Source organism: Lactuca serriola, chromosome 6, assembly GCF_051521515.1.
Source record: "Lactuca serriola cultivar US96UC23 chromosome 6, Lser_US96UC23_V15, whole genome shotgun sequence".
Taxonomy (NCBI): domain Eukaryota; kingdom Viridiplantae; phylum Streptophyta; class Magnoliopsida; order Asterales; family Asteraceae; genus Lactuca; species Lactuca serriola.
Genome location: NC_136413.1, coordinates 89020634 through 89092520, shown reverse-complemented (window position 1 = coordinate 89092520; position 71887 = coordinate 89020634). Strand labels below are relative to the sequence as shown.

General features: G+C 36.6%; 6 protein-coding genes across 6 annotated transcripts; 2 read left to right on the top strand and 4 right to left on the bottom strand.

The window, feature by feature from the left end:
- Window positions 1-1528: 1528 nt before the first annotated feature.
- On the top strand, window positions 1529-4412 carry LOC145060571 (NADH dehydrogenase ubiquinone complex I, assembly factor-like protein (DUF185)). The gene is made up of 14 exons (XM_079008215.1): window positions 1529-1687; window positions 1770-1840; window positions 1982-2093; window positions 2235-2317; window positions 2401-2466; window positions 2543-2643; window positions 2782-2900; window positions 2991-3031; window positions 3131-3219; window positions 3306-3486; window positions 3568-3684; window positions 3763-3807; window positions 3883-4020; window positions 4122-4412. The coding sequence occupies exons 1-14, from the start codon at window positions 1618-1620 to the stop codon at window positions 4254-4256; spliced, it is 1368 nt and encodes a 455-aa protein (XP_078864341.1). The 5' UTR covers window positions 1529-1617; the 3' UTR covers window positions 4257-4412.
- A 4893-nt stretch (window positions 4413-9305) lies between these two features.
- Window positions 9306-10381, bottom strand: LOC145059993 (uncharacterized). The gene is made up of 4 exons (XM_079007739.1): window positions 10180-10381; window positions 9708-10059; window positions 9600-9606; window positions 9306-9527 (listed from the first exon to the last, which is right to left on the bottom strand). The coding sequence occupies exons 1-4, from the start codon at window positions 10379-10381 to the stop codon at window positions 9306-9308; spliced, it is 783 nt and encodes a 260-aa protein (XP_078863865.1).
- A 4630-nt stretch (window positions 10382-15011) lies between these two features.
- LOC145058418 (putative pectinesterase 29) lies at window positions 15012-17610 on the bottom strand. The gene is made up of 5 exons (XM_079006325.1): window positions 17342-17610; window positions 16554-16713; window positions 16159-16371; window positions 15566-15813; window positions 15012-15482 (listed from the first exon to the last, which is right to left on the bottom strand). Exons 1-5 carry the CDS (start codon window positions 17608-17610, stop codon window positions 15308-15310), a joined length of 1065 nt encoding a protein of 354 aa, XP_078862451.1. The 3' UTR covers window positions 15012-15307.
- A 12576-nt stretch (window positions 17611-30186) lies between these two features.
- On the bottom strand, window positions 30187-36061 carry LOC145060569 (26S proteasome non-ATPase regulatory subunit 1 homolog A-like). The gene is made up of 12 exons (XM_079008214.1): window positions 35770-36061; window positions 34682-34745; window positions 34353-34458; window positions 34159-34270; window positions 33910-34078; window positions 33364-33818; window positions 33128-33263; window positions 32475-32956; window positions 32143-32401; window positions 31711-31943; window positions 31119-31632; window positions 30187-30694 (listed from the first exon to the last, which is right to left on the bottom strand). Exons 1-12 carry the CDS (start codon window positions 35913-35915, stop codon window positions 30359-30361), a joined length of 3012 nt encoding a protein of 1003 aa, XP_078864340.1. The 5' UTR covers window positions 35916-36061; the 3' UTR covers window positions 30187-30358.
- Window positions 36062-47650: 11589 nt separating this feature from the next.
- LOC145058036 (cytochrome b5-like) lies at window positions 47651-48526 on the top strand. The gene is made up of 3 exons (XM_079005954.1): window positions 47651-47867; window positions 47946-48012; window positions 48193-48526. The coding sequence occupies exons 1-3, from the start codon at window positions 47784-47786 to the stop codon at window positions 48471-48473; spliced, it is 432 nt and encodes a 143-aa protein (XP_078862080.1). The 5' UTR covers window positions 47651-47783; the 3' UTR covers window positions 48474-48526.
- A 1724-nt stretch (window positions 48527-50250) lies between these two features.
- LOC145060568 (cyclin-dependent kinase inhibitor 4-like) lies at window positions 50251-53328 on the bottom strand. The gene is made up of 3 exons (XM_079008213.1): window positions 52700-53328; window positions 51027-51218; window positions 50251-50930 (listed from the first exon to the last, which is right to left on the bottom strand). The coding sequence occupies exons 1-3, from the start codon at window positions 53101-53103 to the stop codon at window positions 50846-50848; spliced, it is 681 nt and encodes a 226-aa protein (XP_078864339.1). The 5' UTR covers window positions 53104-53328; the 3' UTR covers window positions 50251-50845.
- Window positions 53329-71887: the final 18559 nt, after the last annotated feature.

Here is a 71887-nt window from a genome sequence, read left to right as displayed (position 1 = left end):
ATAAACCCAAGAATGTTGTTAGACTTATTTTTTTCTCTCAAATTCTCTTCTTTTCTCTCTGCTTTCCTCGTTAATTAAGACTGAGGGCGACTCACAAGCAACATAAAAATATATAATTTATCCCTGATAAAAATTTCAATATATAATTTAGTAACTTTTAATCTAAAAAAATTAAAAATATGTGATCTTATAATAATGAAAATTAAAAATACTTTAGGATTTGTATTTGGTCGATTAGAGAAGGGATAATGACTTAAAAGGATAATATATTTTTCGATTTGTACACATTTAGTCACTGAGTTTTTTTTTCGTCCACATTTACCCCCTTCAACTTGTTAAACTGTACACATCCAGTCCTTATGACCGGTTACTCCGGGTTAGCCGGGAAAAATGACATATTAGGGTAATATATTTCTTATTTTGTACACATTTAGTCATTAATATTTTTGTACACATTTAGTCCTTAATATTTTTTTTATTCAAAATAAGTCATTTTTTGTTTTTGTACCAATTCAATACTTATGAATGATTTATTTAGGGTTTTTCTCATGACATCTAACATGGGACTATCATTGATGACAATGACGGTTCTCTTTGGGTGCCTGCAATGGCACCGACAATCCCTGCTTTTTCGGTACACAGTGTAAATTTTTTGATATTTTTCGATATATATATTTTCTTTTTTCTACTTACTACACCTACTACGGACCAGCAACACTTACTACCAAATCATGCGTCCGTCCCTAAATTGATGAGGTGTTTGGGGTTGTTGATGCTTATGTCCATCGCGGTCTCGACTGCTTGGTTGCATAGGTCTTGTGGTTTGACTTAGGTTTCATATTCCGACCGTCGTAACTTCTTCATATGATATCTAATTTTAACGATCTTTATATCTACGTGTTCATTTTTTAAGTCTGTTATAACTTTCGTTAAGATTACTCCCGTTAAAATATAATATGTTTTTACTTACAATTTTATAAAAAAACATCCATACATGCATTCATAAAAACGTATGGATATAAAGATCATAATTAAAAAATATATTACTTTTTAACGGGAGTAATCTAAACGAAAGTTGTAGTAGACTAAAACATAAACGCATAGATATAAAGATCGTTAAAATCTGAGATAGTATGAAAAAGTTATGACATTCAAAATACATGACCTAAGCAACCAAGTAGTCGAGATCGTGATGGACATAAGCATCAAAAGCCTAAAACACCTCGTTAATGATTGTTCCATGTAAAATGTTGTGAGAAAAACTTAAAGAAAACATTCATAAGTATTGAATGAGTACAAAAACAAAAATAAATTATTTTGCAACAAAAAAAATTAAGGACTAAATGTCTACATAATGAGAAATATATTACCCTATTAAGACATTTTTACCGGTTAACCTAAAATAACCGGTCATAAGAATTGAATGTATACGGTTTAACAACTTGATTGAAGAGGGTTAATATGAAAAAAAATAAAATAAAATAAACTCATTATCCTATTAGAGAACAGAGATTAGGGATTACTAGAAAAATGCAAGTTCACCCCCTTCACATTTGGGAAAGAAAACCCTGAAATTTAAAAACCCTCTTTCAACCCCAATCTCCGACGACGCCGGAGATGGCATATACATACAGATACAGTCGTCCTCTAGTCCAGTCATACCGCATTCTTCACAAACTCCATGCAGGTATCTTCATCTCTATCGAACCCTTCTAAATTATTTCTGCTTTCTGTGCTCTCATAAATTTTTTCCCAATCGCATCTTCTAGTGAGCTCTTGCGGACAAAATAGGTTTTCGGCATTTTTCTCCACAGAATTCGTCGGTGATACACCTGTTCTCGTATGTTCCCTTATCTCCCACTGGTCTGATCAATCGTAGATAAATCGATACTTGCAAGAAACGAGAAATGAATTTCGATCGTATGCAACATATTAGTGCAAAAATTACTTATTCGATGATTGTTTTATTTTAATTGAACAGGTTAGAGACTTTATACACTCAGCATTGTATCATCCTGATCATGGTTACTTTTCACAAAGCCCAAGGTCTGTTGGAGTGCTTGATAGGGGCATTAACTTTCATAAGCTTCAAGGTACCACATATATCCAGTATATTCTATCCATTGGCGTCTAACAATCACCCAAACCAGTAATTCGTATTTGTCTTTATGGAAATACTTGGCTACTCTTGTAAACCATATTTCTGTTTACCTGAACTAGTGAGCTTTTTTCAGGAAGAAAGGCTTACATGTCACATTTGGAAAACATTTACAAGCAAAATGATGTTTCTTGGTTTACCCCAGTTGAGCTTTTCAAGGTATTATATATGACATACACCTTATTTGGCGAAAATTGTGTGATCATATCATCATATGACATTTTAATCTTATCCCTTTGTAGCCTTGGTATGCCCATGGGATTGCAGAAGCAATCTTGAGAACAACTAATCTTTCTTTTCCACTAAAGGTGAGTTCATTGATTCTGATAATTTACAAGAATGAAGTTTCCATCATGACTCTTGATTCTAATGTGGTCAATTCAGATATATGAAATTGGAGGTGGATCAGGAACTTGTGCAAAGGGCATAATGGATTACATAATGTTGAATGCACCTACACGAGTTTACAATAACATGTCATACACGTATGTGCTATCTTTTTTCCCTTTAAAAGTTGTAAGTATCAGTTTATTCACATATATGCATTATAATATATATATAACTTCTTTCACTTTCAATATGTCAAACCCTTAATGTTATGCCAATTTTTATAAGTAATGCAGTTCAGTAGAAATTAGTTCTTCATTAGCCAAGAAACAGTTAGAAACTGTTGGAGAAGTTAGTAGTCACTTATCAAAGTTCAAAGTGGAATGTCGTGATGCTGCTGATCGTAGTGGATGGGGTATATAAAAAAAATTAACCATTTTATCAAAGTTCTCTTTAAAAAAAATAAATTTTTTTAGAAATTTAATAGTTTTGGTTTTAAAAACAGGGGATGCAGAGCAACAACCATGTTGGGTTATAATGCTTGAGGTAGGTTCTACTTCTATTCAATAATTCTAAATTTATCATTTATCTCTACTAACATTACAATTTACAATTAGTTTTTTAATTTTTATATTTTTCTTTTAGGTTCTTGATAACCTTCCACATGACCTTATTTATTCAGAAAATCAAGTTTCACCATGGATGGAAGTTTGGGTAGAAAAGCAACAAGACAGGTGATAAATATATAGCTAGTTATACTTATATATAACATAGTTTATTAATTTGATGAATTTGATCTATAAAACCCTAATGATTGCAGTGGTAAATTGTGTGAGTTGTATAAGGCAATGCAAGATCCTCTGATAAAAAGGTGTTTGGATGTTTTAAATGTTGATAAAGACTTTAAACATCAAGGAATTAGAGAGGCTTCATTTCCTAGCAAAATGTGGTCTAAAATCTTTCCAAAAGCTAAACGATCTTGGCTTCCTACTGGTTGTTTGGTAAGAATCGTTTTCATTATAAACTAATTTACAGATATGAATGAATATATTTGAACTAATGAAGATTTATATGACTTCCAGAAACTTCTAGAAACATTACATGGAGCCTTGCCAAAGATGTCAATGATTGCTTCTGATTTCAGCTACCTTCCTGATGTCAAAGTACCTGGTGAAAGAGCTCCTTTGGTTTCCACCAAGGTATATCATATATTCTCATTAATTAAAAAAAATAAAAAAAATCATGTTTTTGATATGATTTAATCTATTTTTCTGCAGAAAGATGGAAGCAGTTCAGATCACAGCTCATATTTGGATGCCAAGGTATAGTTTCTTTCATATTTGCATTCTTTAAATACAAATAAATTTATATATCTTTTTTTTTTATATTTGTTGCAGGGTGATGCGGATATATTTTTCCCAACTGATTTTTGGCTTTTGGAGCGGATTGACCATTACAGTTCCGGGTGGTTAAAATCACGGATAGAGTCTTTTGACAGGTCATCCAAAAAAGGAAAGAAAAGACGCATCATAACTGTAATTTCTCACTTTTATTATTAAACTTTCTATATATATTATTTGTTGTCAATTATTTGCAGCAACTTAACTTTACCTGTTTTGATGGTATATTATGTTAGCTTGATACATCGGTGTTTATGGAAGAGTTTGGTTTGCCCACAAAGACAAAGACAAAAGACGGATATAACCCTCTTCTTGAAGACTTCATAAATACTAAATTTTACCTTAGTGTTCCGACACATAACACCAAATAAACAGCGAAATAGAAAGAAAGAAAAACTTGAAGAAATAGTGCATTTTTAGAGCTTTTCACTGTTGTATCGTAGAGATACGTGCATTTTTATGTAACGTATAATTGAATATTCTTTCTAAGGATAAATGCAATAAATAGCAACATATACTTTTATCTATTTGTTTATTATAACATTCTCCTTTACTTTCTTTTTATTGTAGCATTGTATTTTTTTTTTCTTCTTACCAAGACATTGTACTTCAAAGAATCTAAAGTTGTGGAAAAGTTTTGTAATTGGATGACATTGTTGTAACAGGAAGAAATGAAAGTTGGATACTGTAATAAACAAGTCACTGGAAGTACATTGTTATTTGTATGAAACCCTTTTTAGCATACACTTGCCTCTCCTTCTCCAACATCAAAGATGAAGAGGTTGAAGAGAGGGGTTGGGTATTCAAAGTATCTTCATAGCATAACCTTTTTCAAGAAGATATCTCAATAATTAGTTTAAATATGAAAGATATGCCTTATTATTATCATGTATATGATTTTCCAGAAGAATAAATAATCTTTGTTTCATTATGGATTGTTGTCATTGTAGCCCAACAATGTTTAATATATTGGTTTAAAAGGTCTCTTGTGACTTTTTTTTTGCCTTTTAGGAGTACGAACTTGTGTTTGTGTTTTACCATTTTAAAAAGTGCCTTTACCCATTTTAGGAGGTAATCATGCCTTGTCATCTGCCAACTAAGCCGCCTTGTCATCATTACATTACTTTGACTTTGAATACTCGTTAGTCAAAGTCTCGATGAGAAGTCAAAATAAAACACATAAGTTCAACCGTTCTTACTCTATCCATCGATTTTCTCCTTCATCGTTCTCGCCACTTCCCAATTAAAACATGTCTCGTAGTTTCCATTATACGGAAGCTATGCTCTTTATTTTGATCTCAATTTTTGTGTTTACGGTTTCCTCCTGCACTATCGCCACTAGCCCAGAAGACCACACTGCAATCGGAGACGATTAAGCAAATGATCGTCGATGGAGGGTTCTATTGGTAACCGGTGAGTAGGTGGCATAAGATGATGATTAGGATGGGTCACCGGATGACCCCTTCGAATTTTCCATAATAACCTTTTAAAACCTAAAAACAAAAGTTTGTACCCTTCAAAGGCAAAAAAATCACGAAGGACCATTTAAACCAATATATTAAACATTGTTGAGATACAGTGACAATAACCCTTTAATCGTTTAATCAATCTTATGTAGAGCGGGTAATATCTCATCTTGGAGTGATTATTTACACAGATACTTGAGTCAATAAATGTCAAGTTTAGGCAACTGATATAGAGTAGCTATAATGATGTGTACTCCTCATTGACAATTTGGCATGGAAAAGAAATGCTTGAAGTGCTTAATTTAATGATCCCTGATGGAAGTGCACAATGTGAACCATTTTTGAATCTAGTGCAACATATCTCTTTCAATATTAGAATGGCTTGCAAAGTCTTTGTAGTGCAACATAAGATATCGATTATTTTTAATATTATATTTAAATAAATAATTATTTACAAGTGACTGAATAATCATTAATCGAAATACTTTTTAATAATCCATACTATACCAACATGTTGATATTGATTATTTTTCTAATATTAAATTTAAACAAATAAGTAATACAAGCGATTCAATAACCATTAACCGAAATACTTTTAATAATCTAAGAGTTTGATATACTCTTAATAATTATTTTTTAGTTAAATTGTAAATAATTATATTTATGTTAACTTATTATTGAAGTTATTTGTGAATAGGTAAGATATTTATTGAAAATATGAAATAGTCAGACATTATTTTTGAAAAATGATTGATATTGTATTGATATAGATGTAATTATAAAAGTTAATATGACATTTTTAAAAGAAAATTTGTATTTCACAGTTGTTGTGGATGGTTTAAAAGCATTTATATTAGGTAATTGCTACTTTATTGCAAAAAAAATGTGGACCACTTCTGAAATTCATTCCAGCATATCTTTTTGGGAAAATAACACAAAAGATACTCAGTTTACACAGAAATTCAAATTTTACACCGTGTTTTTTGTGTAAATTTTGACATTGTGTTATTGATTTTTTACTAAATGTAACCATATGACTGGTTGCCTTCAGGTCAACCGGTTTGAATTTTGCTAAGTGGGCCATTTGCTTATGTGACATCCACCTAAGATCCTATATGGCGATTGTGCCTTTATAAATGATCTCTAACGACCTCAACCCCTTACAACCCTAGATCGATCTTCACTTTTTCATCTCAATTCTTCTTCACGAGGATTGTATAATTGTGTCTTCGTCTCGATCAGTTGGATCAACGAGTGGGGTAAACAAGTCAAACAATGGTCCCTCTAGGACGTGCTACCGTGGAGTAATTGCCCCCTTGAAGATATGAATGACAGAGAAGAATCCTAGAAGAAGATACTTTGAGTGCATGTACTAGCCCGATGAAGTTGAAGACTGTGGTTACTTTGAATAATATGACAGTGAAGTAAGTCCATGGTACAAGGAACTTCTGTTTGAAGTTATGGAAAAGAAGAAAAAAACCACTGGACAGGGAAAAGGGAACCCTCATCATGGTGAAATAAGTTCGATGAATCTTGTTAGGGCTGTGATTGGTTTGCTTGTTATTTTAGTAGTCATGGTAGGGATTTTGATGTGGATGGTGTACAAGGGGTAAGTAGGAAGAAGTTGTGGTAGGTCTTTAAGTATGAATTAATGTCGATTAAGGTCCAATGTTGACCATTTTTGTGTGTATGTATTGATGTACTACTTTGAAGTTTGTATGTTCCAATGTTGACCAATTTTGATATATATAATGAAGTGTATATGTTTATGATAGTGAATTGGAAGTATAATTCTATATGATGCTAGTGGACCAAACTACCCTTTACTTATGTAACAAACCAATGACCAAAAAATAAAGGACCTAAATACCCTTACACATATTTTGACCAAAATGCTATGAAAAAATACCAAACTACCCTTTACTTATGTAACAAACCAGTGATCAAACTACCCTTTACTTATGTAACAAAAAAATTACCATAAACACCATACCAACATTACATAAATTCTTACCATTAAAATCCATACATTTTGCCAATATTGACCCATCCCATTTACAAAAGGGGTAGTAATGTTTGGTTATACCATATACAAAGATAATTATAATCAAGGGGATTACTTAATGGTACATTACATAATACAAAAAAGGCTAACATAAACCACGCCCATCAACCCCTAACCTTCTGCACCCTAATCTACTCCAAAGAAATAGGGTCCAACCTACTTCGACCTGGTCCAACAACCGTCTTTCTAACAGCCTTCATTCCAGTCTGAATTTTAGTAATTCTCTTTGAAGTCCACCGTGTTCTCATCAACCTTTGGGATGGTGGTGTCTCAACGATGCCTTCATCCTCTGTTTCTGGTATAATATCAACTTGAGGCACATGTGGAACTTGTCTAACCTATGGAACTTCTTCAGGAAAAGTTTGAACTTGTTCAATCTGTGGAACTTCTTCATACACAGGTTCAAGAATAGGTGGAACTTTAGCCAAAACTTCAACATCTAATGTTGTTCATATAGTACATCATACACTTCATCCTCTGAGTATCCTGATGCAAGCAACTCTGTAGCATGTGCATCTTGATGGGTTTTGGTCATAAGACATCCTATGTGCTCATACAAACCCTAATGCTTGGATCTAGGTTTCTCTATTGTACATGCTTTGAATCCAAGACTATAAACCCTAATTCTAGCATACAAGTAATCATATTAGATATTAGAATAAGTTTATAATGTTACCTTGATTGTTATGTAGCACTAACAATCCCAATTCCTCCTTGAATTGACTTTGGAAGGCTTAGAGTCACAAGTGTCACTCCTCTAATGGCTCACAAACACCATAAGCAAGAGGATGAAGAGGAGAGAGGTTAGAGGCTGCCCAAAAACGTGTGAAACCCTAGAAGGTTGCTTGTCTACGTTTTTGAGGCATAAGGGGTCTTTATATAGTAAGGCTATTAGGGTTATCTAACAAGGAAACCCTAATTTGGTTGCTTAAGCCCTAAGCAACCCATGGAGCCCTTTTTCTTAAAGCCTTGGACGACTTCATATGGGCTTCCCCATTAGAATTCGTCCACCTTATAATAAAAGGCAATCCATGGCCCAAATTGCAATTATCTTACAATTACAATTCCAGTCCCTTAAGTTTAATTAATCTCTTTTAGTCACAAAACTAATTACTAATTAATTCTTGACTAATATTAATTAAACAATATGATTTCTCCTTTAATATATTATTCCCATAATATATTAATAAATCATATTTAATCCTTTCTCTCCATAATTCATCCTATCAAGTTGCTTTGGTGAAGGCAACCCAAAAGGACCATGCACCATCGGGTCAAGTACATACCAAAATAGTTATGGACTTAGACACTAATCCAACACATCTCCCTTCAAATCCTGGACCAACATAACATCTTGCAGCCCTTCATCTTCAAAGTCCTTGTTACTACCTTCATGTATCCCTTTAACAGATTGAGATGCCTTTGCTTTACCCTGTTAATAAAACAATAATCGTGTTAACAATAGTAGACACTAAAGACTTGATATAAATAGTAAAGCTTACCTTTTTTTGACTGTTACACCTTGTTTGTCCATCCATTTCCTGAGTGTGTTGACTATGTTGACTCTTTTGACTTGTGGATGTTGTTGTTTTTTTCATTTCCACATCCCTAGTCAGTGGCCTACCCTTTCTTTTCTTTTCCTTTGGAGGTTGGGGCCTACTTGGATTCTTGCAGGTTCTTTTGTTATACCCTTCCTCCGAACAGTTCTGGCATATATTTGTTCCTCCAACAGACTTTATCTTCTTGTACTCTCCATCCTTCTCTGTGACATGTTTCCTTCTTCTGGTTTTAGGTCTTTCTGGCATCCTCCTTGCAGGTTGTGGTAGTGGTTTGGCATATGGTGTCATGGCCCATATTTTACTACCACTTAGAGGTCTCATATTGCATTTTTATGTCTCTGCAAACTTCTCTTTGGAAAACCATGAACTGATTAGTGTTTCTGGTTGTTGTTGTTTTGCGTGGTTCATAGCTGCACATGCATGGACACATGGAATCCCATATATTTCCCATAATCTTAAAGTGCATAATTGTTCTCCTAAGTCCACCTGAAAAGACTCAAATCCTAGTCTCACTTCAGATACATTTATGTCACTAGCTACAACACTCCACAACTTTTAATTCATGCAATACATGTTAGTGAATAATCTTAATGAATATTGAATAAAGTTAGTCAATAATGTTACCTCATATCTTTACACCAATCATTTAGCTTTGTCAATATTGTAGGACATACATCTCCCCTCCATGTTAAGTGTATTATAGACATCCTATAAAACCTCTCCATAACATACATTCTGAGCTCCTCCAACATAGTAAGTAGTGGTTTAGTCCTTGCCTCCAGAATTATTGAATTGAAGCTCTCTGATATACCATTGTCTACTACTTCACATGCTCTACCTTCCTTATAAAATGCTCTGCTCCAACTCTTTGGGTTCCTTGCCATGAGGTGTTCATAAGCACCCCCATTCATTTCTTTGAGTTCCTCTATTGTATCAAGAAAAGATGACTTTGTGGTTGACATTGAAGTTGCCCAAAAATGTCTCTTGTAATCAATCCCATTGTATACTTTTTTAAAGTTGACATACACATGTCTGGCACACTGCCTATGCTCAACTAATGGTAACTTCTCCTTAACAGCCTCTACTAAGCCCAACATTCATACAAAAAACTGTAAAGATACAAAAAAGAGTAAGCATAGATAAAAGAGTAAACAAACAAAAAAGAGTAAACATACCTTATGTTGATCATAAATTATTGTCAGACCTTCACCTAACTCTAAGCCAATGACTTCCACAAGCAACTTAATAAACCACTCCCATTTGTCCTTGTTTTCAACATCAATCACAGACCAGGCTATTGGGTATACCTGGTTGTTCCCATCCCTACCTATTACAATGAGTAGCTCCCCTTTGCATTGCCCTTTTAGAAAACAACCATCTAGTCCAATGACTCTCCTACAACCCATAATCCACCCATCCTTTATAGCCTTAAAACATACATAGAATCTTTTAAAAATGCTGCTACCATCTTCTTTGATATCAACTCCAACCTTTGTTGTACTACCAGGGTTTGATCTGATGATCTATCCTCCATATTCCTATATACAAGCATAATGCTCTGATAACTTTTCAATTAAAATCTCTAGTGCTTTCTTCTTATCCCTATAGCATTGTCCCTTAGACACAATACATAAAAATTTATTCTTGATTTCGTCTTCATCTCCCTCGCTTTCATTTTTGGTCTAACACACAATTTTTTCAAGAACTGTTTTGGCTATCCAGTCAGGATTAACCAATGTGGCATGCTTGTACTCCCTAACACAAGTATGCTTATTAGTAAGTCCCTTAATTTGAAATGATTACTCTTTGTTCATCCAGGATGCCCACGGCTTGAAGATACATCTCTTACATTTATTGTCTAAACCACATTTTGCTTGAAGCCTTGTATTAGAAGATTTGGTCACATTAATTGGATAACCATTGTGAACTACATAATTAGTCAGGCAAAACCTTAACTCAATTTGATTAGCATACTTTTCACCTAAATGTGGTTTCATTTTCTTCCAATGAATAGAAGGGTCATGAACACTAAATTTGGTTGGATCTTGATCAACCTCATCCTCGTCATCTTTAATTTCATTATCAGAATGACCTTCTTCTCTAATGACTTTATCATCGACATTTTCCCTCTTATTGTAAACAGGAACATTGCAAAAATCATAAAGGAAGGCATCAAAATGTACCTTCAACTGTGGAAAAGTCGTGTGTTCATCTGCATCACAGTCATCCAATTCTTCATTGACAACAAATGTCCCTTCTTATTCGCTCTCCGATTCTGACTCTAATTCACTTTCTTCAAAATCAGAGTCGTAATATGGTCCCTTTTCCATTTCATCAGATGGTTGTGCTCTCCTTATCTTAGGTCGTGGTTTCCTCATCGTAATCTTTCACCTTTCTTCGAAGTTACAGAGGGTAGATGTAACACCCCGTTTATAAAATAAATAGATAAATGTATAAAAGCCCTAAAAAGAATAATATTTGAGCGAGACGTAAGTTTCGAGGAGTTAAAAGTCATAATTATAGAAGTTAGGGTGCGTTTGGTAATTAATGGACTTAAATGGAAAAGATTTGAAGGCTTAAGATTTTATTGGTAATTTAGGGATCTATTTTGTAAAGATTTATGGGGGCAGGGTTTGTTTGGTATGTTCTGGATGTAAGTTGAAAAGATTCCATGGGGAGGGACCAAAACTGTAATTATGGGAAAGTTGTTATATTGGAGGCGGGTATAAAACCCTTGTGAAACCCTAACCCTAAGGATAGAGAGAGGCAGCCGTCACCCCCCCCCCCTCATCTTCCTTGCTCCAGCCGTCATCACCGGCCTTCCCTTGTTTCTCCGATCACGAGCCACCTGGTGTGCTAAGCACCGCCATAACCTGCTGCCGGTGAAGTCACGAACAGCCAAGGTAGGACCGTCGAAGGCCGAGTATGGAGAGTTGTTGTCGCTGGTTCCGTTCCGACCACCTCCGCTGCTGGGATCGTTCCACGCAGCTGCTGAGCCGCCTCTCCGTGTTTCTTTCTTCTTCTTCTATTACTCAGTCAGCCAATGAACACCGCCGACCGCCAGATTGTCGAAGAAGGTCGCCATTGCGATGTTGCTACCGGAGAACCGTCGTTTCTGGGTTCCGACCATCGTTTGCCACCCATGGTGGCTGAGTTGGGAAAGTTTTAGTCTCCGGATCATGGTTGCGTGTGCTTTCTGTTCGTTTGCTCGGATAAGGGACAAGAAAGACCACCGCCACCACCATTGGGTGGTGGCTAGCGTCACAACCACTGCTGCTGTTGCTTTTTAGTGTTGCTGCCGCCACCGTGAGCCACCAAGGGAGGGTGGCTGGACCTTTGTGCAACAGAAATCGTGTGTGTGTGTGTGTTTAATTGCAGTTTAGTGGTGTTTGGGTGTTTAGTCTAGCCGGAAATAGAAAGGAAGCCACTACCACCACCGTGAGGTGGTGGCTGCCGCCCAGCGCCACCGCCGGCCACCATGGTGTGGCAGTGTGTGTGTGTTAGTTAGTGTGTTAGTGTGTGTGGTTATGTTTTGATCAAACATTGTAACTGTAACTAATTTGGTTAATAAAAAAAATAATAGAAACCACCACCGTAAGGTGGTGGCCGTCGCCGTGAGCCGCCATCGACCACCACTACCCGAGGTGGTAGTGGGTGGTGCCCCGCTAGCAAACCCTAATGGGCTTAGAGATTTGTTTTGGGCCTTTTGGGCCATGTTTGAGTGAAAACCCTAATTAGGGTTTAGAAAACCCTAATTGTGAGTAATTGGGCCTTAGACTTATTGGGCCCACTTTTGGGCCATTGAGATGGGATTATGTATTAAGCCCAATCACTCCATCTAATTTATCTAGTAGAGTAAAGAACTTAATGGACTAAGTCCTTAATGAGCTAATTGAGAAAATACTAATATTTGAGAGATTATCAGCACACACACACAAGAATTATTTAATAAATGAATATTAAATAATAATCATTGGCAGAAATTAATCTAAGCAATAATGGACTTAATGGATTAAGTCCTTAATGGATTAAGTCCCTAGTGTGTTAAGCCCTTAATGGGTTAAGTGAGAAACACTTAACCCTAGTTATCATTTGATGTGAAACCCTAGTTTCACTTGGGCTTTGTGTTGGGCCATCCGAGAATAATCAAATGGACTAGGGTAATTAGTTGGGCTTTAGGGTAAGGCCCATATGAAGGATTGGGCCCAATTTGGAAAATTGGGCCATATGTTGGTTTGATCCCTAGTTGACTTTGGGCCTATGGTTTGGGCCTTGGGCTTGGGTAAGCCAAGCTAGGGGTAATGTAGTAATTATCCAAAGCATGTATTTTTTTAGTTATGTGTTAGAACCCAATTATTAATTGGGTGTTATTTGGTGTTGACAGTTCGGGAATCTGTCAGCCGGCAGCTGGGGTGGAGTCTGCGGGACTTCAGCAGTGTAGGATTGTGTCTACGGGACTTCAGCAGTGTGAGGTGAGTTTCCTTCCAGTAGGAACGGGTCTACGGCCACAGTGCCGGCCCGTTTAGTTAGCAGTAGTTCCGGACTTCAGTCCGATGTAGTAGTTCAGTATGCTTGGTGTCTTTGTGATACAGACATGGTATGAGTTATGTGTTCCGGACTATGGTCCGATGCAGTATCCAGTATATGTGTTTATATTATATGCTATGATTATGTTATGCTATGTTCAGTTAGTTTTGGACCTCGGTCCGATGCAGTAGTTAGAGTGCTTGATGCCTTTGTGATTCAAGCATGTTTTGTGTTATGTGTTCCGGACTCAGTTCCGATGCAGTATGCAGTATATGTATTCATGCTAGTTGATATGTTTATGCTATGTTATGTTCAGTCAATTCCGGACTTCGGTCCGATGCAGGGGACAAGGTCCCAATCAGTTCCAGACTTCGGTCCGATGCAGTTAGTTCCGGACTTCGGTCCGATGCAGAGGGAAAGGCCCTGGTTAGTTCCGGACTCCGGTCCGATGCAGTTTCCGGACTTCGGTCCGATGCAGAGGGCAAGGCCCTAGTTAGTTCCGGACTCCGGTCCGATGCAGTTTCCGGACTTCGGTCCGATGCAGAGGGCAAGGCCCTAGTTAGTTTCCGGACTTTGGTCCGATGCAGTGGGCAAGGCCCAGTAGATGCTTATTATGTTATTGTATGGTATGTGGTAGTTTGGGGGAGCTCACTAAGCTTCGTGCTTACGGTTTTCAGTTTTGGTTTCAGGTACTCAGTTTTTAAAAGAGGAGCTCGGGAAGATTGCAGTGCACACACCATTTGTTCAGCCTGGGATGTTTATACTCTGATATATTTGACAATTGTTAAGATATTTTGAGATACATTCTTTATGATTCTTATATGACGATTGATGAACATGGTTTTATTACTATTTTAAAACAAAAATTTCAGACTGTATTTTTGGGATGTTACAGTAGAAACCCTAGTTAATAAGGGTAGAAACTTTTTGTCCTTTTTTTGTGTGACATGGATTTTAGTAGGATGATAAATGAGTGGGATGGGGATGACATGTTAAATAAAAGGAAAGGGGGTGACGTGGACCATGCCACGAAGATGTATTAAGGGCAGGTAACCGGTTAACTGACTGTAATAGGTCATATAATTACATTTAGTAAAAAATCAATAACGCAGTGTCAAAATTGACACAAAAAAATGGTGTCAAATTCGAATTTATGTGTAAACTGGGTGTCTTTTGTGCTATGTACCATATCTTTTTTAATATTAGAAAGACTTGAAAGCTTTGGTACTCAATACTCATGTAATAATTTTGTTACAAAAGACAAGTCTTTTAATTGAAATTTTTTTGTAAGCTAACAAAGTTAAGCTAAAAGCTTAGAAATTATCCATGCCGAACACACCTTATATTGCATTGATGTAAAACGTAAATGTAATTGTAAAAGTTAATATAGGACACTTTTGTAATTATAAATGTAATTGTAAAAGTTAAATGACACTTGAAAAATCAGTTGTAGTGCACTGGTGTAATACAGAATTTAAAAGATGGGATCGTAAGCCCAACACATCATCAAATAGAATCTCAATTAATTGCATTGTACCAAACATGTTCCAAATTTAGACATCATTTAGTTTCAAACTTAAACTTGAGCTACATTCTTATCTTTCCATTACCATTTACATGCGTCAAATCATAGTAAAAAAACCAATACTCGAAGATGATCAATCTTAATGTGAATTAATACATAAAAAAAAACAATTTTAAACGTAGATTCAAACTTACAAGTTAACAATCCCAGGAACATCTCAAGATTAAGAAAAAACTAACCAAAAAAAAAGAAATTAAGAAAGAAAGATCTAAAGACGAATTCATGAAGTCAACATATTGAAAGCTAGATTCCTAATCCAACCTTCTTGATCAATATAAGATAAGCTTGTAAACCTGGAAACCTCCTCCTTGCTCAGCCGCCTCTCCCACCCAGCTCTTCCCGACATATCCGCTCCTCCTCCCCGACATTCCTCCTCCGCAAACACCAAATCATTCCTGCTTCACCAAATAAAACCATTATAATAAAAGAAATAATGAAAATTGGTCGCCGGAAAAAGAGGAAGATTAAGATGATGTACACTGTAGCACCAAGAAAGTCAACGGATAGCCACCCTTGGGGAACAACGATGTCTGAGAGCGTGGAGTTGTAGAAAAGAACTCGAGCAAAGCCTCGCCATGGCCTTCCCAAGTACGCCGTGCCATTTCCGACGACATTGCAGTCTTTGAAGACGAAGCCGTTGGTCTCACTTGCCTCTTCTCTTGATTGGGCGGTGATAAACCCTGGTTGAGGACTCAAGAACCCCGCAATCACCGACAGTGTACACCTCTAGAAAACATTACATATCCTAATTAAAACCTTAATTCAATCAATTAGATGACAAATTTTCTATTTTGTTTCTCTACTTTACACGTTACATGACACATATAGTTTACTTGGCATCCACATAAGCAAATTGCCTTAAATGCCAGAAAAAGACATGTGAGTTGGTGATTATTTTGTGCAAAGTAAAAAAAAAAAAAAAAAAAAAAAAAAAAAAAAAAAGTTAACTATGTTGCGATTTGAAGTAATTTGTCTTGTTTGATATTCCTAGCGTTACAATATTCACGAAATATAATAAAATCTCAACATTATCTACAAACATATAACCAAATAGTTGTGTACGTGTGTTACCTCGTATATAGATTGACCGGAGCCCATGATGAAGTCAACTGCACCACGTATGGAGCACAATTTGTAGTAATGTCTACCGGAAACATCCCACAATGTGTCTTGAACACCCATAAAACCACATCGGTAAAACGCCGATTTGTCGCCGGAGATTTTGGCCGCTAGTGCCGGAACTATTGGGTTGTTGTTGCTCCCCAAAGGGTAATTGTAAGAATTCTGATCATATGAAACCAAGTTAATATAATATGAATTTCATATATGTAAGATGTGGTAATGAAAAGGGTGCGTGTATATATATATATATATATATATATATATATATATATATATATATATATATATATATATATATATATATATATATATATATATATATATATATATAGTAGTGTACATACGATGAACGTTATGCTCTTAACGACGATCTCATCCGCTTCAGAAGTAAAAGTGGCATCGGTTTCAATGGAGTCATGGGAGCTCCATACAACGAAGGTTTTTCTTTTACCATCACCTTTTAGATAAATCTTGGGTTTATCGTTAGGGATTTTAATTTGTTCACTACATGTACGTACAAAAAACAAAAGGCATAAGATTAAGGTCAATCAAAGCGAATTTAAATTAACGAGTATATATAGCTATTTGCTTTTTTGTTGTAAACTAACTATTAATCATTGCAAAATAATCCACATGAGTAATTGAGTATGAATAAGAAAAAAATGAATATATAAAAATGGAATTAAAATACTATATATCATTTTCCATTTAACAATTCAATCATATTCATCTATTCTAGCAGGACATTTATAAACCGAATAATAAAATCTGTGTTAAGGAAACAAAATTTACAAACTCACAGATATTTTATTTGATGGAGAAGTTGTTTTAATTTATAATCTTTTGTTATAATCTTTAATCACCTAACCTAACTACATAAATTGAAGAGATTGATGCCTTGATGCTTCTTATTAGAAATTAATAATAATGATCTAAACATTTTCTTGTTCTTTAATATAAAAGTATATCATGCAACCCTAAAAGTCTCTAGTTTGAGTTTTACACCCCAATGACGAATTTGTATCATATATTAATCGATTTCTCTGTGATGGTGATAGTAAGATGTGTTTTTACGTGTTTTTAATAAATCATAAATAGATAAATAAAGATTATAAAAGTTCGAAAATCATACTTGTATGTGCCAGTCTTCACATAAACACAAATCCACTCCATGTTATCAGAAGGAACGGCATCAATGGCTGACTGAATGGTGGTGTAGTTTCCCCGGCCAGACTGGTCCACAGTGATCGTCACATAATTTGCCACTGCTGCTCCGCCGTACTTCCAATACTCCGACGGTTGTCTTCTTCCACCTCCGCCAATAACACCACATTCTGATATTTCCAAAGCTATGAACAATACAAGAACGAACAGAAACCTTTCAAGAACTACCATTTTCATGGGATTTAAAACCTTCGACAACACTAATTGTTTGGACAAGAAGATGATGAATCCTATGTATGCTTAGGAAGTTCAAGGGTTTTATCTTTTTATGAATGTTAAGTGAATAAATATTGATTATTTTCCTGTTTTACAAAGATTATCTTCTTTAATTGAGAGGGAAACGAAAAGATTTTAATTCCTTATTAGTAAATATTTTTCTTAAACGGTTATAAATATTCTTCCTTTATTTAATAGTTTCAACTTTCAACACTGAATCATATTTGTATCAAAAATACTTATATACTTATATTGTATTTTAACACAAGTATATTTTAATCAGTGTTAAAATCTGAAAAAAAAAATACTTGTTTAACATTCAAGTTCTTAGGACATGAATTAATGTGATACATCAAAACAATTAGTTTGAGGAAAGAATATAATTATTTCATTTACAATATTAATTTAACCTTGTAAAGTATATTAATATTTGTCCTCTAATGCATTTTTTTTATTAGAAAACTTTTTATTTAATACACTGGAATAGTTTTTTATATATAAACTTACTTTTTTCTCAAGTTATCTAAGAAAATGTACTCATCTCTAAACAAGACTATTTTTAAAATACTTTTATATAAATTTTTAAGGAGTAAAAATTAAATAAACGCGACATATATGTTTTGACACAACAACCTCCTAAAAATAGTAACGAATCAAGTGAATTATATATCTTATATTCGGCTTTACTGTAAATTGATTTTGTTATGAATATTTGACGATTATGAAAATACTCAACATATATACTTTCTTCTAATTAGGAGAAAGGAATAATTACCAAATATATGAAAAGAACCCTTGGTTTTGATTTTGTGTATTTATTTCTGTTTCTATAGTAAATAAGGAAAAGAATCAGACAACAAGCAAGAAGATCAATATATTCCATAACAGTACCTCCATTACAGCAACTATTGGATGCATTTTATACTATATAGTCAAATAACGTTTTAAAATATGTAATTTAAAAGATATGGAGGTATATTATTTGGGTGATGAGTTGTAACATCTCATTTAAATATAATAAATAAAAGAATAAACCCGGAACCCTGAGAAGTGATTTTTATTGTTATTTCGTATTATTATAGCCCAAAATCGAATAATATTTAGTGGGGTGCTGGTTTCGGGAAGCCAAATGACAAGGTTTGAACCTCCAAGGGTTTAAGTGTAATTTTAGGATTTATTTTGCAAAGGATTTTTGAAGTCAGGGGGTTTTGGGTATCATTTGGACTTATATGAAAGGTTTTTGAATGGGTGGGGCTAAAAGAGTAAATTATGTACCTAAGCTGAAAAGAATTTGTCATGGAGGGGTCAAATGGTAAATTTGAGATTTATATTGAAAGAAAATAAGGAAGGAGGGACTAAGAGTGTCATTATGGACCAAAGTTTAGATGTAGCAGGTATATAGCCGTCCACCCTTGTAACCCTAACCCTAATCGGATGAGTAGCCGCCACCTTATGTCTCCCTTCACACCAGCCGCCATCCCTTCCTCCGTCTTCAACTCCGGCGTCGCTCTCTGTCGAGTCGCAAACCACCATCTGTTGGATTCGTCGAGTACCACCACCACAGCAGCACATCCCATGTTGGCTGTGACATCGTGAACGGCCGGAGAAAGCCTCACCGAAGACGAAGGCGCTGCTATACCTACGATGTCGAAGACTGACGGTAACCTCTTCCTTGGGTGACGTCGCACTATATTGGAAGTCGGAAGGGAGAAGCTGTCACCGTGGTTGTCTTTGTCGTACTCCCGGTCGCAACCTCTTTCCGTTCATCGGTGCTAAGCCCAGTCGCACCTGTCACCACCGCAACACCTTTCTATTTTCCATTCTTCGTAGCCGTGGCCACCATTGTCGTCGCCAATCTGAGCGGCTGAAGAAGTCATTTGTACCTGGACGTCGTGAGTAGTCAAGAAGAACCACCATGGTGACTGACCATGGTGGCTGTCTCTGTCGACACTGCTACTGTCATCGCCGCCCACCATAGGTGGGTGTTTGGTTTATTTTCCGAGCAAAAAGGATGTGTGTGTAGCGTAGTTTGTGCGATGTAGGGTGTGTGTAAGCAACCCTTGGCCAGAATCTGGAAAGAACTCACCACCACCACCGTGAGGTGGTGGTTGCCACCATGAACAGCCGCCTGCCGCCATTAGTTGGCTATGTTTGTGTGTGTGTGATTATTAGTATGTGTGAGTGTGTGTTAATTGGATGGTGTTGAAAATTGTAACCAAATAAAATATGGAAAAGAAAATCCGTCACCACCATTATAGGGTGGTGGTTGCCGCCACCGGCCGCCGTGTCCGGTGGCGATGTGTTTTGATTGCGTTTGGACCTCGTTTGGGGGATGTTTGGATAATGTGGGCCCAATGAGACCTTAATGGGCCCAATGAGGCCCAAAGTGACCTAAAAGCCCAACCAATTGATTAATGGACTAAGATTGGGTAGGAAACCCTAACTAGGGTTTGGAAAACCCCTAATGGCATAAAACCCTAATTTGGGGGAAATGGTCGGGACACACACACACGAGATTATTTAATAACTTGAAATATTAAATAGTAATCATTAGTAAATTAACCTAAGGCAATAATGGATTTAATGGATTAAGTCCTTAATGGGTTAAGTGAGAAACACTTAACCCTAATCATCATTTTATGAGAAACCCTAATTTTACTTGGGTTTATTATTGGGCCTTCTCTTGGGCCTTGATGATTAGATTGTTAATGGGTCATCCAAGATCAAGCAAATGGACTAGAATAATTAATGGGTTTTAGGATAAGGCACGTGTGAGGGATTTGGGCCCAATTTGGAAAATTGGGCCATAGATTGGCCACAATTGGGCCTTTGTGATTATGTGATGCTGGGCCTTAAGGAAAGACCATTTAGAGGTCTCGGCCAAATTTGGAAAAATTAGGCCACATGTTGGGCTTTGGCCCATTACTTGTCTTTTGGGCTTTTGGTGTAAGTTGGACCTTGGGCTTGGAACCTAATTATTAATTGGGTGGTGTTTGATATTGACAGTTCGGGAAGCTGTCAACCAACAGTTGGAGTTTTATCCGCGGGACTTCAGCTGTGCCAAGTGAGTTATCTGTAACATCCATAAAATTTGCGCCAAATTTAAACCTTTTCAATCATGTATTGTTTACAAAATGTTTTCAAATTATTTTCCATCAGTGTCCCAAAAATCATAACATAAAGATGAGGAGCGGTACGGTCACGCCTTCGCATTTCCATGATCTCCTGAAGTACCTGAAACAATAAACTGAAAACTGTAAGCCCGAGGGCTTAGTGAGCTACCCCCAAAATACCCATACCACACTGGCAATACCATATCAGTAATAATCAATCAATTCAACATGCATATTGGGCCATCCGCCTGACTGGACCGCCCTACCGGGCCTATAGTCTGTCTGAATCTATCACGAGCCTTCGGCATGACTGGTCCGCCACGTGGGCCTACAGTCTCCCCGGACCGCTCATAGGGTATATTGGCCTTTAGCACAAAGCAGGGCCGCCTCAATCCAACCACACGCAAATAACCATGTGTGCATTCCATCATATACAGGCATATACAAACATGAAACATATATGTCACACCAATCATAAAACATAGAATTCTTCTGTAACTAGAGTAACGACCTAGCAGGTCACTAACATACCAATCCCTACGAATCATAAGAGTATAACATACTGTGTACCCCGATTCCGATCTAACAGATCATAACCACACGTATCATACCATAACAATAAAAACTAAAGGGTCGGCCTTGGTGCCGTAGACCCTATCGATATAATGAAGATAACTCACCTCGCAGATGTCGACACGAAAGGTAAACTCCAACTCTCGAATCACTTGACACAGGTTCCACCACCTATCATCATAGCATAACATACTCATAAGTCCTTAACCTTATAAGGTACTCCATAACCTAGTAGTCAACCCCTGGTCAAAGTCAAAGTCCTCAGTCAAGGTCAACAGTCCATGTTAACCTTAACTCGCCGAGTTCCTTGAAGTACATTCCAGCTCGCCGAGTCCTCGTAGTATCTCGTCGAGTTCCTTTGATTCTCAATCAAACTTAAGGTCACCCGTCGAGTTCCTTCCTTGCAACTCGACGGATACACACTCATACATATCCCAGAGAAAACTCATCCGACTCGCCAAGTTGTTCTTCAACTCGTCGAGTCTTATGGTGATCTTCATCGGACTCGCTGAGTTGTTCATCCAACTCGTCGAGTTCACGGCCATCTTCATGTGACTCGCCGAGTCACCTTGCGACTCGTCGAGTCGATTCAGTCCTTTTTCTCCATACAGACATATTTTGAGCCATGCAACGGCTCCAACTCATAAATCCAAGCTTCTAGGGCATGCTTATCACGTAAAGTTGCAAAATTTACGTGCATGCATGACCATAAAGGCTCTAAATGTTTATTCTAAGTTCTTAATGGAACTTCATGTTCAAGAGGGACCTTAATCTCAACCAAGAATGTGACTTTATGTGTCACACCCCAAAACCGAAACGGCGGAAACGTTTTGGGGTGGATGACGTCATGTCAAGTATCACAACACATGCATTATAGTAATCAAAGTACAACAAAACATTGCATTAATAGTAATAGTTCTACATGGTTTACATTACAATACATCAAAGTAATACAAGTAAATATAATAAGTACAACTTGGTACTAAGCTATCTTCATCAACAGCTCCGGGGATGTACCTGTCTAATGCTGACCTGAGAATACAAGTTATTTGAAAAGCGAGTATCAACATTTTTACAAATGCTGGTGAGTTCATAAGTATTTAGTGGCATTTTATCCAAATAACTTAATAAAAGTGGTAGCTTTAGAGTATCCATTACATTAGTGCCTTTTCCAGAAAATCCTATATTTTCTTTAATAAAAGCAGCCTTCTACCAAGACTGGACGGAGTTATGTGGTAAAAAGTAGTTTTTCCTTAATCGCTATCATTATCAAAATACAGAATTTGATTATTAAAGAAAGCAAGAGGAATCAGGGAAAATAACATATGCCTCAGCAGTGAGGACTGCTGACTAAGGCAAAAGGAATCATAGACTCCAGGAGAGTATCGAACAAACGACACGCTTGGCTCAGTCTAACAAAGAGAGACATAGACCCCAGACAGTACCAAATGAAAGGTACGGCTAGCAAGGTCTAAAAACAGAGGATACAGACCCCAGACAGTATCAAATGAAGATACAACTAGTAAGGTCTAAAACAGAGAATACAGACCGCAGACAGTATCAAATGAAAGATACAGCTAGCAAGGTCTAAAAACAGAGAATATAGACCGCAGACAGTATCAAATGAAAGATACAACTAGCAAGGTCTAAAAACAGGGTGACTCTGAGAGTAGGTTTCCAGCATACAGTGTAAATTGCTGGTGAAATACCATTACCTTAAGGCCATGAATTATAAGGTAACCTGGGATACTCGTAACCATACTAACCGACACTAGAGTACCTGACGCCCTGCAAGCGTCTATAAAATGTGACATTTGTCACCCCTTGGCTTGGTAGGCCGTGGACTGTAGCTAGCAGTCAGGGTGTGGGGGTGTCAATCCCGTATAGATCTATACACACAATGTCCACTCTCCCTACAGGAGACTCTGGTTACCAACTAGACGACGGAGAAGGCCGTGTCCCAAGATGCATCCCAAATAGTGGGTAGTGGGTTTTCCAATATAAGTACTGAACTAGAGTTAGAGACTCATAACTGAACTGACTAGAGTAAACCTATATGGCTATGCTCGTATACATAATATATAACTAATGAATCAAACGACCTTCGGATGGACATCTGATCCCACCAGACCACATCTCAACGAAGAAAAGGAAATAGGGCAGACAAGCCTTCCTAAGTCCTTCAATCATTATTTATATGCATCTATACAAGCACAGACATACATCTAACTACGTTTGAGTGTGTAACAAGTGGAAATATATCGTGAAGTATAACCAAATCGTGTGGAATGACCGAATCGTGAAGTATAAGCGTACAATGTGGATTATCCGAATCGTGAAGTATAAGTGTACAGTGTGGAATAACCGAATTGTGAAGTGTAAGCGTACAGTGTGGAATGGTCGAATTGTGAAGTATAAGCGTACAGTGTGGAATAACCGAATCGTGAAGTATAAGCGTACCAAATATAAGTGTATCACGAAGTGGAAGCGACAACAGGTGAAGTAAGAGCGTCTAACAGGTATAAGCGACTACAAGTATAAGCGAAATAGAGGCAATAACAAGTATAAATGCATCACGAAGTGAAAGCGTTATCAAGTAGGAGTTTAAACTAAGAAGGAGTATCAAAACATGGAAGAAAACCTTTATACTTGAGAAAATCACAACTTGGTGCTCTTTGGTAAAATAAGTTTGAAAACCTTTAGAAATTCTTTGGAAACTTTTCATAAACCAGTTTAAAATGAACTTTGATAAAACAGTATAAGTAAGAGTTTGAACAAGTGAAAACCTTTTGGAAAACCATTTATAGTATCCTACTTAGTAAAACAGTTTATAGTGTGGTAAATCCTTGTGCATGCGGGTTATCAATCACATGTGATTGATATGATAACTGGCATGTTTAACTTGTATTCCCCCCCTATAAAACATGTAAAAACATTTAAAAGGTTCATTCAGGGGTATGAACTCACCTGGTGTAAGTGGATCCGACGAAGGTGTCGGTTGGGTGCTCGGTGTCAAGTAAAGACTTGGACACACTTAGTGACCTATTTAACATATGATAACATATGTTCACATACAATTAGTACATTTAATACTAATTAAACAAGTATACGCACCCTAAGGAGCGGAAAACACTTTGGTTAAGTGTTTGGGGTGTCCCGGGTAACATTTAAGGGCGTGAATGGCTTAGGAATGGAGTTTACTCTCCAAGAGTAAACTCTCCTTATAGTGTTTACGGCCCTGGGACAACTCCCCATGAGTTTCCGGTCATAAACTCATGGTGAGGGGGGTTCTGGGATGTTTAAAGGCTTTATCTCGATCGTGGAATTTTGATAAGCCCAAATCTAAAATGTATGAGTGGATTTAATGTGTTTAAAGGGACCATATGGGAGTTTACGGCCCATGAACCACCCCCCTATGTGATTTCACGGTCGTGAACTCCTATTCCTTGGTTTTATGGAAGTTTTAAGGCCTTTACACAATGGTATTGCTTCAAGCTATTTTTCCAAGGCCATTTAAGGGATTTAAACTACCATTTGGCATGGTTTGGGTGTGTTTACGGCCTAAGCATGTGCTTGGGCCGTAAACTCCTTTTTACCCCTCAATTCTTTGTGTTTAAATGTTCTAAACCCGAAATAGCAAGCCCCTAATTTATGTATTAAGCCTAAGGGTGGTTTGGGAGTGTTTTGGACATGATTTTACAAGTTTAGAGGGTGTTTACGGCCTAAGCATGTGCTTGGGCCGTAAACCCTCTTTTATGCCCCAAAATTGATTGTTTTAAGGTGTAAACACTCCTAGGCTAAATCCCCAATTAGTTTCCAAGCTCAAGGATGAGTTTAAAGGCAAGTTTGGCATCATTTTAGGGGTTTACGGCCCTAGAGTGTTCTTGGGCCATAAACTCCTTACTCCTTGCCTTCTTGGACGATTTTTGAGCTATAATGACATGCAGTGGGTTGTAAAACAAGCTAGGGTAAGGGGACTTACGATTTGGAGGCGTTTGGTTGCGGATTTGAGACGAAATCGGGCTTTATGAGAGAGATTATAGAGAGAGGGTGAAAAGGGGTGGAATGAAGTCCATTCCCCCTTATATATGGGTTGGAGTTGGAGCTTAGTGGGAATCTACCCGATACTGCCGTTACACGGGGCTTTTGGTCGCACTCGATTTAGTGGTCGTAATAAAATTTTACTTTTTCCCAAATTGATATGGAAATGTAATTTAAGTGTTTTTATTTACTTTATTACGACTATAAGGACATAAAAATATAAATTAATAAAACATTTATTTATTTGGCAACCTCCAATTAACGGAACTTTTATAAAATGGAATATTCCGTTAACGGTAACGGGGTGATGTAACGGAATAAACTTTGGGTTGTCACATCATGCCTCCAGAATCCAAGGAGGGTCCAGATCTGAAGTTATAACTTTAGATCTAGCCCATAGCTCATCATCGATCCCAACTTGAAAATCCATAAAAAAAAACCCTAGAAACAACAAAAAGGGAAGAAAAGGAAGTAAGAATGGCACTTTGATACCTCCAAAAGATGCTAGTTGAGGTAAATCCTGCTTCCCACTCCTTCCTTGCTTCAATTTCCTTTGCACTCTTAGGTTTCTTCCTCCAAGATCCTTTTTTTCCAAGCTTCAAACCCACACCAAGGCGCACACACGAATTAGCGTTTAAGGGGCTCTCAAAGACTGCAAAGAGACCAAAGGAGGCTAAGGCTCCTTTAAATAGAGGTGCAAACCCTGGGATGTAGGTTTTCCACTGCCAGCTCCTACTCGCCGAGTCCAGAATGGACTCGTCGAGTAGGTCACTTAACATGCGATCCCACCCCGCTGCTACTCGACGAGTAGGCTAACCAACCCGTCGAGTAGAGCTTACTCTAATGAATCTTGTTTAAGAATTACCTGAGAATCGGGGCGTTACATTATCCTCACTATATCAACAAGGTCTACGGCACCAAGGCCGACCGTTTATGATTTACATCCTGGTTTAGGATGGTTGCTATGTTATTGATATGCTAGATTACATCTTGATTTAGGATGGTTGCTATGTTATTGATATGCTAGATTACATCCTGGTTTAGGATGGTTGCTATGTTATTGATATGCTAGATTACATCCTGGTTTAGGATGGCTGATATGTTACTGATATGCTAGATTTCATCATGGTTTAGGATGGTTGCTATGTTAGATTTCGGATAGATCGGTATCCTAGTTATAGTATGCTTGTATGTTGTTATGATCTGTTAGATTGGTATCCTGGTAGATAGGATGTTGTTATGCTATTATGATTGTTATATCGGTATCCTGGTATAAATGATGATGTTATGTTAGTGACCTGGTTAGGTCGGTATCCTAGTTATATGATGTTGTTATGATTTGGTGATCTGTTAGATTGGTATGATTGTTATATATATATATATATATATATATATATATATATATATATATATATATATATATGCAAGTGTATGATATTTATGTACACATGCTTGTTTGATTTGGGGTTAGGTTGAGACAGTCCTGCTTTGTGCTGGAGGACAATATACCCAGGGCGGTCCGGATAACGTGAAGGCCCTGCAAAGGGATTCAGTCAGACCGAAGGCCCGACGAGCGGTCCGGATAGGATGTAGGCCCTGCGAGGCGGTCAGATGTACCGAAGGCTCGGAGAACAATCCATATAGACTGAAGGCCTGTGAGGCGGTCCAGTGAGGTTGACGGCTTATTATGCATGTTGTTTTGTATTGGTTATATGATATGGTTATGTTGTATGGTGTTGGTATTTTGGGGTAACTCACTAAGCTCTCGGGCTTACAATTTCAGTTTATTGTTTCAGGTACATCAGATGATCGCAGGAAGGCAAAGGCGTGCTCGTACAGCTCCTCATATTTTATGGTCTTATGAATTGATTCTGGGGATACTCTGATGTCTAAACTATTTTGAAAACAAACTATAATAACTTGATGGTTTTAAAATGTATTAAAAAGTTTTAATTTGTCTCAAATTTTATGGGTGTTACATGACTGATTTTTTTTTCGAATTATCATATTTAAACTTGTAATAAGAAAATCAATCATAACTACTATGAAAAATTGAAAATACATGCTACAAATAGACAAGTTATATGGTTGCAAAATGTAAAAGGGATAATGACTTAAAAGGGTAATATACTATTCGATTTGTATATATTTGATCACTGAGTTTTTTTTCCATTCATATTTACCCATTCAACTTGTTTAACTGTACACATTCAGTCCTTATGACCGGCTACTCCAGATAAACCGGGAAAAATGATTTAATAAGGTAATATATCTCTTACTTTGTACACATTTAGTCATTAATATTTTTTTATACATTTAGTCCTAAATATTTTTTTGTTGCAAAATAAGTCATTGCTATTTTTGTATAGATTTAGTGCTTAACGGGAGTAATCTAAACGAAAATTATGATGTTCAGAACATAATACCTAAGCACCAATCAAATGAGGCCACAGTGAACATAAGGATGAACAACCCCAAAACCTCACTAATGATTGTCCTATATAGGACGTCATGAGAAAACCTAAAGAAATCAATCATAAGTATTGAATGGGGGGCTAGGTTTTTCTCTCAAGGACTCACTTGAGACGGAGGGTGGTGAAAATGACAAAACCTTAAAGTTAAAATCATTAAATATGCCTAAAACACAAGACCCTAGGGATTTGAGTTGATTGTGGCGGTACATTGGGCTTCTTACTTAGGCATGTCATGTCCTACATGGCAATTTGCGTCGCACTTAAGGGATATCTTAGTTCCATCATCAATGATGCAATGTACCAACTACCAACGGCTAAAGGAAATTGCATTCACCGATAAGGAAGGGGTCAGGGGGACGAGAGGTGAGGAGGAGAGAGGATGATGGTGTTTCTGGTGGAAGGGTTGTGGTGATTCACAAGGATGGAATCGGCGGAGGTTTGGTCGGCGAGTGCAATGGGGGTTAGGCATAGGTGAAAATCGATGGTGGTGTGGTGTCACTCGATGGGAAGAAAGTAGGAGAAATTGAAGCAAAATGTCGGCAGCGGTATAGTTTCTAATGGGATAATTGAGAAGATAACATGACAAGATGGAGAGTGTGTATCTGGTCAGGCGTTGGTAGACGGTATTTGGTTGTGTTTGGAGCAATGCACCAAAAAAATTGAAAAATAAAATAAAATAAACGGATATGGCTTAGGTTAAATGGTGTCATGCATTGTTTGCCATCGTCAAACCTAAGTGGACAGTTTACCAACGGTAAACACAGTGCAGTGATGTTATTTTTGTCGGCGGTATTATGCCATCGACACATTTTCACCGTTTTCTCGCTCCATTTTACTGTTGAGAGAATAATAAGTGAGGAGAATGAATTATGCATTATGAACTTGTGCTTTATGCATTAGGAAAATACATAAGAGTGGTAGGAAAAAAAAACATCATCACACCCTACTCATAGACAAATTGTGGAAAAAAATGGTAAAAACTTATATGATGCCTATATGACATACTTTTACCATTGGCAAAAAATCACCACACCCTTTAGCCTTATGAAACCTGTTATATTAGGTAGCAGTGACAAAAAAAAACAAGTGGACATCCACTTTATGCCCCGATAAAGCAACAAAAAAAAGGTTTAGGGTACTTATTAGACTAATTCTTGAAAGTTTGTGGGTCTAGAGTATCATTTCCCCTATGTTGTTCTACTAGATGTTTTAAGATTATTCCTTGCAAAATTAATGTGTTTTATTGGCATCTTTGGTTAACCGTCCTCCTTCTCGGGTTAATCTTGACAAGAAAGATCTTGATATTCCATGAGTTTATTTGTGTTATGTGTGACTCGGATATGGAAGACTTGATGTGCATGTTTGTTTTGTGTCATGTGGCGTCGTCTTTATGGAGATTCATAATGGTGTGCCTTAACCATTCGGGAATTCAATGCTATTAATGATATTGTCACTAAGATTGAAGCTTCTCGGTTAACCAAAGCAAAAAATTGAGGTACTTGAGGCTATTATTGCCATTATGTGGTGGTTGACTAAATATTAAAAACAATCAGTTGATTAATAGATTGATTGACTGTATTGTGGATAGAAATTAAAAAAATAAATAAATAAATAAATAAATAGCATTAGCAAAATGTCTTGGAATTTAAATCATATTCAATGTAATTCTTTGTTAGCTTTGCACTAACTTCTTTTTATATAAATCTTTCAGCCATTCAAAAAAAAACATCCAACATTTAGTTACAAAAACATAACATATGAATGTAGTCAAATCAATTTTACATTAATATATGGGCACCTTTAGTTCCAAAACATAACTAACATATGAACGTAGTAAATCAATTTTATATTAACATATTAGTTGTGGGTTGATTAAAACAAAATGTTAAATACAAATGATCAAAAGAAAAGTTTATTTGAACTTGAAATCTAAAATAAATAAAAATTATTAGTAAAAAAACATGCAAAACAAATAAATTAAAATTATATATTTAATTGTTAAACTCGTATACTAAACAAGTTAACAAAATGTTAAATACGAAATGTTTAAAATAGACAAGCTCGCACCCTATTAAAGGGTGGCACCTGTAAAATGGCCTACAAAAAAAATAGACTGGAGAAGATTTCGAAGGTCAAATCTTGGAAAATTGTTAGGAGGGTTAGTAAAATTTGTCTCGCTTGTAATATTTGTATATTTGATTAAATACATGTAATGAGTTTGCCATAATCTTCTGATTATTGCAGAGTTTAATATCTTGATAATAATTATCAGTCAGCGGGTTGTGAAAGGTGTAGTCACAAACTCACAGGTCGAAAATAATAAACAAACACCATACTGCTTTCCAAATGGAATAAAATCTATATAAAGATAAATGTGAAATGTCAAATTCTTGGAGAAAAAAAAATATATATGAAAAATCTTAAACAAAAAACAAACACAAAATACGTCTACATTAGTTCCAATAAGTCACAAACAAACAAACAAACCGACTAAACATCATATCATCATCACGTGCTGTATTCAAAAGGTTGGGGTGGTTGCGGTTCATCATCCACAACCATGGCTGCGCCCGGTTGTGTAGCTGCCGGTGCACCCGCAGCGGTTGATGCGGTCGATGTCGGTGCATCGGTTAGAGCCAAGACCTCCGGTTCAGTTGGTCGAAGGTCCTTCAAAAGTACAAAACCAGATGCAGCTGCTTTCACTGGAGCATATCTACTGTCTTCTAGGAACTTAATAAACTTCTCTTGAGCAGGGACTACTCTTGCTGGGTTTGTTAGGATCTCAAAACTTGCTTCTGGTTCAGCCTTCTTCTCTTTCTCCTTCTCCCCACCAGCACCATCCACCTGTTAAATTGCAACAAATAACCAAATCACACTTTTAGCCCCTGTAGTTTTCAATATCCCATAAATTACATTTCTGGTCCCTGTAGTTCTAAATTTCCAGAATTACACTTTTGGTCCGATTACTTTTTAATTTGCAAGGAAATAAACAAGACACTTTTATAGTTCTAAATTTCCAGAACTACATTTTTGGTCCATGAAGTTTTTAGTTTGCATGAATTTCATTTCTGGTCCCTGTAGTTTTAATTTTCCAAAATTACACTTTTGGTCCATCAACTTTCTAATTTGCAGGAAACGAGTAACTACACTTTTGGTCCCTATAGTTTGCAATCTTACATACCGACTTTTTATGACTTTATTGAGTCAAAAATATAGGATTAATTTATTATTTTATTACGTCCTAATAAAATAAATATTAAATACATACCTGCATTGAATCAGCATCCTTTTCAGCGGAAGCTTTTCCTTTCCCCGAAGCAGAACCAGATGAGTCAGCAGCTGATAACTTGTCAGCATTAGCTTTTTCGGCCTCCTTCTTGCTAGCTCTAGCCTTGGCTCTTGCTGAGGTGGACAAAACAGCGGTGGGGAGTTTGACCGCTGACGTGGCAGTAGGTACAGTTGTGGGGCGGGGGTACTCAAACAAGGAGGGTTTGGCATGTGACAAGAAATCAAATCGTGGGACTTTCAAGTCATAGTTGAGCCCAATTAAAGCAGTAGGGGAGAAGGCTAAGCTAATGAAGTAAATCAAAGGGTACCAGTACCAAAACTGGCTGAAAACAGCAAGCCCAACAACTGCAGTGATTTTGTCGTGTTTTGTCTTGGAAAGTAACTTGATTGTCACGTTTCTACCTCCGGCATCCAGGATTCCGGAGGCCAAAATAGCACCCATTTTGCTCATTGTGTCTTCGTGTTTGTCCAGAATGATCTTTTCCAGTTGGCGTCTGTTTTTAAAAAGTTTACATCAGAAATAAGAATATGATTTTTGGGAAAACAAAAAAAAAAAAAAAAGATGAAATTACCTGAATGCCCCTACACGGGAGTCACTGGCTTCACTGATTTGGATCATTACCATTGCCATTGCAATGAGAGCACCTTGACGCACAAAGTCAACTACATCTGATGTGAGAGGTTCTAGCAGAGATATGGCCTCACTTAGACCAGTGCCAGCACAGGAAATGCCAACAGCCATGGCTGCCCCGTAGCGGACATGTGGGTTGTAGGATTCCGACAGCAGGGAGACAATACGTGGAGTCTGAAGCAAAAAATAGCAAGTTTAGTTTTTGGATTCCTATGAACAGTGAAATCCATCAAGTAGAGAACTTGAAGAAATCTGATTAGATTCCATATATTTTGAATGAAATCTAAACTTCCAATTCCATCAAAGACTCAAACACTGCCCATATAAATTTGGCTTGAACAAAAAAAGTGTAGAGAGAAAAAGGGAATCCAACCTGTTCAGGTTCAGAGTACAAAACAAAGCCAAGAGCTAAAACAGCAGTCCTTCTAACATCATCACTAACATCCGATACAGCAAAGTGCAACAACTGTCTAATAGCCTTATTATTTGCTGTCCCACTATACGCCAATGCCAAGGCATACATCCCTCCATACCTCAATATCGGATCCTGATCGCGGGTCATCTGTTCAATCAAAGTATCCGCTTCCTCCTCCCTTCCATAAACAGTAAGCGCAATCCCCAAAGCCAAACCCCTACACTCCAAAAAACATTTCCCAAAATCATTCAACATATTATTGATTAATTGTAAATTGTGAATGATTTCACCTTATGATCTTTTCATGCTGTGTCTCATGAGCATACACAAGCATCTCAGCTGCCTTCTCACTAGCGGTCCCCACCATCAACAACCCCATGCTGATACCTGCAGCTTCACCTGCAACAGCACTGTCTGTGTAGAGGACGCTTTTTATTTCATCATAAATGTCTTCATCTGCTGTCCCTAGAGCTGCTAACCCTAGGCCTAAACAAGCGCCATGCTGGACAACTTCAACATTGGTACTCCTAAGGCTGTCACGTAGGAACTGTTTGATGCCTTCTCCATGGTTTGCATGGATTAAACCAAGAGCATAAAGTGCACCTCCTTCTGAATAGGGACTACCACCTCCACCACCACCACCACCCGCCCCACTTTGTGGAAGGTAAGGTGCCATTAGTGATCTTCCTTGTTGTAAGTGGCCTCCATGGATAACACCTAGTCCAGCTGTCGCACTGAACTTAGCCCAATTTGTCGCCCTGCTTAACCAATCCTGAAATCGTATCCAAACATAAAACATTTACAAATTGCTCATAAATCTGAATGTTCTTTTTAGGGATTGCACTGTTGCTATTATGACTAAAGATTTGTAAGTCAGTTACTAATATGTGTAAAGAAATTATAGTAGTAAAATGAGTGAAGTATGTAGATATAGTGAAATTACCAGATTCTCCCTTAGGAAAGTATCCACGGTTGTTCCTGCATGCATAAGTGCATTAGCATATATAGTTGCACTGTGGCAAACACTGTTTCTCATCTCAATCGATTGCTTTATTGTCTTGAGAATAAGAAGATCCGACCTATTTAGAAAGTTATAAGAAAGGTGAGACAAGAAACCGTAATAATAGATATAGATAATAATATAATATGAGAAAAGGGGAAAGGGGAAAGGTTACTCACTTGTTATGACTGTATAAAAACTGTAGAGTCAACTGAATGGAAGTTTCACCAGACAAGATTCCTTTCATTTTGGTCAACCTTTCAGCATATGTTACTTCAGATGGATCTGTTTCAGGTACACTAGGGGTAGGAGGAGCTTGGGTGGTTTCATCAGCCATTTGAGTGTCCTCTCCTTGAGCAGCATCTGTCTCAGTGACTACAGGCTGTTCAGGTTTTAGTTTGGGACTTGAGAGGCGATCCCTTACACTCAAAAGAAAAGCTTGATGCTCATTTTCAATGAGATCAAAAGCAATTTGAAAAGCCATCATTGCATCATCCTTGTTTTCAGATCTTAGAAGCTTTTCTAGTATGTTTGCAACGCCTTCCGGTTGATCAAGAAACATAAGGCACTGGCAAATGTTTAAGTAATCTGGGGATGCAAGATCTTGATATACTTTCACAAGAAGAAGAAGCACCTGATCATATTCCATCATATATTCATGTGTCAAATGTGTAAATAGAAGCATGTAGTAGGGGTAAATTAGGGTTTGGGATTTAGGAATTTACCTCACGCCTATATTCTCTGCGATTGACAAATGCATGGGATACATTCATGCAATATGCCAAAGTGGCATGAACATTATCACTGTTTGTGATTGCTTCCTTAAGTTTATCCAACCTTCGGCATTCAATTGCCATTCCAATTGCTTGTTGATATTTTCCATCAGTGATACACCTTTAAAAATTACAGAGTGAAAAGAAAAAGTGAGACTAGAGAACCTGTTAAATTAAACCAAGAAGTAAAAGCATACATACTTATCAAGCATTCTTTCAACTATTGCTTCAAGCCTGGGGTCTACATCTGAAGCATCTTCCTTTGATTCTGCTGCTTTTGTCCTCAAAGTTGCATACTCATCAATAGCTTTGGCTGAGAAAATAAAAAGTCAAAGCAGTCAATGGCATTTTCAAGGAATAAAAATTGTTGTCAGTTGTCATAAGACAACACTTACCAAGAAGAGTATGAACATAATCTGAGTCCTCCGAAACATCAAATAAACTGCCAGCTCCAAGGGCATATGATAGTGAGTCATTAAGCTCTCCCAAGTAATAGAAAACCTACACAAAAGAGGCAAGAGATGTTTTACTTTTGACATATAAAAACAATCACATTATATGTCCATTCATGAGGCTTAGATATAAGGGAGCAAAATATATCATATAGGTTTTTCAAAAGCATTGGAAAGCATTATTTTCTTTAAGCCAAAAGATAAGCATATTCATCTTTATAAAAAAACTTAGTAGCAATATTATGGCAGAAGAAAATGAAAATAGGTCAAACCTTTGAAACAAGTAAAGCAGCCAATTGTCTTTGATCGAACTCTTCGTCTTCATATAAACTCTCTCTGGATATAAAAAGGGTAAACATGTCAATGAATTTATTCGAGAAAACTACATTAATATATTTCTAATGGAATCAAACAAAAGAGCAAAATGGAGGGTAGATCAAATGAACTTGAAAAATACATGGCATTAAAGGACCTAGAAAACTCAAGTTTCACTTCTGTTATGAGGAGATGCTAACTAGATTTTAGACGAAGTGTGGTTAATGGTCTTTTTTCTTGAATTTTCAGTGACATAACCATATTTATCACCCTCCAATACCACTTAACCTTTTCCATTCGCTTGATTTCTTTGAAAAGATTACTCAATAAAAATAAACTGATTTCAGATAGTGATTAACGAAACTGCTCCTACTAAGTACTTTAATAAACTAAGTTATTACTTCAACTTGCTTTCTTGATTCTTCAACAAGACTTCTACATTATTTGTATACTTTCCACTGCTAGATTGTTGTCTTCAGTGCTTTATTTTACCTAGCTACAGATGGCCTTGGCTCCATTATAAATTTCAGCTATTAAGCTATACTAAAGTTTTCCTCCAAAAAAACTGATATATTGACAAAAAAAAACATTGAAACCCCTTTGTTCCATCACCAACATCCAATCTCCATAACACATAGGCCTGGAAGAGGCATTTTTGTCTTCTACATCCAACTTCCATGTGATATAGGATTATAATGGAAAATGCTTATCAAACATATGACTCTAAACAAATAAGAAAGGTTTTTAGAACTAACTTGGGATGAACTTGCATAACTCAAGACGAACTAGAAATTTAGACTTAATGATCCCTCTCTTAAGCGAAAATGGAACATTATATTAAAACAAAACTCTTCCTAAAGTCGATTTAAATTGACTTCAGGTTGTAAATTTAACAAGCTCCAAGCATACAACAAAACATAAAATCCATTTTTCATACTCTTAACACAGGCGGGAAACCAATCGGCTACAAATCTCTACTCAAAGACTAAAAAAAAAACAAAAGTATCAAAATTACATAATCGATGACAAGGATTGTGATATTTACATGATTGGAACGCTAGTTGAGATCTCAGGCCAGAAGTAGTCAACAAAGGCGTTAAGATTTGAGAGAGCATGAAGCTTGAGAGACGGATGCGGCTCGTTAAGCATCGCCAAAAGACCGCCTGCGGAGCTCACCATAGTCGCCGCCATTGTTACACCGACCAGTATTAACACACAGTCACCGTCGAATTAGTTCGATTATATCAAATGGAGACGAAGAGGTCTGGATCCAAGGTTAGGGTTTTGGATACCGGAGAAGAGTTTTGATACGTGTTTCTGGTTCGATTTCTTTGGGGAGGGGCAAAGTACAGAGTAATCTAGGCCCGATTTTATTCTATACTCCCCTTGAACTTTTGCTTTTGACAATTTCGGCACTCCAAGTTTGATTTGCCATATTTAACTCCACTTCTATAGAAAAAGAAGAAGTTAAATACCATTGTATTTTGTTTTTTTACAATATCGTATTATATAAATATATTTAATATATTAATACCTATGTTATTTATGAACATTGGTTGGTTTTGTCTTTGGCGGTTTGTGGTTTTGCATCTCTTGATTGGGTTAGAGTCGACTTCTATCTATTGGTTGGCTTGGAGCCGATTTTGTTATTTTCGGTCCGGGTATGTTTACTGCTTAGGGTTAATTTTGGATCCCTTGTTCTCTTTTTTTTTCGTTTCCAACTTTTTAGGGTTTATCGCTCTACTGTCTCTTTAGCTAACCAACAACACAAGACGCTATTCTCGTAAGCAAACATCTGTTTGGATTTAGAATTTGGGTATGTTATGTATGATTTCTATTCGTATTTAGTTGTTCTTATGATTTTCAATTTGTGTTGTGAATGATGTTCCTTTTGTTTTCATACAATGATTCCCAATAAACGTAAAAGAGGTTCTACTTCTGGTGCAATAGTGTCCCGCCATTCACGAAGAAAATCATTTTTTTGTAGACGTATATGTATTACCCATGTATTATGATTGTGGTAGTTGTTCCTATTTCTATGAATTTTGTGGAGCGCTTTTTGTTTCATGAGAAGGTGTTGTATTTATCTTGGGCTAATTGTCCACGTTATACCAAGTGATGTAAATTAGATTTTGTTGTTCTTCCATATCCTCTTGCTCCACCTAATGTGGTTTCCCAGTTCTTTGAGGATTATCAGTTTATGCATAATATAAGGGCATACAATTCCATGTTTTTATGACATCATTCGGTGCAAAAGTGTAAGATTAGATGAGGCAATCAATAAAAGTCATGGACCTTATGTGCTCAAGGTGTCTGGTTAGATTTCTCATTGGATTGGATCGTTGTATCTGCAAGACAATGATCATCCCCGTTTTTTGCAGTTGTATATGTACAACACTGACAATGAGCTTTCTAATAGACTTTGTTCTTTTCCATAGTGAAGGTGATGTGGTTTTATCTGTAGATGTTGTGTATTGTTTGAATGATATGTTAGATATACATAATGAGTAGGTTCGTACCTTTAAAATGAAGAAAGAGATGGTTCAATCAATGAACTTGGATTCTTATGTTGTACGGTTATTTAATAGTGTTCATGATAGAAGATACGGGCTCTCGGTTCCTGGTAGTTTGGGTTGCATTGTTTGTGATGATGATTTTACCGGTGCTGTTTATGATATTATCATCTATTCTAAGTCGGGATTAGCCCAGCGAGTAAGCAAGCTTCATCCTAGTTGCATGCCTTGCAATATACATTATTGTTTCCATATGGTGAAGAGGGTTGGTCGCCTAGGCTACGTATACGTAGTGATTATGTGTCAAAGGATAAAAGTTTAACAAGCAATATATATTATAGTTATCAGATTCATGAATGATGTGGTGTGTATTCTCTTATTTTACATGGGTGTCACCTTTTCGACAATATTTGGTTGATTCCTATACTTGCATTGAACAATTAGGGCTTGATTACATAGAACACCATCAGAAGCAGTGCATTCCGAATACATCAACGGTGTTTAAGATGCTTTATCGAAATGAGATATTATGACATCCCCACTATGACATCCCCCGATTTTCAAAACCCATTTAAAACTTTTTATTTATGTTTTATTTAATTAAGAGGTGGAAATTCCCAGTTAATTAAAATATATTGAGATAACAAAAGTTATTTCGTTATATTAAATTATGAGGATGTCATCATTCATATCGAAACATACATTACAACGTAAATGTATAAAAGGTCCTGAAATACTATAACAGGCACGTCTCTTATTTCACTCGACAACTTAACTAAGCTTCAACAACCTTACATCCACTACCTGTGATGCACATATGTGACATCCTAGAAATAAATGTAACATTTTTCGTTTTTAAATTCCAACCAAAGACCATATATGTTTTACAAACATAGTTCCCAAAAGTAATAATCACGAATCAAAGTATCCTAAAATAAAATATCATAAAATCAAAAGGATGTGCATGATCACGCCTTTGCTTCCCCCGATCGTCTGAAGTACCCGAAACATTAAACTTAAATGGTAAAAAAAGCTTAGTGTGTTATAGGTTGATATGTGATATGTATGCGTTATGTATGCTATGTATGATGAGGACCGGAAGGTCAAGATGATATGGACCGGAAGGTCAGGAGGTTACGGACCGGAAGGTCGATACGGGTAGGACCGGAAGGTCTACCAGGATTCGGGATGGAAGTCCCCTGAGACACTTGGACCGGAAGGTTCCACAGAGTTATGGCCTGGAAAGGCGTATGTGTTGTATGTGGTATTTTGGGGAACTCACTAAGCATTTATGCTTACAGTTGTTGTGTTGTGTCTCAGGTACTAGCGAGGACCATGGGAAGGCGCTGGCGTGACCCTTACACACAGAGAGAAGACTTGATTTTGATCTTGGGATGTGTTTTGAATTGATAACATTTGTGGAACACTTTCGAGAATGTTTATTATATGAAAATTTTGGTTGTTGAAAAATGAAAATTTTGTTTTGAAAATCACTTCGTTACAAGTTGGTATCAGAGCCTTGGTTTGAGGGACTCGGATGCACCTTCGGGCGTATTTGAACTCAAACTGAGGATTTGGGAAAAATTTCAAACGATAAAACTAATTTAAAAAGGAAAAAAAGAAAATAGCAAGAGATTTTGAGACAACCAGAGCGGATGAGTGTGTACGGACAACCAGCGCCCAAACGGTGAATCTCCAAAATGCCCTTACATTATGTGTTATGAGATATGATATGTTATGTTATGCATGCTAGAGTTGGCTAGGTATTCATATTAGGACTAGAGTGGCCTAATTTTGTGATGCATTGGCCTAGGAAGGACTGTGCTGCTATGTGATGCTTGAGAGTGAGTAGGTAGCAGTGAGGGCTGATAAGAGGTCTACCGAAGGGTAACCTATGCCAGTGATATATAGAGTACTTTGTGATCTGGGATCCAAGGAGGAGGACTTAGGGTGAATACTGATGCGGTGTAGACAGTAGTATAAGGGCCCATACTACCGAAGACACCGGAGCAGTGCGCACTCTAAGTAAGAATCCTTTGGGTACTAAGGAACAAGTAGGTTCGAGTTATCGAGTGCGAGCATGCTCGAACGAGTCTTTGATATTATTATGTTATATTTCAGAGACATCATGGTTGGGACACGCCACAGACCTGAGGCGAGCGGTGTGAGTGACGAGGAGCTTCGTTAGATGATCCACAATGAGGTGGCGGCGACGATCAGGACCGAGATTCCGGAGATGTTTGGGTCTATCAAGACCACACTAATTGAGACTTTCGATGAGCGGTACGCCGCAGTGACTGAGGCTGCAGCCGCTGCAGCTACCGCAGCTGTGGCTGCTGCCAGGCCTTAGGGAGGTGACTCGTTGTTGTTTCGGGAGTTCAGCAACACGAAGACACCTGAGTTTAACGGGACGCAGGATCCGATCGTTGCGATGAGATGGATTGATGACATTGAGGAATGCTTCTATACGTGTTCGTGTCCGGAGCATCTGAGGGTTCGGTTCGCATTGAACCAGCTTCGCTTGGGAGTGAAGGACTGGTGGAAGTTCGTGACGACAAGCTTTACAGTGGCATAGATCTCAGAGGTGACCTGGGAGAGGTTCACCACCATGTTCAGAGATGAGTATGTTCCCCCGGTTGAGAGGGAAGGATTGGTTCAAGAGTTCTTGAACCTCAAGCAGGGTACTGATTCGGTCACTGTGATTACGAGGAAGTTTCATGAGAGGGAGATGTTCTGCACTGAGCAGGTGTCTACTGATCAGGCACATATGAGCCGGTATTTGGGCATTCCGAGGAGAGACATTCGGGAGTTCGTGTCGAACTCGACGTACCGGACATTTGTTGAGCTCCAAGAAAATGCCCGGAAGAGGGAGATTGAGTTAGAGACTCAGACCAGGGAGGAGGCTGAGTCTGAGAGGATGGATTGGTGGCCGCCTCAGTCTCAGCCGGCAGCCAAGCGGACCAAGGCCGCTGATTCGAGGACTGGAGGCCAGAAGGGTCGCACTTGCGGGAAGTGCGCCAAGGGGCATGCGGGGGTCTGTCGATCGGGTGCTTGCTACAAATGTGGCAAGGAGGGGCATATCACCAAGTATTGCCCCAAGGGATTTATGGTTTGCTTTCATTGCAACCAGACTGGCCATCGGAAGGCCGAGTGTTTGCAGTTGCATCAGGGGTCAGCATAGGGATCTATGCCTGCTGCTGGTGCGGAATGCATTAGCGAAGTTCGCCAATCATCTGGTACTCGCAATGGGGTCCCGAGCCCCATGGTAGTCGGGAGCTCCACAAGCTCTGAACTCCCTGAATGTCAGTGTGCGTGACCCCATCAAGGCCTCCACCTCGGTGCGGAAAGCACTCATGCTCTCATCTTGAAGCTCCAAAATACCCTCCTTGATTGTGCCGAAGATCACAGGAGTCTGATCCAGGATACCGTGCGTGATCTCAGAGGAGATGAACTCCCTAGTCTAGTCGTCTAGCTTCCCAACTCCTGAGCCTGAGCCTGATCCCTCACCGGCACTTGAACTGCCGACTGGTCTAATGCGTAGTGTCACCATTCTGAAAACCACATCATAACAACATCAGAATACTAATCATATATCAAGGGATCACATATACTACAAGTTCCCTAGATTCATCTCAACTTTCCTTGATTCGAGTACGAATCCTATGCTTTCAGTAGTACAGGCCTATACTACCTTCGACATATATCCATACTTTCCTCAAGAACTGCCTTAACTCCACCAAGTCCCTTCTACTGCTACTGTTCTCTGCTACTCACATCCTAGGCTTACCCTAGGGTAACCACCAATCTACTCTCCGCCATCAGCTGCGTAAGAAGTCCCTTCTATCTCCCCCTAACTAGCTCGCGAATACCATGACGTATCACTAAGACTAGATAATTCTTCGAATGAGAGGTCCTACCCTACAACGATTGGAATCAGACAAGAGATGTGAAATAGAGCTAAAATCAACCTTCTGAAATTATTTAGTCCTCGTAATATGTAAATTAACATATACGTTAACTAGTTAGTTAAAGATAACTAGAAATCCTAAAATCACAAAGCAAGCAGCATTCGAGCATTGAGTAAACATAATCAAACATATCCTAATCAGGCCATCATATCACTGACTAATCAGTACTAGCATGCAGTTCATAAATCTCATACACATATAACAGGCACATAAGGCATCCTTCCTAGATCCTTAGTCCTAATCTAGCACGTAGTTCTCATAAAGCTGATACGCATTTCATAACATAAACTTGTATGGGTAATTTTCGGAGTACTTACTTGAGCTCGGCTGATTGCATGCACCACACCTTTTTCTCTTTTTAAAAATTCTTTTTGCTTTTTCTAAAATTTATTTTCCTTTACTCAAAGTCATTTTTATAAAAAGGTTTTCATTTTGAAAATTTCTATACCAATTCCTTAGTTTGAGTTTAGACACACCCAAAACTGTGACCGAATCTCTCAAACCAAGGCTTTGATACCAACTTGAAACATCCCAAAAATATGGTCCAAAAAATTCGTTTTAAAATCATTAACAATGGCAACATGAATACCAATCATCGCATAAAAACCATAAGTCGTGTAACTCAAAATAAAATAATATCTGTCAATGTATTAAAATCATATCAAATATCAGAGCAACTCATCCCAGGCTAAAACTGTGGTGTGTGCCATGTAGTCATTCTAAGCTCTTCCGTTTTCTAGCAGAAGTACCTGACACCAAAACTGAAAAATGTAAGCACGAAGCTTAGTGAGTCCCCCAAACTATCACATACCATACACATAATCACATAATAGCATACATTGGGCCTTTCTCCCTACATCAGGCCCCGCCCAACATCGGCCCTGTCGGCATTGGGCCTTGCCCAGTATCGGACCGAAGTCCGGTATACATATATCATAGAAACAAGCATATAACACATAAACATATAACATAAACAAATAAACATTCCTCGGGCTTGCCCCGACATCGGAACGGAGTCCGGAACACATAACACATAACATATAAGCTAGACCTTCCACGGGCTTGCCCCGACATCGGACCGATGTCCGAAAACATATAACTACATCGGGCTAACCCCGACATTGCTAACATACATAAACGGGCCAACCTTGATGTCGTAGACCCATTCCTACTGCAAGAGGACTCACCTCGCAAAGCTGACTGCTGAAATATCGAGTGAGGAATCTCCGACGGTTGCTCTGTAACAACGTAAATTTCAAAACAATTTTTCACATTTAAAATTGTTAATTTTAATTCATAAATATTCTCATATCTCATTGTATCACACATCAAATCCATAAAAACACATCCCAAGATCAAAATGTATAAAATCTCCAATAGTATGTACTGATCATGTCGGCGCCTTCCCGTGATCCTCACTGGTACCTGAAACACATAACACAAACATTGTAAGCATAAATGCTTAGTGAGTTCCCCAAAATACCACATTTATCACATAATAGCCACCCAAGGCTATAACTCTATGAGCCCTCTGGCTCTAACCCTGTGGACTCTCTGATCCTAACTCTGTAAACTCTAATATACATAAATCACATAGAAATAATGTTGTGCAACACATCACATGAATAGCATACAAGATACTCTATCACATAACTCTAATTGCCACACAAGGTAAAGTATAGTGAGAAGACTCACCTCGGATAACTCGGTAAACCTCAAACTCTGAAACCCTGTACTAGCCTCCGCCTAATCACATAATAATTACTCTAATTAATACAACATCTAAAGGCTAGGCTAACCCATATCTCTAAGTCCTCTAAGAAGGTTAAAAGGCCATTCTACCCCTCTAATGGCTCTTAAGTCCAAACATTGAGTAAATCCTAAAAGTCAACGACGTCAACGGTCAAACTTTGACCATACTCGTCGAGTGCACTCAGGCGACTCGGCGAGTCCGCACTAGTCCTCTGGATCCTTCCAATCCCCACTTGGCACGGCGAGTCCCCTCTCCACTCGCCGGGTTACTCAGCAACGAATCGCGGGGCACCCCCAAATCGACTCGTCGAGTCTACTTATGAACTCGACAAGTTGCTCCCATGACAACACTCAAATGACCTTCTGAGGTCAGATCTGTTTCCCTAATCTATAGATTTAACCTCCATATATCCAATAACCACGTAAAGGTCGAATCTTGCTATACATGCATTGCACCCAAGCCTTATTTTGATGAAATTCCTTCTAACATGGCAACCTAGCCTCTTTTCCTCCATAAACCAACATAAAGCAGAATGGGGAAGGCTCTCTGGACCTCTATGGGTCCAGATATGAGGTCTAACATAGCAAAGGACCATAAGCTCCACTTATCACACTCTAAAAAGGCCATAGAAAACCCTAGATCATGGATCTTAACCCAAAATAGAAAGGAAGTTCGATTTGGTACCTCAAAAGTGTAGATCTGAACTTGAAAACCCTAGATCCACAGCTCCTTTGACCTCCTCTTGCTGGAAACAACTTCTCCTTTTCTAAATCACACCAAAATTGATTAATATAGCCTTATATCTCTCTCAACTCGCTCAAGCTCTCAAGGGGTACTCTCTCTGGACAGGTCGCCGCACATGAGGGCTATAAGGTCCTTTAAATAGGGCACATGCTCGGGGATTTATGGTTTCAGTCGTCAGCACGGACTCGTTGAGTCCACCCTTACCGACTCGTCGAGTCCCCTCATTTATCAGTCAACAATACGCGATCCTACTCGACGAGTCTAGGCGTCAACTCGTCGAGTCCCTCTCTTAACTCCAAAAATAATGATAAAATATAATACCTGAAAATCCGGATGTTACATGCTCCCCCGACCCCCCGACTATTATTACCACAATAACACTTAGTCAAAACCTGATAATTCTCCTTAGGGTAAAATAACCATTTTACCTCTAGTCAAAGTCAACGCTTTGGTCAAAGTCAACGCTTTGGTCAAAGTCAACGCTTTGGTCAAAGTCAACCTTCTGGTTGACCCAACTCGTCAAGTTGCTCCACCAACTCGTCGAGTCCTAGAACCTGAAATCATGATCTTACTCGTCGAGTCACCCCCAACTCGTCAAGTTCCCAGGCTACTCATAGTCGCGATCTACTGAATCAAATCGTCGAGTCCCTTCACCGACTCGTCGAGTTCCAGCTTAAGCTAGAACGGGAAAAACCAACTCAACTCGTCGAGTCACTCCATGGACTCGCCGAGTTACTCTGTCTGATTGACCCATCTCAATGGATTAAGCTCTTACCCTTCAGATCCAAACTCCATACTTCATATACACACCGGGAATACACTTTTAAGGGTAAAGTTTCCAACTTTACCCGCTGTTATCCCTTCCTAATGGATTTAGCTCATACCCTAACTCTCTAGAACATAGATCTTGGTCCACAAGCCATAATACTCTAAACCAAAGCACATTATAATAGATGTAGGGCTTGGACATTAGTTGGGCACGTAAAGTTCCTAGCTTTCCTTCCATGCATGGCCTTTTAGGGCTAAAAATGCCATAATAACGTGGTTAAGCTTTCATGGGGCTTCCATGGTCATAAATTTTGCACCTTTATGCCATGGAACCCCTTCTAGATCCCATATCTGAAATGTAAGTTACTTAGGACGTCCAAATCCCAAGGACCAAGGTTCTTGAACCAAAACCCTCATAAAATGGAAGTAAGTAGATCGAATGAATGAATGGTCAAGTTAGAGACTTGATTACCAGAAAGTGATGAGGATGGAAGGAATTCCTTGGATCTACAATCTTCTCCTTGAATCTTCTAGCTCCTTCTTCTTATTCTAGCTTCAAGAACACACAAAATCACTCAAGAATGGCTCACACACTCACAAAGTGCTCTAGGGTTTCGTGGATTAGGATTTAGGACTTGGAGGCTGGAAATGAGGCCAAAAGGTGAGGATTAAGATGCTTAAATAAGGTGCAATACCTTGAAATTAGGGTTTCACTTTGGCAGACCTACTCGCCAAGTCGAGGGCTCTCGACTCATCGAGTAGATGGTTGAAAACCCGTGTCCAAGACTCGATTCTACTCGACGAGTCTGTGGCTTCTAACTCATCGAGTAGCTCTATAAAAATGAATAATTTATAAATAAATATGTACCAAAAACCAGACGTTGCATCATCTCATGAGGTTCTAGGGCCTTCCTTCCTCAACTTTCAATAAATAACCAAACAATCCATGTACTTTTAAACAATCCAATTAATCCTAAAATTAATTTTAAATAAATTTTGATTAATTATTAATTAAATAATATGATTTCTAATTAATATATTATTTTCATAATACATTAATAAATCATTTATTTAATTTATTATTCACATAATAAATTAATCTCTTTTCCCTCTCTCTCTCTCTAAAAGTCATCCTGTCTAATTGCTAGATTTGAGGGCAACCCAAAAGGACTGTGCTACTAACAATTCGAATATATACCAATTTTAGTTATGGGCTTAGACGTCTAATCCAACAATGTCGACATGGTGTGGCGAGGTTGAGACTGTACTACTTTGTGCTATCAATCAATAGACTGGGGCATTCCAACCGAAAGGTTGTAGGCCAGGGCATTCCAAACAGAAGGTTATGTGTCAGGGGTAATCCAACTGGGAGGTTGTGGACCCGATATGTATTAGGAAATTAAACCGAAAGATTATGGGTCGGGGCATTCCAAACAGAAGGTTGTAGGTCAGGGGTAATCTAACCAGGAGGTTGTGGACCAAATATTTGTTTGGTTATATGTTTGTGTGGTGGTACCTTGGGGGATCTCACTAAGCTTTCACTTACAGTTTTAGTTTATTGTTTCAGGTACTTCAGATGATCGTGACAATGTGAAGGCGTGAATGAGCACATCCTTTGGATTTTATGTTATTGGATTTTGAGATACACTGATTTATGAATTATACTTTTGAAACAATATTTTTGTAAATAATTATTGTCTTGAGGTTACATTGGAAAAATGAAAATTTTACTCTGATTTTTGAGATGTTACAATAATGGACATGTTAAGATAACATTCATGGTATTATTCGAATATTTCATAGTTTTTGCATGCGATATTTGAAGTGTAAGAAAAATGTTTCTTTAATTATTTTCATGAGTTTGTTTTTTTTTAATGGCAACCGGAGTTTATTTGTCATGGAATTTCAACTATAGTTATATCTATTTAATGTTTAACATCATTTGTAGTATTTTTGTTTTGGAGTAATGGAGAACTTATATAAAATTTAGTATAGTTTTGTTTAAATTCATGATTCGTAAGGATTTCCTTACATTGTGTATATCCTCTATAAGTTGTGTTAGCTTTAATTTGTAATCATCGCTTTGTGCATTCTCTTTCCTTGAGAGTTTTATTAATAAGTCTTGGTCAATTTCTTGTTTCGTTATTGATTGATGTATGTTTCTAAGATCCATCAGGTTTAAACTCCGGCCTAAATGAATTAACTAACTTGATGAATTTAACTTTTAACAACTAATCAACCGTTCAATAATATTATTATTATTATTATTATTATTATTATTATTATTATTATGACTTTAATAACTTAGATAATTTATTTTAAAAAATTATACTTAACGTCAGTTTCGGATAAATGGAATTTTTTTACAAAACGAACAAAATTTCAAAAACTTTAAAACATTCTTAAGTTATCAAAAAAGTTACGGAGTTCGGAAAATTTAGCTTTCAAAGCCGGTTTCATATAGACGAACAAAATGTTAAAAAGTTATGTTTAAATAATGTAAACAAATAAATGTTGTAAAGTTAAAAATAAACGTACAACGTCAACGAAAAATAAATTAAAAATAACATTAAAAATATATTCGACTAAAACGTCAAAAAAAAAAAAAAAATAAAAAGGTTTTTAAATTAGAAAAAATAAAGATAAATAAATAAATATGATTTATAATAATTTAAGAGAATGGATTTAAAAAACTAAAACAACTTTATACCAAATTTATATTAAACTTATTAAAAAAGATAATAATAAAAAACATTAATAGTAGATGTTTGATAGAATGAAGTCGTAGGTGGGTACTTAAAAAAAAATTGGGAGAGATTTTTTTAAGAACCCACTAAAATAATTACCTAAAAATCGTTATTATCAATGACTATCAAATGAGATATTAAGATAGACGAGGCTTATGAGAGCTTGATTCTTTGGATTTAACAGACATATTATAAACCCGTAAATTTAATCAAAAAATGTCTACTAGATGTTAAAACCAATAATTATTTAAGAAAAGATGTACAGTTAATAAACAAAACCTCGATAGTTTTGGCTTTCTATAATTCATATTTTTTATTTTTACATTATGTCGGTAATTACCTCCTAATATTTAGTACGAAATTTAGTTGTACGAATCAAGTTTGTTATATAGAACATATTACATGTCAACTTACAAGAGGGAATCATCTACAGAATCAAAAACCTCATGAATAGTCCATCAGTATATGGACAAACACACATCATATTAGAAAAGAAAATGCACCCACAATTCATTCTGTTATTTGTTCAACAAATCTACTTCTCCATCAAAGCATAGAAATAGATCATGAACTCTAACAAGGTTTTCAATTTAGCAGATGTCTCTCCACACAACAATAATAAAGATTGTTGGGTCATTATCAACGCGAGGGTAAGACACAAATCAAAATTAACATAAACCCGTTTGATTACATCATTTTGTTTTTGACTTATGTAATTGATCATCTAGGTGTATGATGTTACAAAATTCTTGAATGATCATCCGGGTGGAGATAACGTTTTGTTGGATGTAGCAGGTATTATACAGAAACTATTAGCGTATCTATCTTTATATACATCGGAGTCTCTTTCTCTTTATAAAGACTTTTTTTTTTATAGATACAATCTTAGACTACACATATATTTTATAGAAACTAGCTATATATAACGACATTTTTTTTTAGATTTTAGATAAAGTTTTGATGTTGGTGTCTTAGGTAAAGATGCAAGCGATGAGTTTGAGGAAGTGGGTCATGGGAGTGCTGCAAGATTGATGTTAGATGAGTATTATGTTGGAGAAATCGATCATGTAGAAGTAGAACCTCTTTATGATATTTCCAAGAACATGGCTCCTAAATATAATAGAAATGCCAAAAAACAACAAACCATCACCAAGGAAGAGAAAGGATTGGGGATCAATTTCACATTGAAGTTCATTTTGCTCGTTGTATCCACAACAATCCTCGGAGTAGCTATTGGCTTTTTGTTGTACAAGTGATGTGAAAAAAAATGTTCTTTTTTGTTGATGATAATAATTATATGTGTTTAAAAGTCCTTTTTATTGGTTACAAATATGTACATTCATAACGTGCACCATATATTGTTTTATGACTAATTGTCATATAGAAAATGGGAAGATCATCATAGTTAATTGACTATTTTACCCTTTTGGGATCATGGAATTGGGTGGGTAATGTCAAATTTTATAGCACATTAGTGGGAGGCAATATATCATGGTTAACATCTCCACTAGTGTATTAAACTCAGTCAAATATTCAATAAGGCAGTTTTATTCGTGTCAAGCATTTCAAATTCAAGGCAGAATGGCAAACAAAGTGTTGTGCTTGGATGTCCAATAAAATTATATGTTTTATGACAAAATTATAACAAGATAGAGTCATAAAGAAATAGATAATATTGTTTTCCTTCCTACACAATTTGCGAATTGAAAATAACCTAAACACCTACAATAAAAACAACTTTATTTCTTAGATCTCGAAGAAGAAAGGATTCGTGAGTCTCCAAAACCACATCAAATCTCATTTTGCCACTAATTTTAATATAAATTGGTTTAACTCAACACCATTTATTACATCAAAGTTGGTGTCGTGTTGATGAATAATGAAACAACATACTAAAAGGCCTAGCAGTAAAGAATGTCTTTCTCAATTTAGAAGTCATGAGTTTAAGTCTCGTTAGAAACATAGGTGGTAATTAAAGAGTATATTAGTTTGCCGTTTAAAAAAAACAACATAAATGTTATATTATTCATTAATAATAAATTTGGTGTTGAAATTTTCTTTGTGTCACTTATTTTCTATGTATTATTAATTTACTATTAAATTAATGTTACAACTTTCAATTTGTTCTTTATGTCATTCATCTTGTCCTTAATATACCAATAAAGTTTCTTTGTATGTTTTATTACATCATTGAACACTTTATGTGGCGATGGAACATGTTGATTTAAGTTCATGCAACCGTTTTATCCTAACTACAAACTATCGAGACTCGATAACAACAAATAACAGTTGACGCTACATAAAATCGATATATAAGTTGTAATGAAACATACAAATAATAAGAACTTATTGTTATAAAATAAACGAATTAAAGACTAAATTGAAATTTATTGATTACCATTTTGTAAACTCTTTACTAAGTATAATTGTATAATTATAGTCTATGTGTACAATTAGTTGATTGCGGTATTACATTATAACTTAAATTAATATTTTTTGTTAGATGACATTTTGATTTTTTAAGTGTCTAACGTTGTTTTTAATATCACAACAACTAATTATACACGAATGAATTATTTTGGTTATCATTGTCTAATAACATAGTTTTTAAAATGGCTGATTTAATATTATAAATCTTAATTATATACAAATAATTTACTTGTGTTATTATTTTCTATTTTTTTAGATCGTTGTCTCTCGAATAGTTCGTTCTACCACAATAATAATTAAAAAAAAAAACCATTTTTTTTGGTGTTGAAAGTTGAAACGGTGTAACGAGTTGGAGAAAATGCTTTTTGCACTAAAAATTATACAAAATTTATCATTTTGATATAAAAATACAATTTTTATCATTTTGAAATCAACACATGCATTTTTTTTGTAATTGTACAGAAGTTACAAAGGATCTTTGGACAAAAGTTGAACCAATACATTTTTTTTTTGTATCTATTATATCTGAGACATACTTTGGAAGTTATTGCTGGAAAACTGCAACAGGATAAGATACAAAATTAAAATTTAAACAAACATAACTTCACAATAATTGATAATACTAAATAAAATAAAATAAAAGTACAGACTGACACAATAATAGAGAAGACAAGATTCTTCCCAACTCAACCCCACCAAACACCAACCCTTTTCCTTTCTCACAAGCTGCTAAAAATACATGTTCACACATATATATATTTATAACCACAACACACTACTATTTATCCATTTTTGAAACATCAAGATTCATTATGTTTCATCCTTTTCTATTCACATATAAGGCCAAAAGGGTCATTTTATAATTTATATCACCAAAAAAAAAAGGGATCTTCATAGTTTTTTCATCATCAGTACAAAATATAGACAATCAAAACTAACTTAAAGTCATTGGATCCCCTCCCTTTTTTTTTTTGAAGACCTTCTTTTTCTTCTTCGTGTTCTTCACTAGTTAGAAGCTCTTGTCTTATGTTACAGATCTTCTAGTCTACAATCTGCACTAGGGTTTTTTCATGTTCTTTCTTTACAAATCACCCACATAAACATAATAATAATAATAATCATAATAATAATAAAACCTAAATCTACACCTACATCTCTACCCATATCTTCAAACTATTGCTAAAATCTTGAACAAAGATTAACTTTTCTTGATAGCATCATCCACTTTCAACCATTCATAACGCCCATTTAAAGGCTTTTCGTTTACAGGATCAAAGTTGTACCTAAACAACATAATCAAGAATCAATCAATAAACAAAACCCACTTGGGATTTCATAATTATTTTCGAATAATAAGTAAAAAAAATATATATATATACTTCTCCATGAACACTCTTTGCTGATGTTTTTCAGGCTCTGTGAAGAATTCATCCATTTCAGTTGTTGATGGAATAGGCCTTGGGGTTGTATTTTGTACTCTGTTTTTTCTGTTTGGTTTTGTGGATGAACCTGGAGTTCTAATTATGTCCGGATTCCTAATCAAACTGCATGGTGTTGTTTCTCGAGTAGTTCTGTTATAAATAATAAAAAAAAAGCAGCTTTTTTTTATCAAGAATGAAAAAAATAATAATAATAAAGATCCTCTGAACATCAAAAGACAAAGTTAACTTGTAATCAAACCAAAAAGAGAATAATGCATGCAGACAATAGCACGATTGAAATTTGAAGCATTTCTGTGTGATAAATAGTAGACATAATGTTCTTTTCTTTAGAGACAAATAAGTATCACAAGAAAGGAATAAAATTCTGAGAAATTACAAGTTCCAAAGAGGTTTTTGCATAAATCCCATTAAAAAAACAACTCACTACATGACCAAAATAACCTTGTGATTTGTGAATTGTGAATTGTGATCGAGAACCCAAAAGCGAAATCTCATGTTTAAAAAGTAATGTAAAAGAATATACCGACATATAATTAATGTCAACAAACAATTATATAGTTATTATAACACTTTCATGAATTCTAAAAGTAAAGCCAAAACTTCAGATTTTGTAATCTTTTAGGCACACAAAGCATTGAAAAATAAAAGCAGGGGACAAATTAGAAGGTTCAAGGAGTATAAAGTAACATAAATCAAGATTAACACGAAAAATCATTACTTTTGATTATACAGAAAAGGAAAAGAAAACAGAGTCCAATTTGGATGAAACTATGAAATTAAGTAGGTAAGAAGAAGAGTGTTATTTGACACTAACTTCAAAGATCAAGAAAGATGGTGACATAACAAGAGAGCATCGCAGAGAAACAATCGGATTTCAGAAATTGTATTCCTAAATTCACGTTGGATATGTTGTTTGTGTTATTATAAATAATGGAGTAATGATTGTACTTGAGGAACTTATATAGAACAGAGTTGATGTACAAAAGAAAACAGACGTCATCTCTTCCTTGAAACCCAGAACTTTTTTATTTCGGGGAAAATTAAATTAAATAAAGAAAAAAAGGATAAATTTTTAATTACTTCACTTTCTTTTCCTCAACAAGTCACTGGAAATAACCAGAGAATGACAGAGAACTGAAAAGCCCTTTTAAAGGGACTTTTTGGGATGAGAATTACTAAATAAACAGAAGTTCAAATCCCGAAATGTTTTTTTTTTTTGAATTAGGGGAAATTTTCAATTTTATTTAGCGTGACTGGGAAAAATATTGGGAAGGAATAATAATTCAGAGCTTTTAATCAAGAAAAAAATTCTATCAAGAAACCCTAATTCACAGGAAGCAAAAAGAACTAGCAGTCTTTAAAAAGCTCTTTTTCAGATCAAGAAAGTGAGTTAATAATTGAAATATGGCAGAAAATCGAAAAACAAAGGAAACCCCACTTCCATTTGATAAGAAATTATCTAGAAGGAAAAAAAAGAAGCTGATTTGAGAATTTCAATCAAGAAATAAGAAAAAAAAAAGGCAAATCCAGAAAAATCATCACGAAAATAAATTACTAGATTCCAATTAAGCAGAATGGATTTCAGAAATGAAAGGGAAAAAAAAACCCACCTTCCTCTACCTTCCATTTCCACCATGTTTTCCCCAAATGAACCTTCTTCATAATCAATACCCAAATCTACAGCAACCTTAATCTTAGTGTTTTGACAAATCTCTAGCTCCTCATAAACCAATTTCTCATCAACCTTCAGCCTTGAAGAATTCGTTCCTCGTAAAGAAGCTTTATTAGGGTTTGTCAGGGCACCAGTCTCCTTCTGTTTCTTCTCAGAAGTTGGCTTGACTAGACGGCGGCTACGGAGTTGAATGTAGGAACCGGCGCCGATAGAGGCAACAGCAGCGGAAGCTTTTTGAAGAGCTAGGGTTTTTGCACGGGTAAGAACACCGCCTAGTGAAGGTACTTCCATTAACGACACTTCCCCTGTAGTCTTCGACTTCCTCCTCATATACTTGCCCATTATTTGATTCCTTTTATTCAGAGTCGTTCGTTTTCTGGTAGTGTTGTTCCGACGTTGACTGATTTTAAGCTTCGAATCTTTACCTGAGTTGGGTGAGAAAGATGGTTTTCCGTTGTTGGTTGGAGCGGAGAGAGGAGCCGTTTGCAGTTGCGAGAGAGAGAGAGAGAGAGAGAGAAGGGGGTAATTTCTAAGTGTGATTTCTGTTTTAAGGCGAATAAGGGTTTGGTGTTTTAACCATTTCTATGACTATGAGTATTCGAGAAACAACATGAAAATTTGAAAATTGTAACATCCACATAATTTACTCCCGAATACAATTTATTTTTATCCAACAAACTTTTTTATTAAATACCATCTTCAGATTAAATTTTTTAATTTTTCAAAAACCGAATTAATTTATCATTATCTGTTTTATTATTTTATTACACTTTCATATATAGTTTATAATTTTACTAAAATATATTATAATTTTATTAGATGTTTTTTTTTTCAAAACTATAAAAAATAATAATAATTTTCATAAATTTATAAAAATACAAAAAATGATAAAGTATTATATAAATACAATGTATTAAAACTTTTTATATTTTTAAGTTTTAAAAGTTTTGACAATTTTTTTAAAAGTATATAATTCTTTGTAAAATATATTTTTGTTTAATAAATTAGTTGATTAACTAATAAAAAAAATCTGAGACCTAACTACAAGCAGAGTATAGAGTATAGTGTAAAATCTTTTCTATAAAATATATTTTTTTGGTTTATAGATTAGTTATTAATCTAATAAACGAAATTTACTTAAATATTTGGAATGACGATTCAATGGAAAATAGTTTTTCAAAAGTTTATTGGAAGAGTAAAAAAAAAAATTTAGGTTATTTTTGGTCATTTAATTTTTGATTTTGTGTTTATTTGGTCATTTAACTCTTTTTAAGTTTTAAAATGTCATTAAATGTTTGGCTTTGTGTTAATTTAGTCACCTAACTTTTGGTTTGGTCACTTAACATTAGGATTTGTGTTCCTTTAGTCACCTAACTTTTAAAATTGTGCTTATTTTTATAGCTTTATTTTAAAAGTTTAGTGACTAAATAAACACATTTTTAATAGTTAGGTGACTAAAGTGTTGTTTGTTTTTTTGTAAAAAAAACATCTTCAAGCCTCTTATTGCCGCGCGACGCAGCACACACACAACATTTTTCATCTTACAATTGTTTGTTTTTTAGAAGTTTTCAGAGTAAAATCATATGTACGTGTTCTGTTTGACGCAACACTTGTATTGCCTTTTCTAACCTCTTCCAACCTTTTTTTATTCTTGTTGAAATCTTGATGAATCTTGCTGAAATCTTATTTCAGTTTTTTTTCGTTTTTTTTTTGTTTATTCTTGTTGATTTTTTTCGTTTTTCTATATTGAATAATGATAAATTCTTGATGAAATATCATTATTTTTTGCTAAAATATATTTATTTATTTTTGTTGAAATCTCATTAATTCTTACTGAAATGTCATACATTATTAAATTTTCGGTATTAAAAAAATTATTTTCGATTTATAAAAGCAGTTTATTTTAATTTTTAATATCTGCTGCAACATGCAAATGTTAAAAAAAAATAATAATAATAAACACGCTTCTTATTACAGTCTGCGTCCATTTGGTCCACATCTTCTACTGCAGAGGGTTGCAGAGGTGGTCTGCAAACTTCATGAATTTTTGCTTCAAAAAAATAAACAACACCTAAATTAGCACAAATCTGAAAGTTAAGTGACCAAACCAAAAGTTAAGTGACTTAATTAGCACAAAGCCAAAAGTTCGATGATCTTTTAAAACTTAAAAATAGTTAAATGACCAAATGAGCACAAAACCAAAAGTTTAATGACCAAAAACGACCTAAACCCTAAAAAAACTATCATTAGAAAGGTTCTAATGTCATGTTTGGTGTCAAAGGAAAGTGGGGACTCGATACCTGCAAGCAAAAAACGAAACCATATCAGAATGCTAATAGATAATCCCATCAATCACAAATTTTTCAAAACACAAAAAGAGGGGGGGGGGGGGGGAACGAATAGAACCACGATGCACCGTCCACACCAGTGTAGAAGATCGACATCTTTCTCCTTGTATGTTACACCAAACTCATCCCAGCCCAACCAAAATGCACTTTAGGAATTCATCAGGTGGGACCTGAATACCTTTCTAAAGATCAGCTACTCCCTGGTTATAAGGAAACAACTTGTGTAATATCCCATTTCACAACAAAAAAATTTCATTTTTATTAAGGTAAAACTCAATATAATAAAAACTGTATTGAGAAAATTTGTTCCAGATTACATTGGAAAATCAAAGTAATATTAAAGCGCAAAATCTTCATTGCTACCGATGAATGTGTACAGTCACTCCTTTTTCTTCCCATGATAACCGATGATACTTGAAACAATAAAGAACTGATAAGCATAAAGCTTAGTGAGTTTTCCCCAAAATACCCCACACAACAAACATACTAGCAGGCATATCGGGTCCACAATCATCATACTGGATTACTCTGGCCCAATCAGTTATCGGACTGGAATGTCACCATGCAACGGGTACAATTAGTCATCGGACTGGAATACCCTAGGTTTGTTGGCCTGTCACTTCAACCCAACCGCTCATCCTGAGCCTCTGTGCCTACGACTTGCAACCGATCCACACCAGGTATCTTGGCCTACAACACATAACAGGACAGCCTCTACCTTAACCTTTACCATATGTTGGCATATAAACAATCAAGGATCAATTATGCACATATACAGGCAAACATCTGATGGGTTTTGAGCAAAACATCAATCCTATGGTGTACATACAAACCCTAATAGCTTTTGGATCTAGTTTGTCTAATGAACATGCAATTGAATATCCAAAGCTATAAACCCTAGATCTAGCATACAATTAATCATATTAACACAAAATAGGGTTTAGATATAGCAATAACAATCTAATCCTTGGCTTCAGAAAGCTTAGTGCCTCAAGTGTTGCACCTCTAATGGAGTCACAAACACCACTAAGCAACAAAATGAAGGAGAGAAGAGAGGGGAGGCACCAAAAACATCTGGAAACCCTAATCCAAGTGTTTGCCACGTTTTTGGTGCCTAAGGGCTCCTTATATACTTAGGTAATTAGGGTTATCTAACAAGGAAACCCCAATTTGACTGCTTAAGCCTTAAGCAGCCCATGGGCTCCTTCTTTAGAAGCCTTGGACGACTTCTAATGGGTTTCCCCCATAGAATTCGTGCACTCCACCTTCTATGGAGTCCATAAGCCCATCTATGTAATTATCTTATAATTACACAATAAGTCCCTTAAGTATAATTAATCTCTTTTAGCCACAAAATTAATTCTTAATTTATTCTTGACTAATATTAATTAAACATTATTATTTCTCCTTTAATATATCATTCTTATAATATATTAATAAATCATAATTAAACCTTTCTTTCCTTAATTCATCCTACATATTGCTATGGTGAAGGCAACCCAAAAGGACCATGCTCATAATCGGGTCAAGTACATACCAAAATAGTTATGGACTTAGACACTAATCCAACAGTCTCCCACTTGGATAAATCTAATAACTATTTTCCGTATGACTTCAGAACCTGATCAGCAATCGTAGCTTTCAAAAGCCACTGTCAACTCTGATCTTATCAGATACGCGTGTCCTTTAGATAAGGGATCATATATTCCTCCATTCTCAAGATATCGTATAGACATAAGACATGAATTTCAATCATTCTCTCTATACTGTTTCCCGACTTATGACTTATGACGACTGACAACAGACTACAATTGAACACATCAACTTAGTCTCGGTTTGGCCAAGCGCTTAGGTGTCATCACTAAATCATCGAGGGGCCCACATATATCGCTTTTATCCCACTTGGGGTAAAAGGAATGGATAAACTTTGACTCATATGCTTGCTTGCATTCACTGATCGAATCACACACAACAATAAGTTTTATAACACCAAGTTACTGGTGTGTTTACTTATTATCAATGTGCAACCGTCCAACAAATAATAACTCACACGTCTCGGTTTCAAGAATATACAATATTATCGACTCACAATCACTCGCGATATAAACCATGAAGTGATTCACGTGAGCATGGGTTTAATCCAATACTTTAATCTTATCAAAGCACTCATGAACTCTGCAGCAAACTTGTGCCCTGTCTAAACTCTTCAGACAATCTACAGACTCTTCATGACAGTCTTCCTTCATACCTACTTCCAACGTATGACCGACTGTGGAGGTTCGAATAACCCAGTTATTCTGGAAGTCAAAACATGCAAAGTGAAACACAATGATAATATTTAATCCTATATGGCCCCAAAACTTTTGAGTTTAAATAAAACATTTTTATTTAAACACCATATTGATTATTCATTATTCATTATTCATTGCTTACTGTTTCAGAAAATCAACTTATTACTCAAATTACAACAATAGCTGTCCCATGCACCAAGCATGCACACTATGTTTCCTATGGTCCTTACTTTGTGAAATAGATCAATTAAAAACCTTTTCCAATGATGCTCATTTCATAATTCCTAATCCTTATCAATAGTGTTAGAACACAAGGTTCTTGCCACTACTAGAATATGCTAGATTCTAACATTTTATGCAACGATCTTTCGTAAAGTCATAGCACAAAAGTCACCAATACTTGGCTAATGAAATTACAAAGTACTCTATCAGAAATTGTTACAAGACAATTCCATAGACACGAAGTCTCACATTCAAAGTACATTCCTTTGAACATCCTTCTTGCATAAAATTTTCTAATCTAGACATAGACTCTCAATATTCAACTCCTAATATGGAAACATTTCCATATTTGCCATATGACAACTCATTCTTAATAGAATCTTATCTATTCATAATAATGTCGATATGGTCCATCCAATACCAATCTTCCAACTACTCACAAGTGACCAATCCTCAGCGAACTTTGGATCGTCCTTTGATAGTTGTTTAATTATTTTAGTCAAAACCAATTCTATTCCTTTTTCCCTCTTAATGCGCTAAACATTTGGAAAATTTTAGAATGGTTAAATATTATAGCATTTGCAATCGATCCTATACCCGAAGCGTATGGGACACGACGCATAATGTCTTACATAAAGATACTTTATCAATCTTTTGCCATAACATTTTATGTGTCACGTTCTCACAATTCGAACTATGAAGAGGGATGTCGTAATCATAATCGAAATTTGAGAACACACTATGTATCCTTTGACTATATTTATTAAAATTTCTCAATCTAAGCTTTAGATTTTGAAACGAAGTATAATATTCTCTCTCTTAATTATAGCAAAACAACTTTTTCAACCCATGCAACTTTGCAAGTTGAATCTTTGTTTTTCTATAATTAATATTGCTCACTTGCAATACTTGCCATAATAATCATACAAGCATAACACTTATGCTCCCACTATCATGATGATTATTATCATATAAGCATAACAATTATGCTCCCACTAGTTTTGACATGTATTCAGAAAACAGCTGAACTTCCAAGAAAACAATACCTATTGAATTTCTGAAGTTAATACCAGATGCTTCGATAAGCATTTATCTAAGCTTCTTAAACTTATACACCTTTGCCTTAGAAAGCTCACATGCGTGTCTAGACAAATTCAGAACTTATGTTACTAAGTCCCAAATGTTCAGACTCATTGTCATATCTCACAATTCGAACTATGGAAAGGGATGCGGTAATCATAATCAAATTTGAGAATACAATTTTCACAATTGCCATCTTCTTAAAATCTCTCTTAGTGAAAGCATTTCCTCACAATCATTTTCATGAAGGAGGGAATCTTATGACACTTAGATTTTGTGGTGTATGTGTTCATATCTGTGTGAATTTGCCAAAACCAAGTTTGCGACAAATCCAAACTCATACGGACTAAACTTTCTTAATCATGATTTCTTGCCTTATGGTAACACGAGTGCCCACCATGTCTTCCAAGTAGTTTAGCAACTCATCCTTACATATCAATGTACTTTCCATCGACCAAGGTGCTTTGTCTTTATGCATTCAAATGAGAACTCATAGAACTCACATGCATAATTAACTCAACTAGAATGACACAGAAACGAAATAATGTCAACACGATAGGTTGTAAACCTCAATTCGTGTGCTAGTGATGATCGATAAGGTATATTCTTGATTTGTTCTTGAAAATTTTCCAAGACCATTAAAAATCCCACTGACCTCTTGACATATACGATTCTCTTGTCATAAAACTTTCCTAGACAAAAAAAATATTCAAGAGTTAGTGTAGTTCTTATCAAGACAAAACACTTCACATAATTGGTCCTAGTTGGTCTTTGTCTTATCCAAGACAACACAACTTACGAATTTCAAATGTGCAAGAATAAGCAAACTTTTCCAAATTCCATATTTGTTGAGTGTTATAAACCTTCTTAAGACTTGTCATTCAATTCACAATCTTGGAGTATCACTCTAAGACTTGAGATTGGAATGAAGTATGATTGACTTCTTGATTTAACCATTTCCACAATTCTCGATTCCTCTTCTTAGACATACAAATGCATTAAGACTCACTTAGAGAATCAATTGAGATATGGTTCTTAATCATTAAGACTTATCATAAAACACAATAAAAGGTACTCTCCCTTCTTCTTAGAATAGAGAAACTTTTATCTTTCTGTCTACTTGATTCTTCTTTATTCGTTCTGCTATTCATTGAAACTCTTTCAATCAACCTAGAATTACACTTAATCTTATAAGTATAATCATATTTACTAAACTTTAGTAAATCATTACGAATATCTTTATCACTCTTGTGGTGGACTTGATCAACGCACAACCTAGTGTACTCGATCTCCTAGTCCTTCACTTGACACTTTGTCAAAGAATTAGTCTAATTTCCAAATATGAAAGTTTTCATTCATCATACAATACAAGTTGCATGATTCCAAGTTTCTGTCCAATTGAAACTTGGGCGATGAGAAACTCTCCCTATTTGGTAAATTCTTGACATTTCCAAAAATAACATAATTAAGAATCAAATCCATTATTGCTAAAAATAGAAACCTTCAAACATCAATTTTTCATACACACCATTTCAAGGATAAATAAATAAGATAAAATCAAAAATTATTTTATTGCGGAAAAATTTGTCCTTACAATGCAATTCAATTGAAAAACTATGTTATTACATATTTCTTAACAATCTATTCTAACTCCAAGTAGTAGCACAAGAATCCAATCTTCAAGCAATGCGATCGAAATCCATTTCCTCACAATCAGATTTAGCTCACTTCTTCCCTTAAGCTTCCTCTATTTTCTTCGATCCTACAAAACATCAAAATGTAATCTTATCACATCATGTATTAAGAATCTAGAATAGGAACTTAAAAGAGTTATTTAATGGATTTTTTTACCTGAAGTAGAGCCGTACGTCTTGACTCTCCCATCTCTTAGATCTCTAAGGTAAATAGGGTAGCTTCGTCTCCAATGCCCTTTCTCTTGGAAATAAAAGCAAATGGACTCCTTTGGCACAACACATGGGACAATCTCATGCTTAGTCCTTTCTGGACTTCCAATGTTGCCAACGTCCATTGAAGTTTGGGAGTTTGATTCACCAGACAAATTTGCTTTACCAGCACGCCAAATCATTACTGATTCAGCGGTTATAAGCAAATAAGTGAGAACAATTAGGGTCACGTCGTGTTCCATCATATAGTAATCTCTTACGAACTCACTATATGATTCAGGAAGTGACTGAAGAACCTAGTCAACAGCCAACTCACTTGAAATCTCGACACCTAACATCCTTAACCTTTCAATGTGTGACTTCATCTCTAAGACGTGTGCACACACAGGTTTCCCATCTTCGTGTTTACTTGCCAAAAGGGCTTGAGTGAGCTTGAACTTTTCAAGCCTTTGAACTTGTGGGTCAGGGAGAACAATTGGAGGAGGTGGAGGAAGTGAAACATGACTCTCATTTCCTTGATTGTATCTTGGAACGTCATCTTCATTTGGAAAGCTTGTTCCAATGTGTGACAACCGTCAATTTCCGGTCAAGTCAAAGTCAACTAAAGTCAACAAGTCAAACCAGTCAACTCAATTAACCCTTGTGTACTAGGGTTTCCGCTATGATATTTCCGTACAGCTCGTTATTCTAAGGAGAAATCATCAATTAAAAAGTTTGTATATCTAGATTTCATTAACCTAAAACGGCGTTAAGTAATGAACCAAACCGATAAACAATGTTTCATACTCATCGGGAGTGTGTAAGACTCTTAAACATGGCTTAACGGGGTTTATGGACCTTGCGTTGCGAAGCCGGAAACTCACAAATGTAACACACGAAACCTCTCTCAATCGTTTTCACTCTATCTCTCTCTATTTAGAATCTCTCCCAAATCTCTCTTTGTATGAGAAATCTCTCTAAGTATGTGAAATATCTCCCAAATCTCTCTAAGTATGTGAAATCTCTCCCACATCTCTCTTTGTATGAGTAATCTCTCTAAGTATGTGAAATCTCTCCCAAGTCTCTCTTCGTATGAGAAATCTCTCCAAGAATGTGAAATCTCTCCCAAATCTCTCTCAAAAGTTCCCGTAACTTTTTGAAGTCATTCGGGTCCTTCCGACCTTTGATTGGGTCAAAAATCGCTTAAATCGAGGTTAGAATGAGTGAAATACCCCAAAGGACCCCGAACCTCCCCTAGGGACCGGACCCTCTTGGACCGGACCGCAGCATGCGAGCCGCAGCAGGCGCGCCGCAGCCCCGACCATAGCCAGCGAGCCGCAGCAAGCCGACCGCAGCCAGCGAGCCGCAGCAAACCGACCGCAGGCTTCCCTTTCTCCTAACTTCGGACCGCAAGCCCCTCTTTCCTTCGGATCCGCCTCCGCGACCAAGACCAAGCCACTTCGGATTTAGGTTGCTGATGACCGAGCCTTAGCACCTCCAGCCCTGAACTTCGGATTTCAGCACTTTCTACCCGGTTTTCAATATTTTTAGCATTTTAAGCCCGTTTTAATTATTTTAACGCGGGATTTTCTCCAAAAATCATATTTTAACATATAAGACCCTAAATATTCATAATTTAAACATATTTTTAGGGAAATTCATATTTAAGAATAAAATCTGTTAAATGAGATCTTGTGGTGGAGTGTTGACTTATCTTTGATTTATGACACAAGCAACCACCACCCCCACTCCATGACTAACCCACACACCTCCCCACCATACCTTGTCACTTCTTTGTACCTTCCCACACAATTTACAGCCTCTCCCAAGTCCAAAGAGCTGAAAGACTCTCTCCCTCTGTCTTCATTTCACTCACTTCACTCATTTCCACCACAAATCAAACACCACTTTTCTCTCAAATTCTCTCACATAAATTCGAGATTTCTAAGGCATTTTCCAGCTTTTCTCCTTCATTTTGGTAAGTATCATCACCCTCCTTATGATTATCACACTTCCCTTTTACTCAAATCATTGATTCCTTACACAAACGTCATCACATTCATGTTAGATCTTCGAATCTTTAAGTGATCCTTCAAGTGTTCTTGAGTTGAACACTTCTCATCTTTAACATTCACCCACTTAAATCACTCAAGGTGAGTTCATACCCCTATCTTTTCATGTTTTTCTTAAGTTTTAAGGGGGGGGGGGGATACAAGTTAAAACACCAAGAACACAACTAAACTCATTTAACAACCTTCATCAGAAAAGTTCAACTCCATTCATGGACTGTTTTGGGCAACTTAAACATTTTAGTTTTCAAAAATGTTTTAGGTGCAAGTAGTTCCAGTTCTTAGCTTTAAAATGAGTACTTGCACATCTCCACACGATTTTTCTACAATTTATGGTGATTTTTAGAAAACTGCCTATCATTCCAAGAGCAAATCCGGACCAGTCTGTGATTATGGACTTTTTCACACAAGTTGGAGGTCATTAAAATTCATAATAAAAATTATGAACAAACTAGACTCATTTCCCAAACTCTCAGAATTTACGGATTCTGATTTGGACCTTTGATGATTTTTATATAAATTTTCTAATATCAGTAAAAGAAAATGTTAACAACAGAAAAATGCTATCAATTTCATTTCACCTTGTAACATCTTGAGTAAGGTGTATATCTTTATGTGAATATATGTTTTTGCAAATAAATGACATTTTGATTTAGTATATAGTTATACATCAGTTAACAAATGGAGTTTGCTAGATAAAGCATAGAAATAACGATTTGTTATAATCATAACACATCTATTACATACAAACATTTGAATAAACTATGTTAAAGTATAGTTCATGTACATTAACACTTTTACCCTTGTTTTGATAAACTATAATAGGTATGGTTTATGTTTCCATTAACACAACAAACACATTTCGGAAGGTTTTATTCCCACAGAAAAATGTTTCACACTCACGCACACCACACGTAAACTTGTTAACTTAAATTGTGAGACATTCTCTCCCCGTACGTCCGAGTACGGGATCAAATTCCTGGCAGTTATAATCAGAGTCTCTTGTAGGGAGAACATGATAGTTGTGTATAGATCTATATTGGGTTAGACACCCCACACCTGAGCTGCATGCAACAGCTAGACCGGCAGGTCTGTGGTGACAAGTGTCATTTCAGTTTCGCGACGCCTGAGAAACGTCGTGGCAGGTTCATTCAGTCATAGTATGGTTATAGCGGCTCACATAGGGAGTTAACAACACATAAAGTTTATGGGGATTTTCATAAATCAAAAGGGGTTTTATGTCGGTTTAAAATCACTTTTTATATCAATAATTACAGATATTATTGTATACTTTCAGCCTTGGTATTTAAGACTACACACCATTCATTACGGGATTTTTTTCTCAAATCAGAAAGGGTTTTACGCCAATTTAAAACCACTTTTATATCTTTAAGTATGACAGATACTTGTTCATTCTCGGTCCCGACATTTAGGACCACAAAACTTTTATAAGGAAAATATTGGATTTTTCTTGGTAACACACCACACATTACAAAGAACGGTTTCCAAACTCTTTATCTAAAAAGCTTATGAACTCACCAACTTAATTGTTGACACTTTCAAAACTACTTGTATTCTCAGGAATTCAGTGAAACAGGAAATCAACAGCGTTTTGAGGATGGGACGATAAATCGTCATACAGTTCATTTTGTTATCATAATATAATTGATTTGAATCATGCAAACATATACTTTGGTGTAACTTTTTCAATTATATTTATGATGGTCGTATTTACTTTGAGCACTATTATACTCGTTGTTGTGATACTATACATGAAGTCCTCCACCCCCGGACGTTTCCGCCATCCTTGGTTTGGGGGTGTGACAGATTGGTATCAGAGCATTGTTTATAGTGAACTAATTATATCGAACCACATAAGGTATACAAACTATAAATGCATTGGGACTAAGCTCTCTGATTTAACATTTTCCAAATAACTATACTTTTAGAAATAAATAGTTTCTTATTAAAAGTATACATGCATGCATACATACTAAGGTCAGCATCATTCTAGAACGAAACAAAAGTAATGATTGTTGAATGGAACAAGTAGGCTTGGGGATGTATAGTCAGGTCTGGGAAGGACATAGCCTGATCAACTATGTCTAACCCAGAAGTGATTAGCATATGCCCGAGAATGGTTGTGGCGTTGCAACAAGTCTAAAAACTTACCAATCCTATCTGCAAACAAACATTGAAAAACACAAATCAAACTTTAAAATACTATAGGAGTATTTTGTAATACTATAACCAAATTATGTGAAAACTAAAGAACCCTATAAGTAATTAATTATAGAGTTAGATGCCTAGTAGTTATCTCTTCCACTCCTATTCTCGCACGTATAACATAGCAAGATCCTACTTACCATGCGAACCCTACTTTCCTAAACAGAGAAATGGTGAATGGTTATGAGAAGAATCGGAAGCGGAACCGGTGGTAATCAATCCTCCATGCACAACAAGGGTTCCTGCAAACCATTTCGACTACATCGAACCTGTGCCCCGTTGGGCAACCGTGATCGAGGGTTGAAGTCGACAGCAATGACAACAACCACCATGTGGAGACCAACGAGGGTGCTATGACCTTAACCACGGGGGACCGACTGACATAGCTCTCCTGGTGAAGACCCGACAGATCGCGAACATCGGGGATTAAAACAGGAAGACTACAACCCGAGTTCGGAAACTGCGCGCTACTACAGACCCTACCGTCTCACGTACCCGAGACACGGAAAGAGACTACTATTTCGGAGATTAACTCTTTATTTAGGACCTTATCGCCACTCGGGCAGAGGAAAGAGAGTAACGGGATACACACACGACATTCAAAGAGAGTAGGATTGCAACCAAGCATCGATTGGCAGAGCTGCAAGGTGCATCGACTTTGCCTCAGGCATCGCAAGGGACAGATCGTCGTGAGTAGAGTTCATACCGCTCGCAAGACCTCGTAAAATAGGTTCATGAGTATGGATTCGAAGAGTCCAGCCCCAAAAAGTCAAAATTTTTCGATTTTTCATTCAAATAAGCATCAAGTTCACTAACAAGCAACCCTAGGCTTTGATACCACTGATGGATTTTGAGTAAAACATCAATCCTATGGTGTACATGCAAACCCTAATATCTTTTGGATCTAGTTTGTCTAAAGAACATGCAATTGAATATCCAAAGCTATAAACCCTAGATCTAGCATACAATTAATCATATTAACACAAAATAGGGTTTAGATCTAATCTTTGATTGTTATATAGCAATAGCAATCTAATCCTTGGCTTCAGAAAGCTTAGTGCCTCAAGTGTTGCACCTCTAATGGAGTCACAAACACCACTAAGCAACAAGATGAAGGAGAGAAGAGAGGGGAGGCACCAAAAACGGCTGGAAACCCTAATCCAAGTGTTCGCCATGTTTTTGGTGCCTAAGGGCTCCTTATATACTTAGGCAATTAGGGTTATCTAACAAAGAAACCCTAATTTGACTGCTTAAGCCCTAAGTAGCCCATGCACTCCTTCTTTAGAAGCCTTGGACGACTTCTAATGGGTTTCCCCCATAGAATTCGTCCACTCCACCTTCTATGGAGTCCATAAGCCCATCTATGTAATTATGTTATAATTACACAATAAGTCCCTTAACTATAATTAATATCTTTTAGCCAACAAATTAATTCTTGACTAATATTAATTAAACATTATGATTTCTCCTTTAATATATCATTCTTATAATATATTTTTATAAATCATAATTAAACCTTTCTTCCCTTAATTCATCCTACATATTGCTATGGTGAAGGCAACCCAAAAGGACCATGCTCATAATCGGGTCAAGTACATTCCAAAATAGTTATGGACTTAAACACTAATCCAACAACATCAATCATACATTTCACTACTTCCTACTAGTCCTCTCACAACACACTGTCTCGCTACCAGTTTACCTTCATGAAATGTGTAACCATAAGTAACCAGAGGTGAGATAAGCCACCCAAACAGATGATTATACTCTAGAGCCACAACCAAACAAGGAACTTGTAAGAAAGATTAGATCAAGAGTTCTCAGGCTATCCTACATGACTACATAAAGCCCATAGGGCACTCCACTAGATGATAACCAGTCTACTTGCACTCTAACCAACATACCACTATTATATCATCCTATCATGTAAGGATATATGCACAGATCTAGCAGATCACTACAACAAAACATCATATTATACATAAGGATACATAGCCAACAATCCAAGGAATGCATAATTGTATATACTTAGAGGTGAGATAGACACCCGAACAAGCGATCCTACTCTAGAGACACAACTAAACAAAGAATAGCCAAGAAAGCCTAGATCAAGAGTCCTCAGTCTATCCTACGTGACTACATGCAGTCCCATTGCATCCCTATACTAACTGATAACCAAAACTAGTTTGCCGACATTAGTACCTTTGACCTACGGGTACAATGAGGCGAAACTCACTTGAACGAAGAATCCGAAAAACTTAGGCGCGCTTCCCTTTCTGCATTGCGTGATCCTGCGAATCCGATAATCACAAAAACTAGGTAAAACCTTAATCAATAGTCCAAATCCTCATGTTTGACCCAACTTGGTCAAAAAGTCAATGGTCAATGGAAGTCAACAAAGTAAAAAATCCAAGGCTGCTGAGTACGCCGAACGTACGTTGTAACATCCTGAGTTCGGGTATGTTAATTTAATTATTTATTTATTGTTTTATTGAGGAACTCGACGAGTTGATGCCTCAACTCGTCGAGTAGAGCCTTCCAGTTGACGGCGAAGGAGGTCCGCGCAACACCCAATGTTGTGGCTGGTATGTATTCTTTCATATGTTTATTTTGAGTTTTTGGTGTTATGCTTATATTATGATATGCGTAGGTACATTTCTTGTGAGTTCTGTACCTGCTTTGGTGTTATTTGACTCGGGTGCGAGTCGGTCTTTTGTGTCGTTAGCCTTTAGTCAACACATCAGTATTCGTCGAGAGGCGTTGAGTCGACCTTTGCGAGTTTCCATAGCTGACGAGAGAGCAGTGTATGCCACTGATATGATTCGAGGATGTGTACTCGAGATCTTCGGCGTTGAGTTTCCGATTGATTTGGTCCCGATTGCTATGGGAGATGTCTGTTTCATCGTGGGCATGGACTGGTCGAGCAGATTTGGAGCGGTTATCGACTGCGAGCGACAGCTGGTGACCATACGAGACCCTAGTGGGGGAGTTCTTACGATTTATAGCGAGGGCACCCATTTTGGGTCAACATTTTGTTCAGCCGCTAGAGCGAGGCAGAGTCTACAACAGGGCTATAGTGGGTTTGTGGCTTATGTGGTGGATACGAGAGTAGGTACAGAGAGACCGAGGTCGGTCGATGAGGTCCCGAGAGTGCATGAGTTCCCGGATGTTTTCCCCGAGGAGTTGCCGGGTGTGCCTCCCGAGAGGCAGGTGGAGTTCCGTATCGATTTGGTTCAAGGGGCAGCGCCTTGCGCCTCCAGAGATGCAAGAGTTATCCTCGCAGCTTCAGGAGCTATTGGGAAAGGGGTTTATACGGCCGAGTAGCTCAACGTGGGGAGCACCGATCCTTTTTGTCAAGAAGAAGGATGGTTCACACCGGATGTGCGTTGATTACCGGGAGTTGAACAAGCTGACGGTCAAGAACCGTTACCCCTTACCGAGGATCGACGATTTGTTCGATCAGTTGCAGGGAGCGTCTTGGTTCTCCAATATTAATTTGAGGTCTTGATATCATCAGATGAGGGTGCGCGATGAGGATATCCAGAAGACAACGTTCAGGACTTGTTATGGGCATTACGAGTTCATGGTGATGCCTTTCGGGCTCACCAATGCATCGGCGACATTCATGGATCTCATGAACAGGGTGTGCAGGTCGATGTTGGATCGTTCGGTGATCGTGTTTATTGATGATATATTGGTGTATTTGAGATCCAGAGAGTAGCATGAGGAGCATTTGAGGGAGATCCTCGGAGTTCTGAGATCGGAGAGGCTTTATGCCAAATTCTCCAAATGCGATTTCTGGTTACGAGAGGTTTAGTTTCTAAGACACCTCGTCAACCGGAATAGGATATTGGTTGATCCAGCCAAGATTGAGGCGGTGATGAGTTGGGAGGTGCCGAGTGTTGGATAAGGTGTCTAAGTCCATAACTATTTCTGGTATGTACTTGACCCGACCCGGCATGGTCTTTTTGGGTTGCATGGCATCATGCAATTGAATAAACTAAATGAGAGAAATAACACTTATGGTTTATTAATATATTATAAGTTCTAATATATTAAAAATATTATTTAATTAGTTTTGATCAAGAATTAATTTAGAATTAATTAAGTGATCAAAAGACAACTAATTAAATATATGGGTAGATTATGTAAATATTCCATATCTTATATATAGTGGGCTAAGAGGCTCCATGGATTATCAAGTTGGGTTCCACCCATAGGATGCTCCATGGATGCTCCATGGAGTTAACCCATGGATCAAGAAATGAAGAGTCATGTTAAATTAGGGTTTACCTAATGCAACACACTATATAAGCAATGTGTTTCTCCCCAAAATCGGCTACACTAACTAAAAGAAGAGGGCTTGGCCGATTTTGCAAGTGTTAGAGTATTCTCTCAAGTTTGGTCATTTCATTTGGTGTTGTGTGAAGCATTTGAGGCATCACACTTGAGGTGCTAGGGTCACAAGGTTTTAAGGAACACTTTCAACAACAAGGTATGTAGTTCTATCTTTCATTTAAAGAGAAATTGTTCCCCATGTATGCTAGATAGGAACATAACCTTGGAAATCAACTTTGCATGATAATTAGAAAAACATAGATCCAAGGTTATTAGGGTTGCATGTACACTTAGGATGTGTTAGAATGCTCAAAACCCATCAGTGGTATCAGAGCCTAGGCTTGTTTGTTGATTATTTGTGCAAACTGCTTGGAAAAAACCGATTTTCTGCTTTCTGCTCGTATGAACTCGCTGAGTCCATGGGGGGACTCGACGAGTCCCCCCAAGGTTATTAGGGTTGCATGTACACTTAGGATGTGTTAGAATGCTCAAAACCCATCAGTGGTATCAGAGCCTAGGCTTGTTTGTTGATTATTTGTGCAAACTGCTTGGAAAAAACCGATTTTCTGCTTTCTGCTCGTATGAACTCGCTGAGTCCATGGGGGGACTCGACGAGTCCATGACCAAATGCAAGCTACTCGTCGAGTTTGTTCTTGCACTCGACGAGTAGAGGCTGAAGTTTTCAGAATTTCGACTTTAGTTGCTGGAAATGGACTAGAAACATTACCCTAAATTGTTTTGGTACTTGAAAACATGTTTTAGATGGTGTAATGTTTATGCTAATCCATTTACAATGACAATTATCAAAATTACAAGTTTTTAAGTGTAATTTTTGATTCTTGAAAGTGTTCATATTCATGTTCTTGTTCTTATGATGTTTAGATGATCATAGGAATTGTTTGTAACCTATGTGGTAGATTAATTCATGATCATTATGTGTTTTAATGGAGTCCATAACTTGTCCTCAAGTTATGGAAAACCAAAAGTCACTTTGTTAAAAGCCATTAAAAAGAACACATGAGTTATAAAAACGAAGAGTCTTCATTTTAATACTCTATTAACTCATAAGTTACAAGAAATGAAAAGTTTTTAAAGTTTACAAAACTTGCCCTCAAGTTTTGGAACAAGTAAAGTCTTGATTAAAACTTTAGTTCCAACCCTTAGAATTTTAAAAGTTAAAATTCAACCCTTATACTTTATAATATTATAAGTTAATAATATATATATATATATATATATATATATATATATATATATATATATATATATATATATATATATATGTATAAGATCAAGTCGTCTTACCGCTAGTACACCTCATTCATGAAGCCGGTCTATAAGGGGGGGGGGGGGTATAAGGTTGTTGCCTATAAAATGGCAACTTAATGGGTGTCCACTCTCACCCACCGCTTCCTTGATCGGTGGAGGGTCGTTAGCTGAACGGGTAGGACAAGGACTTATAAATTCTCATTAAAAGTATGATGAATATATTAAAGTAACTAAATGCTTTTATTAAATTCTCAAACTTAGTTACTTTAGGAAAAATGTGAATAAGGTGCTAATCCATGAAATTACACTTTACACTTTGTTTAAGTCGTTAGTGGAGCGTGTGTGGTTAACCGGCACACTAACTTGAACTTAACAAGGTAGGTAAATGGTGACTTAATGTTTATCATAGTATCGATGGAGCGTGTGTGGTTAATCGACACATCGATTGAGGGGTAATACTTTAAGGGTACCAAGTGATTTGCATGGTTACTTCACACCTCGTTTTGTGACCCTCGACATCCCAGTCACAAAACTTGGAGGGCACACTCGAGATTGAAACATGCCATTGAAAAGTTCAATGAATCTCAAAGAATCTAGGAATTTCTAGGAACCAATTAAAAACCTAATATCAATATTTCGTTTTTCATGGTGGAAATTGGTGAATCGTCATTCACCTACCTTTCAAATATGTTATTACTTAGATTACGACATACCTCTTCTAAGTATAATATATTGTGATTGGGTCCTAGCCTTAATATTACATTTGGGTGTTTTATTAAGGATTGTCTCTATATCTAAATTAAACTTTTCTTCTTTTCAGATGTCTGCAAACCCTGCTGCTTCTGGCTCTAATCCTAATGGCTCCTTTTCTCTAATGAACTTGTGTGGGAAAGTCACTTTTGATGGGTCCAACTTTAATGAATGGATCAGAAACATCCGAATGATTACCCACTAGGAGGAAAAAGAATATGTCCTCGATAAGGAGCTTAAGGAGATTGATGAGACAGTTGCTACTCCTCAAGAGATCGCTGACTTTAGGGCACATGAAAGGGATGCCACCAAGGTGGCATGCATCATGATGGCTACTATGACAGCCGATCTCTCCTACGAGGACTTCTACCCTTTTGAAATGCACCAAGATTTGATGGAAAAATACCATCAAAGTGCAAGACAAGAGAGGTATGAAATCATCTCCTCCGTGATAACAACCCGAATGTGTAACGACCGAAAAATTCCAACCAATTTAAACTTTTCAAAAACAACCCGATTTCATTAAATTATTACAAAAAGGTTTTCAATACAATTTATTTAGAGTATTCCCAGAATCACATCAAAACATAAACATGAGGAGCGGTACGATCACGCCTTCGCCTTGCCACGGTCTCCTGAAGAACCTAAAA

Excerpts from the sequence above, each read along its gene's own strand:
- LOC145060571 (XM_079008215.1), top strand. The coding sequence starts at position 1,618 with ATGGCATATACATACAGATACAGTCGTCCTCTAGTCCAGTCATACCGC. Across the intron at positions 2,467-2,542 it reads ATCTTTCTTTTCCACTAAAG|ATATATGAAATTGGAGGTGG; the intron begins GTGAGTTCATTG and ends TGGTCAATTCAG. Across the intron at positions 3,220-3,305 it reads GTAGAAAAGCAACAAGACAG|TGGTAAATTGTGTGAGTTGT; the intron begins GTGATAAATATA and ends TAATGATTGCAG.
- LOC145059993 (XM_079007739.1), bottom strand. The coding sequence starts at position 10,381 with ATGGGTTGTAGGAGAGTCATTGGACTAGATGGTTGTTTTCTAAAAGGG. Across the intron at positions 10,060-10,179 it reads TGGCTTAGAGTTAGGTGAAG|TAGAGGCTGTTAAGGAGAAG; the intron begins GTCTGACAATAA and ends TGTTGGGCTTAG.
- LOC145058418 (XM_079006325.1), bottom strand. The coding sequence starts at position 17,610 with ATGAAAATGGTAGTTCTTGAAAGGTTTCTGTTCGTTCTTGTATTGTTC. Across the intron at positions 16,714-17,341 it reads GTGAAGACTGGCACATACAA|TGAACAAATTAAAATCCCTA; the intron begins GTATGATTTTCG and ends ACGTACATGTAG. Across the intron at positions 15,483-15,565 it reads GACTTTCTTGGTGCTACAGT|GAATGATTTGGTGTTTGCGG; the intron begins GTACATCATCTT and ends TTGGTGAAGCAG.
- LOC145060569 (XM_079008214.1), bottom strand. The coding sequence starts at position 35,915 with ATGGCGGCGACTATGGTGAGCTCCGCAGGCGGTCTTTTGGCGATGCTT. Across the intron at positions 34,746-35,769 it reads TCAACTAGCGTTCCAATCAT|AGAGAGTTTATATGAAGACG; the intron begins GTAAATATCACA and ends TTTTATATCCAG. Across the intron at positions 31,944-32,142 it reads TGTACTCTGAACCTGAACAG|ACTCCACGTATTGTCTCCCT; the intron begins GTTGGATTCCCT and ends TTTTTGCTTCAG.
- LOC145058036 (XM_079005954.1), top strand. The coding sequence starts at position 47,784 with ATGAACTCTAACAAGGTTTTCAATTTAGCAGATGTCTCTCCACACAAC. Across the intron at positions 47,868-47,945 it reads GGGTCATTATCAACGCGAGG|GTGTATGATGTTACAAAATT; the intron begins GTAAGACACAAA and ends TTGATCATCTAG. Across the intron at positions 48,013-48,192 it reads CGTTTTGTTGGATGTAGCAG|GTAAAGATGCAAGCGATGAG; the intron begins GTATTATACAGA and ends TTGGTGTCTTAG.
- LOC145060568 (XM_079008213.1), bottom strand. The coding sequence starts at position 53,103 with ATGGGCAAGTATATGAGGAGGAAGTCGAAGACTACAGGGGAAGTGTCG. Across the intron at positions 51,219-52,699 it reads GAAATGGAAGGTAGAGGAAG|AACTACTCGAGAAACAACAC; the intron begins GTGGGTTTTTTT and ends TATTTATAACAG. Across the intron at positions 50,931-51,026 it reads CAAAGAGTGTTCATGGAGAA|GTACAACTTTGATCCTGTAA; the intron begins GTATATATATAT and ends TATGTTGTTTAG.